Here is a 72,089-nt window from a genome sequence, read left to right as displayed (position 1 = left end):
AAAATGGTTAAATAATACTTTTGTATGTCGTGTTTGCCTACAAGACAATGATGGGTATGTTCAGGGTTTGTTGTATCTTAATATAAAATAAACTTGATTATACTGCATTTGTATTTTTAGCAGTATTAGCAATAAAAAGTGTGTCTCTGCAAACGTACGTGAATTATTTCTTTTTTTAATTGTGATATGGAAATTATTATCGATATTGCACGATATTGATATCATATCAAAATATCGATATTGGTGCCCACCCCTAGTTATTACCATGCTTTAACATCTGTTATATACCAGAATATGCATTTACTATGGCATACTGGAGGAAGCTTTTATACAGCTGGAAATCTTAGAATGTTTGAGACTGTGTGTATTGTATTATTTTGCATTATTATTATTTCAAATTTATGGTTTAGTTGTAAAAACACGATGTTTTGTTATTATTGTTTACAGCCTGGATGGGGTTAAAATGCCCGATCCAAGGGGCTCCAGAGTGGCGCATCCAGTAAAAGCACTTGCGTAAAGTGCAGGATGCGCCCTATAGTCTGGACGTCGCGAGTTCAAGTCCAGGCTATTCCTTTGCCGACCGAGGATGGGAGCTCCCAGAGAGAGAGAGATAACTAAAGAAATAACAATTGCTACTCGTGCGGGGGTACCTGAACGATACTTGTTTGGGGTTCATCCACTGACGTGTTTGTCTTAGTAATTGAATCCCGGCACAACTGTATATCGGGGTTGTGTGTTCCAGAGTGGAGAACGGGAGAGAGACAGAGGAGAGAATTTATAAAAGAATAATAATTGCTTTTGTTTTGTCTGTCTATTTATTTTGGAGAACGCGCCATTTGTTTTGTATCAGTGTTTGGGTTTGTTAAAACCTTGTTTATTTTGAAATAAACCAGCGCAACAGCGCAATTCACAATTCACTCACCACTCTGTGTGTTTCTTTTCCGGGTCACCACTACTGCCATCCTTGTGACATATGGTGTCCTGCGTGGGATAAACCACAGCTCCACGAGTCAGGCCAGGGAAGGACTGCGTTTTTTAATTTATTTTTTCAAAAGAAAAATTGTGTGAAAAAAAGAGCGTTTTTTTGTGAAGGAAAAAAAGAGGAGTGTTTTTTGGGGGGGAAATTATATATATATATATATATATATATATATATATATATATATATATATAAAGAGGAGAATAGGGAGAAGGAGCAAGGAGAGAAGAGTGGAGAGAGAAAATAATGGAGAGAGAGAAAACGGGATCTGGGGTGACGGATGGGAAGACTTCGTCAAGAGCATGGCGGTGGAGTTGTGCCCCGGCTGTGGTATGGACATACAGTGGCAATCTGCCCCTCACAATACCAGGAGGAGGAACTAGTGCCCAGAAGGGGGGAGCACGAGCGTCCAGTTCCCAGCGACAAATGGAGAGCCGCACCAGTCTAGGGTTAGAGGGAGACGACCTGCTGCTCCCATCTCCACCGCTAGGGGGAGACTACATGCGGCTCCCACCTCCCCCGCTAGAGGGAGACTACTTGTGGCTCCCACCTCCACCACCATGGGAGGACTACCTGCAGCTCCCACCTCCACCGCTAGGGGGAGAATACATGCTGCTTCCACTTCCGCCGCCAGGGGAGGACTACCTGCAGCTCCCACCTCCACCGCAAGAGGGAGACTACTTGTGGCTTCCACACGAGGAAAGACCAGGATGTGATGATGGTATTCCTCAACAGCCACTGCATAAGCTGCTGAGGGGAGCATGGCAGAAAACAGCCCGGCCGCAGCAGTCGCGAAGAGGGCCAACACCGCCACAGCCACTCCCAGTGTGGCCAACCCCAGCACCATGACTGGTCCTAACTTCATCACCAGGGGGAGAAGTGGAGCTCCCGCTGCTGCCCTTGCCATTGCCTTCCGAGGGACCGTTCCGGGCCTGTCCCACACCGCCTGGGGTTGCCTCTCACCATACCGCCTGGGGTTGCCTGTCCCACACCGCCTGGGCCTGCTGAGCCTGCAACGCCTTGGGCTGCCGAGCTTGCAACGCCTAGGAGGAGGAACTCACCCCGCTGTCAGCATGTCTGTTGACAGCATTGCCAGTAGCAGCCTGGCTACTGGCAACATGCTACTGGTTTTACACCAGCACCATACTTGATTTATTTAGCATACCTCCAGTGTTTGTTTGTCTGTCTATTTGTTTTGGCCACCGCGCTGTTTTGTTTCACAAAGTAATTTTGTTTTTAGTTTCACTCTGTTTATTTTGAAATAAAACACGCAAGCCAGCGCATTCACCATATCACCTCACAGTACTGTGTGTTCTTCCGGGTCTGATGTCACCACCACCAGCCAGCCTGTTCACATAGGCCCAGACACTCTTTCTCAATTGGAGTGTAGCATTTCTCAGTCTCAATCATAGACGCCATTGGGATCTTGTAGCAAAACTGCATCTAGCCCATCTTAGAGGCATCTTCTTGCTTGGATCAAAGAAAGCTAGCACTGGTTCTGTTGCCAGTATTTGTTTCAATTGCTTCCTTCATGAGCTGGTGTCCATGACCATTCGCTTTTGCATGCAGTAATTCTTGCAGGACCACGGACAGGTTTGATACAAACTTGCCCATATAGTTAATCATTCCCAAAGCTCTCTGGATGGCTTTTTTATCTTCTGGCCTGGGCATCTCAGTGATAGCTTTTACTTTGCTCCTGCCTGGCTGTACACCTGCTGTTGTCAATCTGTCTTCCAGGAATGTAATTTCCTGCTTGGCAAACTGGCATTTTTCTCTGTTGAGCTTCAGTCCATATCGGTGCACTCTCTCTAAAGTTCTATGCACTCTGGCACTGTGCTCTTCATGTGTTTTACTCCAGATAATGACATCATCTATGTACAGTCTAAAGCACAATTTATACTCCATCGCTCAACCTTCGTTAAAGAGCAAAGCGACCGGCGATCATCACTGTTGCGTCGCTGTGCAGTTTATAGTGTCGCCCAACAATCGCTTGAAAACGACAGTCGCTGAGAGTTAAAATCAACTGAACTTTGACCTTGTTGCTGAACTTGTTGCCAGGTGATAGAACACTAAAAATGAATGACAGGCTGTTTGTTGAGAAGCTGCTCAGTATAACTACTGCCTATCCCTGCATCTATGCAGTAGATAAAGCAGATTATAAAGATCAGTAGAAAAAAGAGAATGCTTGAGTATTTTACATTCACGGTAAAGGCTTCAAGATTGTGTTTCTTTTTCTCCGGCACATAATGTCATTGCACTGTTGCACTCATACAGACGTGCTAAAATTTGTTGGTACCCCTCCACAAAAAATGAAGAATGCACAATTTTCCCTGAAATAACTTGAAACTGACAAAAGGAATTGGCATCCACCATTGTTTATTCCATATTTAATAGAAATCAGACTTTGCTTTTGATTTTTTATTCAACATAATATTGTAAATAATAAAACAAATGAAAATGGCATGGACAAAAATGATGGGACCGCTAACCTAATATTTTGTTGCACAACCTTTAGAGGCAATCACTGCAATCAAACGTTTTCTGTAGCTCTCAATGAGACTTCTGCACCTGTTAACAGGTAGTTTGGCCCACTCTTCCTGAGCAAACTGCTCCAGCTGTCTCAGGTTTGATGGGTGCCTTCTCCAGACTGCAAGTTTCAGCTCTTTCCATAGATGTTCGATAGAATTCAGATCAGGACTCATAGAAGGCCACTTCAGAATAGTCCAATGTTTTGTTCTTATCCATTCTTGGGTGCTTTTAGCTGTGTGTTTTGGGTCATTATCCTGTTGGAGGACCCATGACCTGTGACTGAGACAGAGCTTTCTGACACTGGGCAGTACGTTTCGCTCCAGAATGCCTTGATAGTCTTGAGATTTCATTGTGCCCTGCACAGATTCAAGGCACCCTGTGCCAGGCGCAGCAAAGTAGCCCCAAAACATAACCGAGCCTCCTCCATGTTTCACTGTAGGTATGGTGTTCTTTTCTTTGAAAACTTCTTTTTTTCGTCTGTGAACATAGAGCTGATATGACTTGCCAAAAAGCTCTAGTTTTGACTCATCTGTCCAAAGGGCATTCTCCCAGCAGGATTGTGGCCTGTCAATATGCAGTTTAGCAAATTCCAGTTTGGCTTTTTTATGTTTTTCTTTCAAAAGTGGAGTCCTCCTGGGTCTTCTTCCATGGAGCCCACTTTCGCTCAAAAAGCGACGGATGGTGCGATCAGAAACTGATGTACCTTCACCTTGGAGTTCAGCTTGTATCTCTTTGGCAGTTATCCTTGGTTCTTTTTCTACCATTCGCACTATCCTTCTGTTCACTCTGGGGTCGATTTTCCTCTTGCGGCCGCGCCCAGGGAGGTTGGCTACAGTTCCATGGACCTTAAACTTCTTAATAATATTTGCAACTGTTGTCACAGGAACATCAAGCTGCTTGGAGATGGTCTTGTAGCCTTTACCTTTACCATGCTTGTCTATTATTTTCTTTCTGATCTCCTCAGACAACTCTCTCCTTTGCTTTCTCTGGTCCATGTTTAGTGTGGTGCACACAATGATACCAAACAGCACAGTGACTACTTTTCTCCATTTAAATAGGCTGAATGACTGATTACAAGATTGGAGACATGTGTGATACTAATTAAAGAAACTAATTAGTTTGAAATATCACTATAATCCAATTATTTATTTACCTTTTCTAAGGGGTACCAACAAATGTGTCCAGGCCATTTTAGAATATCTTTGTAGAATAAGCAATAATTCATCTCTTTTCACAGCTTCTTTGCTTTATTCTATGACATACCAAAGACATGCAAGTATACATGATAAAATAGCTTTTAATGTCATCACTTTTCAGGAGGAATGAAGCATTATTTCAATGAGCTGTAAGCGTACCAACAAATCTGAGCACGTCTGTATCTGTTCAAATAATATTAAACAACCACAGAGCGGAACTATAGGACAGTACAATTTAATTATAAATGGAATATAACGAATAAACAAGCTTTGAAATCAAACGATTTATCAAACGATATATCTGTCTATATATCTAATTTAGCTACCCACCTACCAACTACATACAAGTGTTTTTTTCTAGAATGAAGTCAATAAACATAATAGAGTGAGAGCTACATTGCAATACAGCGCAAATAAAATCCAAATGAATTCATAACGAAACGGAACACCAGAGCTCAACAAATAAAAACTCATCTTTTTGGTAATCTGTCTAGAACACGCGTATTGTATAATAACAGATGCCAGAAATACATATATCGCAGGGATGGAAATAAGACACTCATTGCATAGCAGTTTGAGACATTTTAGGTTTTACCAGCTGCAGGCTTTTGATGAAGCAGAAAAGCAAATATATTTGTTTTTCTGCTTCTTTGGTACATTTGTACATGAGCCTGCAGCTCCTAAAACCTGAAATGCCTCAAAGTGCTAAAGTCTTATTTCCAGGTCCATGTAGGTTGTAACCCGGAAAACAAATGTGTCAATACAGGGTTAATACACAAGGCGTTTATCGTATAGAAAGTGAATGTACTAGCTTTTCAGACCATAGACTACTGTGTGTGGATAGACAGACAGAGACTGTAAAAATAATTACGAATTGATAACGACCTTGGTATCGTGGTATGGATATTTGACAAAATATTGAAAGTATGTAAAATACGTTTTACCGTTAGAACACAATGGTAGTAATATGCCAGTTGTATGAAACTTTGTTTTTGACATTTACATGTCAAGTTAAAGCTATATATTTAAATTACCGTAGCACATCAAAGTGAAATTAAAATGACCATTTAGTCTATAGCACCAAGTAGCAAAACAGGGAAGCCTAGAATGTAACAAATCTTTTATTTTATATCTATATTGTATAGGATCCGTTAACAATTGTTGCTTCTAATTATTTTCTGACACTGTTGTAGCAGCAGTCCCATTTTCAGTGGCTCAGCTTTTTGTCGTTTTAGATAAATTATATAATGGTAAAACAGTGAATGTTTTCTTGGACGAAAAAACTAGGATGTGTTCGTATTTTATTTTTTACTTGTTTGTGGTTTGGTATGCGCATGTGTAGGAATATGGCAAGCCAAATTATCATTTAGAGATATCTCTAATTGCATTTTAAGATATCTTGAAATATTTAGAGATATCTGTAAAACATTTCAAGATATCTCAAATTGAATTCCAGATATCTTTAATTGTGCAGTTTTTAAGATATCTAAAATTAATTTAAAGATATCTGTAAATCAATTTGAGATATCTAAAAATGAAATAAAGATATCTCAAATTGATTTACAGATATCTTTAAATACTATGGAAACCATATGGATTGTGCTAGCATGGCACGCCAAACTGTCATTTAGAGATATCTTAAAATGAGGGTTTTAAAGATATCTGTAAATCATTTGAAGATATCTTCAAATAACTTCCAGTTCATTTAAAGATATCTGTAAATCATTTGAAGATATCTTCAAATAACTTCCCGTTTATTTAGAGATATCTCTAAATCATTTGAAGATATCTTCAAATAACTTCCCGTTTATTTAGAGATATCTCTAAATCATTTGAAGATATCTTCAAATAACTTCCTGTTCATTTAGAGATATCTCTAAATCATTTAGAGATATCTCGAAATATCTTCCTGTTCATTTGAAGATATCTTCAAATGGACAGGAAGTCCATTGAAAACATAGAGCATTTTCACAGGAAGTCATTTCGAGATATCTTGAAATAACTTCCTGTTCATTTGAAGATATCTTCAAATGATTTAGAGATATCTCTAAATGAACAGGAAGTTATTTCGAGATATCTCTAAATGATTTAGAGATATCTCTAAATAAACGGGAAGTTATTTGAAGATATCTTCAAATGATTTACAGATATCTTTAAATGAACAGGAAGTTATTTGAAGATATCTTCAAATGATTTACAGATATCTTTAAAACCCTCATTATAAGATATCTCTAAATGACAGTTTGGCGCACCATGCTAGCCAAATCCACATATTATTTAAAGATATCTCTAAATCATTTGAAGATATCTTCAAATAACGTCCTGTTCATTTAAAGATATCTCTAAATCATTTGAAGATATCTTTAAATAACGTCCTGTTCATTTAAAGATATCTGCAAATCATTTGAAGATATCTTCAAATAGCTTCCTGTTCATTTCGAGATATCTCTAAATCATTTGAAGATATCTTCAAATAACTTCCTGTTCATTTAGAGATATCTCTAAATCATTTAGAGATATCTCTAAATAACTTCCTGTTCATTTAGAGATATCTCTAAATCATTTGAAGATATCTTCAAATAACTTCCTGTTCATTTAGAGATATCTCTAAATCATTTAGAGATATCTCTAAATAACTTCCTGTTCATTTGAAGATATCTTTAAATGGACAGGAAGTCCATTGAAAACATAGAGCATTTTCACAGGAAGTCATTTTGAGATATCTTGAAATAGCTTCCTGTTCATTTGAAGATATCTTCAAATGATTTAGAGATATCTCTAAATGAACAGGAAGTTATTTCGAGATATCTCTAAATGATTTAGAGATATCTCTAAATGAACAGGAAGTTATTTATAGATATCTCGAAATGATTTAGAGATATCTCGAAATGAACAGGAAGCTATTTGAAGATATCTTTAAATGATTTAGAGATATCTTTAAAACCCTCATTTTAAGATATCTCTAAATGACAGTTTGGCACACCATGCTAGCCAAATCCACATATTATTTAAAGATATCTGTAAATCATTTGAAGATATCTTCAAATAACTTCCTGTTCATTTAAAGATATCTCTAAATCATTTGAAGATATCTTCAAATAACATCCTGTTCATTTAGAGATATCTCTAAAACATTTAGAGATATCTCTAAATAACTTCCTGTTCATTTGAAGATATCTTCAAATGGACAGGAAGTCCATTGAAAACATAGAGCATTTTCACAGGAAGTCATTTTGAGATATCTTGAAATGGCTTCCTGTTCATTTGAAGATATCTTCAAATGATTTAGAGATATCTCTAAACGAACAGGAAGTTATTTCAAGATATCTCTAAATGATTTAGAGATATCTCGAAATGAACAGGAAGCTATTTGAAGATATCTTCAAATGATTTGCAGATATCTTTAAATGAATAGGACGTTATTTAGAGATATCTCTAAATGATTTAAAGATATCTGAAAAGTATTTAAAGATATCTCAAAAACATTTAGAGATATCTTAAAATGATTTAAAGATATCTAAAAATGCATTTTAGATATCTCATTTAAAGCTCCATTTAAAGATATCTTCAAATGATTTAAAGATATCTAAAAATGCATTTTAGATATCTTAAAATGATTTAGAGATATCTCTAAATATTTGAAGATATCTTCAAATATTTAGAGATATCTGGAAATGATTTAGAGATATCTTCAAATATTTAGAGATATCTATAAATGAATTAGAGATATCTCTAAATGATAATTTGGCTTGCCATAGTAGGAACGCATTATTTAAGCTAAATAGTATTTGTCTTCTCCTTCTTAGAAGTAAAAAATAACTGAAGTGCTCGTCTTCCATTTCTGCTGGAGCTCCAGCATCGCTGTGCGTTTATAGTGTGCAGGCATTAACATCATCATCCAAGGGACTTAATATTGCTTTGCAGTTTGCAAAAAGTCTCCAGGCTTTATAAGATGATAACTTTTACTGTTGTAACATGAACAGGATCTGCAAGAGGTTTGTTCAACTTTTTATTTTTTTTTATTTTATTTTATTTATTTATTTATTTTTTTGCGTCAGTAAAAATCTAATCCTGGTGTGCTGATGGACGATGGCAGTCTGTTGATCGAGCGATAATCGAGCGACAGCCGGCTCTTGCTGTGTTTTTTAGTCAAGCAACAGTCAAGCGATGGAGTATAAACTGGCTTTAACGCCTTCCAGCCCTTCAAATGTCTTTTCCATTGCTCGGTAGAAGATTTCTGGTTCAGAACTTATTGCAAAGGGGAGTCTCTGCTCAAAACTAGTACATGCATTTTGTTTTGTGAAGAGATTCCTGCTTTTTCATAATGAAGTTTTCTCAATATACATTTTATTAGTGTGTATAATTATATAAACATGCACGTTTTCAGTATATTCGAAGGCCTTTGTGAAGAGTCTACACATTTTTTTTTGTTGCTTATTGCTTTTGAATAATACAGTGTTTTCAATGCATTATTGAAGATGGCTGATAGCACCTCAAGCTGGTAATAACTCGAGTGACTCACCTAGTTCAGAGTGAGTCATGCATGCGTGGTTCAAATTCCTTTTTTTCCTTAAAAGGTAATATTTATCTTTAACCATGTCAGATAACTAATTTTCGTATCGTACACATTTAACTTTATCGAACAGTGTAACATACATTATTTTTCCCCAAATATGTAAATGCCTATAATAAACAAAACGGAACCAGTAAACCATTCTTTTTAAACTAGTGCTCACTCTTTTGTATTTCAAAATGAGATCTGGTAAAAAAAAAAAAAAAGAAAAAAAGAAAAAAATGTAAATGGATTCATTTTACTTTACAGATATAGAATTTCAGTATTTGTGCTTCCTAGGTCATTTCGCCTCAGCAGTGCCTAGGTGTTTTAGTCTGTAATAAGCAGCCATGTTAATTTGGCTAGAGGTCTGGTTTAGATTTTCACACAAAAAGTAATCAGTTTTTAACGACATCCAACTACATACCTTTTGCGTCCAATTTAAGAAGCCAGTAACTGGCAATGACTGCTAATCAGGGTTTTACTGAGTCAGTACTTTGCACTTCTAGATTGCATATTGTTAGTGTTAAATTATAAGAGCATTTTCTAATTCAGCTTGGCTGTGAAACGGCAAGTCACCAGTTTGTCAGTAAGTCATTCTAATCAGAAGCTTAACAATGCTTGTTCTCAATGTGATTGTTCGAGATCAAGTTTACATGTCATTTCACAATTCTACGGAGAGTATCTATGCGCTGCCACTTTGTCAGTTTCAAATTATAAAGATGAGTCTGCTTGGCGGTAGTGTGTCAGAATGATGCTCGAAGGAGGAGGCCACTTATTAGCAACCGTCTGTGTTGGATCTGATGGACAAACTGCTGCCACTAAACAAAATGTTGCTCACCAAACAAGGCACCTCAGACTGCTAAAGTTCATGGACTCCAGCTGGCTTGGGAAATAGCAAAGCTGTTTTTGCTTTGCACTCTGACAGTAATGTGTCGGAGTGTGATGGGATACCAGGTGGAAAACCTGTCCTGGGCAGTCATGTGTGACACTGGTCACGTCAACCCCATGTAAACAGAGGCCAGAGTGACAATCTCCTCTGACTGTACCAGCCCTGGTAATGACTGGCTAAATGCGACTTGGGCAGAGGCTGTTGTTGGTCTGGAAGATGTCAATGTCATTGAAAGACTTCTAGTCTTTGTAGATTTACAGAAACAAGTTTGTTTTAGTCCACTTGCACAAAAAAGTAAGAAAGTTCTACTAGAACCATCATAGGTAGTCCCTCAAATAAAAGATAAATAAATAAAGACCTGGGGTCCTTGAAGGAAGTGCAATTGCCTTCATTGCCTTCCCGATTTGCCATCATGCCCATCAAAATTAATTCAATTATTTAAACCAGGCAACTGCAAATGTAAAACACAGCGACGTACAGTTAAAATACAGCTAAGAACAATGCCCTTTGAAATCAGCAATGTAGCTGTATAGGGATAAAGTATAAGCACAGGGGTTACTAAAACAACTGCAACAAAAAGAAGAGTCTGGAGGTGAAATATAAAAGAGTTCAACAGAAAATAAGCCAATGTGGTGAAAAAGGTAGGAAGCACTTTTTTACGAAATCATGACTGCATGAAAGAGCCTACCAGATGAAGTAGTAGGATGTAAAACACTATGAACATAAAAAAATAACGACTGGATTCTGCCCTATTAAATTAGATCCCCTAGTAAGGGAAAATGGTTTGCTGGAATACTACAAATATATAAATGCTGACACTGGTGTATCCTCCACACAATGTATAAAAGTTTTTTATTATCACAAATGCTTTTTGTGTGATGTCTATCTTTTCTGCTGGTTGATGGTTGGAGATGAGCTTGCGGAAAACTCATGAAGTCAGAGTGCCTGGGCCAGGACAGACTTTGAAAAACTGTGCTAAGGTAGAGGGATATTGGCTTGTGTTCATTACAATGTACCTGCCCCATGAGTACAATTGAAAGACATCACAATGTAGCGCCATCAGCTGTATCACCTTTTTTTGAATTGCCTATACAGCACATGGATTTTAATTATAATAATCAGTTATGTGCTGCCTCCACTCTGAGCCTGGCATCAACCAAATCAGTCAATCAGTCATGCATACAGGTTGATTTGTGAGCCAATGAGAGTCCTTGTAATGCTTGCATTTCGAAAGTACCACATCCTGTCATACAGTAACACAAAATACTCCAATAAAGCACTCTTACCATAGCATACTATTTAACAGTCAATAACTAATCACACACTACCTTTTAAATGTATTTGAATATGTATTTATTTATTGTATTGATCAATACATTGATTCATTTGAAGTAGGAAATTGTATCTTGTCTCTCCTTTCACTCATCGCCACACATTTCTCATCCTCCACTACTGCATCATTCCTTTTCTCTCTCTCCTTTCTGTTCTCTACCTCTAGTTCTCCCTCCATACCCTTCTCTCGCCCCGCTTCTCCCTCCACCCCAGTTATTTCCTCCATTCCTCTAGCCACACCCTTTTCTCTTACATGCTTTCAACTGCTTTTCATTACAATTCATGATATTGAATTTGGACAGAATTATAAACAAACAGTTTATATCAAACACAAATGAAATAATTTAGGAGTTAACCTTTTTTTAAATAATATAATTAAGGAAATTCATTAGCTCATTATGTTATACAAAAATCATTGCTAGAATACATTTTTACAGTTTGTAATTTGAGTGTATTTTAATGTATCTCATGATTAAATCCTTTGGCTACCCCTTATTCCTGTTCATATAATTAAAAACAATATGTATCTACCCCTGGGAGTTCGAAATATAATGGCAAAATCGTTCATCTATTGGGCGATCTTTGGTATTTATATACTCAATTGCCTTTGGACATTTTGCAAAAGATTAGGATTGTCACTGCTACCATAACCATCTAACTGGGTTTACCTAAATACAAAGAAAGGTTAATACAGCAAGCATATTGGCAAAGAAAATAATTGTTTCACTGGAAAGAATCAAAACATCCCTCCGTGCGCAATAGTTGAATCATCTGATAAGTAATACGATTAGAAAAAATTGGGAGTTAACCTTTAAGGTCTTTTCACACCAAGCGTTAAATGTTACAGCAATGCAAACTCTAACCCTTCATCAAGTTTTTGTACAGTGATCCCTCATTAGCCATCCCTTTATATCGTGCAACAGGTTATAAGACAGTGTGGTAATGGCTCCCATTTGCCCCAGAAAACCTTTACACAAGCACTTTGGTTCTTAGTTGTGGCTCCTGACTACAGCGTTACAAAGGAGTGTAATCATCAGATACAGCAACCCCTTGAGGCGCCTGAAACTTTGGATTGATGCAACTGATGGGTGACAGGGATCAGTTGTGATAGATGTTCAAATAGATGGGAAGACAGAGTAGTGAAGAAACTGTGCATTTATGAATTAATAGTATTAATGGCAGCATTGATTGATTCAACAGTAAATAACCCATTATATGTCTGCTCTGCCTCTGGCTTAGTATTGTAGTGAGTTTTGGAAAACTCCAGAATTTTAAGGTATCACTGTGGCAATGTGCTCCGCCCCAGTGTGCATGTATGTGTTATATGGTGTATGTTGCGTGTGTTAATGTTGGTGTATAGAGATTGGTACACGGGATATAAACGGGTCTGTGTTTCACGTGTGATTTAAATTGTATAATTGTATTTAGGCACGAGGATGGCACAAATCACTTCACGTGCATTTAAAGTATGTAATATGTGAGCACGGGGTTGCACGTAATTCATTCACGTGCTGGGATTCAAGTGAATAATTAATTAGTAATTGAATCCCAGCACAACAGTATACATAGACACATTTTCATTCACTCGGGGTTGGGTGTTCAGGGCGAAGGAACGGGAGAGAGTGAGGAGATAAATTAATAGTGAACAATTGCTACGTGGTACGTGTTTGTTTAGTGTTCGTCCCTGTGTGTCAGTGTCTGTTCGTTTTGTTTATATATTTATTTTGTGTAAGTGCCGTGTCCTGTTTTGTGTTTAAAACCTTTTTATTTTGCAATAAACCTACTGAACGCTACCATTGCGTCTCAGTTTCACTCACCACTACTGTCTGTCTGTGTTACTTCCTGTTTCTGGTCTGACGTCACCCATTGCAAAGGGGTAGACTACACGCTGCTCCCACCTCCGTCGCCAGGAGACTACACGCTGCTCCCACCTCCATCGCCAGGGGACTACACGCTGCTCCCACCTTCGTCACCAGGAAACTACACGCTGCTCCCACCTTCACCGGCAGGAGCAGAGCAGCCGGAGCTGCCTCTGCCTCCGCCACCTTCACCGGCAGGAGCAGAGCAGCAGGAGCTGCCTCTGCCTCCGCCACCTTCACCGGCAGGAGCAGAGCAGCAGGAGCTGCCTCTGCCTCTGCCACCTTCACCGGCAGGAGCAGAGCAGCAGGAGCTGCCTCTGCCTCCGCCACCTCCACCGCTTCCTCCACTAGGAGCAGAGCAGCAGGAGCTGCCTCTGCCTCCACCACCTCCACCAGCAGAGGGTGAATATCTGCTGGTTCCACCTTCACCGCTGTGGGAGGACTGCTGGCCCCTCCCACCTCCACCAGCGGAGGGTGAATACCTGCTGGTTCCGACACCACCAGGAGCAGAGGAGCAGGAGCTGCCTCTGCCTCCACCACACCCAGGAGCAGAGGAGCAGGAGCTGCCTCTGCCTCCACCACTGCCAGGAGCAGAGGAGCAGGAGCTGCCTCTGCCTCCGCCACCGCCTGGAGCAGAGGAGCAGGAGCTGCCTCTGCCTCCGCCACTTCCAGGAGCAGAGGAGCAGGAGCTGCCTCTGCCTCTGCCACCACCAGGAGCAGAGGAGCAGGAGCTGCCTCTGCCTCCACCACCACCAGGAGCAGAGGAGCAGGAGCTGCCTCTGCCTCCGCCACCGCCTGGAGTAGAGGAGCAGGAGCTGCCTCTGCCTCCGCCACTTCCAGGAGCAGGAGCTGCCTCTGCCTCCACCACCGCCAGGAGCAGAGGAGCAGGAGCTGCCTCTGCCTCCGCCACTGCCAGGAGCAGAACAGGAGGAGCTGTCTCTGCTTCCCGTACCTCCACCACAGGGAGTACGGTGGCCGGAGCCCCAGAAAGGGGAGCTGCTGGCCACGAAGAAGGGGGAGGAGGTCTGGAGACCACCAACCCCAGCAGCACTTGTGCTGCAGGAGATAATGTGGCCAGAGCCCCGGAAGAGGGAGCTGCTGGCTACGAAGAAGGGGGGAGGTTAGGAGACCACCCCCAAGCAGCCTTTTCGCTGCCAGGACTGCCCCGGCTGAAGGAGTCAGTCTGGTAGCTGTCAGCACGTCTGCTGACAGCATTGCCAGCCATGGGCCCACTGAAGCCTCCCTTTCCAACCCGAGACTTTGTCCTGGACTGCTGGGTTTTTAAGGGGGGAGGTGGCCGTTGAGGCCATGTGTGCTGCGCACAAGGTGGGGTATATGTGGCAATGTGCTCTGCCCCTGTGTGCATGTGTGTGTTATATGGTGTATGTTGCGTGTGTTAATGTTGGTGTATAGAGATTGGTGAACAATTGCTACGTGGTACGTGTTTGTTTAGTGTTCGTCCCTGTGTGTCAGTGTCTGTGCGCTTTGTTTATATATTTATTTTGGCGTAAGTGATGTGTCCTGTTTTGTGTTTAAAACCTTTTTATTTTGCAATAAACCTTCTGAACGCTACCATTGCGTCTCAGTTTCACTCACCACTACTGTCTGTCTGTGTTACTTCCTGTTTCTGGTCTGACGTCACCCACTGCAGCCGTCTTTGTGACAATCACCTACATCATATTGTCAGTATTTGGTAGTAGAGAGTTTTAGAGTTTCTGTTTAATCGACCTAGGACACTGTCCAGTTATTGTCATTGCAAGGGACCCGGAGAACAGCAGAAATGGTATATTGTGATGAAATGTTTAAAATGTCAGTAAATATGACAGATTCATGATGTATGAAGAACACAGTTATTTGCTCTTTAGAGTTGAGGTTTTTGAGACCCAGGACTGACCTTAGTATTACATTTTAATTATGACACCGCTATCTTTAAAGTGGCATTTAGAAAGTACCAAGTAATACAAGTGATGGTAACTGTGGTTAAGTATTGCTAACACTGCATAAAACAAAACCCAGCACAGTTGTTATTTGGTACTTATTTTTAAAATATGCTATAAAGATAGTAACACAGTAATTAAAATGTAACCCAAGGGCAGGGGTGCACAATTCCTGTCCTCGAGGCCCAGAGCTCTCCGGGTCTTTGTTCCACCTGTACCCTAAATTACTGCCTGAACCCATGTAACTTCCTTCTAGGTCCTAATCGGTTAATTATTGAACGATACGTACCTATAAAACCTGGATAGTACTGCGCCCTGCCCTAGGGTGAGTGTGGGGCACTGAGAATCTTGCCCAATGTGTAGTGTATAATAGACAGTAAAAATAAACATTATTTAACATTATTGAAATTATTATAACGCAATAATTATTGCATACAGTGTACTGTGGAGTTTTACACTCAGTAACATAAATAGCCCTATTTAGCAACGTTCGCAAACCCCTAAGGCAATCGCAAAACACTTTTTGTGCCCACTCGGCAAGTTAGGGTCAGTGCTTGACATGGGCTGAACTTGGCGAGTGTCCTTATTTACTGTAAATACAAATGTAGCGATTTAGCAAACCATCAACAGTGTTAGCATTTGCGTTTCAGTAGACGTGAAAACCAGTTCTAAACTGTTCATAAATTACATGGTCAACTATAAATACCGGTGAAACTACCAGGGAAAGAAAAGGGAGAGAAAAAAGAGAAATAAAAGAAATATGGATTAATGTGATATTTTATAACTTTGTGCTGTGATTTTGTAACAATTGTAAGTCGCCCTGTGTGACAGGGTGGCTGGGCGGTGACGTCACGACAGAAGCAGGAACTTAAAAATGCTGACACCAAACTGCAGTTTCCAAATAATAAAGACATGGCGCGCCGTTTTTATTAACAAAAATAAATAAAATATTAAAACAAAAACACTGTGCTCACAGAGCAAAAATAAAAGGGTAAACAAAAATAATCACGAACACAAAGTAATAAATAAACTATACAGGTCAGGCTGGGCAGTCGCTGTCACTGCTCCTGTATGTTAGTTTTGTTTTCTCTCTCCTCGCTCTCTCCGCTCCTCTCTAACACCCACCTCGAGCTGGAGAGCTGCAGGCTTTTTATACCATGGCCAAGGGGTTTAACTAGCTAGCAATTATTCTATTACCCCTCGGCCACAATCTGCACGAGTTTATTAATTAAACTGCTGTGGGTGGGGCATCCCATCCACGCGACTAAACAAACTAAAACACACGGCTACGTCGTCATTTAAATACATTTCTAAATAAATACAAATAAACAAAAATAAAACCTGCGGCGCTTCGCCATCATATATAAACACAATAACACGGCGGTATGCCGTCACATAAATACAATAAATAAATAAATAAATAAATAAATAAATAAATAAATACAAAATAACACAGGGGCGGAGGGGGGAACCCCGTTCTAAAAATAAACAAATACATTTAAACAGCAGGGCTTACTACTGCCCTGCTACACCCTGGATAAGGGCATCCACTAATAAATAAATAATACTAATGATAATAATTATTATTATTATTATTATTATTATTATTATTTCTACATGACCAGAAGAGTGAAGGCTACGTCCCCAAATATTTAAAAGTCATGTCTTTTCTGAGCCTGTGTGACACACAATGTATGCAGCAATTTCACCTCAACAGACAAACAGTTACTGACATCTGCCAACTGCGTCAGACTGACCTGGAAGGAGACATGCGGAGAGCTCACTGTTTGCTTGTAGCACTAAAGTACACACACCAACACAGAATAGGCACTTCTAAGTAAATCGTAAGGGGACCTATTCTGTCAACGTGCTGTGGTGCAAACAATCACAAATGTGTATGTAAACTATCATTGCTCCGCTCATGACTTGTTTATCCTCGCTAATTCGCAGGTGGCAGCTGCGTTTCAGCGGTATGATAGTCTGAGAGGCTGGTTGATAAGGGACAACGGGTATCCACTGAAGCGGTGGCTACTGCTCAACCCCACGACCCCTGCCGAAGGTATAATTGTACCTTTAAATGTGCTTGTACTGTAACTGAGCAAATCCTCAAAATGTGATTCCGATGTTTGGATGTCTGTGGCGGAACACAACAGTACACTCCTCAGAAGGTTAGCAAGATCATCCTGGCTTGTGTTTTACACAACATAGCTCTCCGTAATGGATGTTGAATATAGAGAGGAAAGATTACATGGTTTGAGGGAAGCAGATGCTGAATTTGAAGCACCAGTGTTGGAGGTTGCAGATGCTGCAAGTGCCAGGCAGGTCAGACAAAGCCTTTTAGACAGGGGTTCGCAATGCAGACCAATAAAAAAAGCAGACTTTGTTATTATTGTATAAGACGCAAATGCGTACAATCAGTATATTTTTTAACATGAAAGCATTTATAATAAAGGCAGCAACGGTGCTCACAGCAATACAAGCCAAACTTTTTTTCGTTTAAAAATACCCTCTGCTCGCTATCGCAGATGCACAGGTCCTCTTAAAGGGAATGTTGAATCCTTATTGGTTGTAACCTTATTCCCCCCACTGTGCTTTGATTGGCTGGGCGCATGATTCGCTATTTGATGTGCGTTAGCTCACGCATGAGGCCCGACTTCTAAATCACATTTTCGTACGCTATTGCAGCGCTTCGCAAACGCAGTTATTTTTGCCCTAGCGATAGTGGCTGCGCATATATTTGCTAAATAGGTCCCCAAGTTTTAGATAAAGCTGTGTTAAGGAGCTTTAACAAGGAGTTTCGAAGCTGCTCTTCAGTTCTAGTTGCCTGCCATAGAACTGAAAACCAGCACCTTCAGATGTATATAAAAAAGAAAAAAAAAAATCCCTGCATCATAAACATCATAAAAAGATAATTGGACAGTTAAAACTAAGAAAGAGCTACCTAGACAAGAGATTATGGGTGGATCTAGACAAGACAAGAGAGGCCTATGACAAGAAAGATAACTGAGATGTCACAGAATGTTCTAATGTTGAATTCAGATAAAACAGAGGTTATGCTAGTGGGCTCACAGAACCAATTAAAGGAAATGTGGGATTACATGAGCACTACCCTTGCAGTCTCTCATCAAAACTTAAACTAGAAATTAAGAGTTTGGGGGTCATTTGATCCTGATCTATCATTTGAGACTCATATTAGGGAAGTTACTAAAGTATATTTTTTACCATTTGAGAAATATAGCCAAACATAGACCAATTATTTCTGTATCTGATGCCAAGAGACTAATGCATGCCTTTGTTTAATCTAGAATTGATTATTGTAATGCACTTTTTTCTGGTGTCCCAAAATGTGTGGTATCCCACTTGCAGCTTGTTCAGAATACCACCGCTAAAATTCTGACTAAAACCAGGAAAATTGAACATATTACCCCTGTTTTGGCCTCTTTACACTGGCTCCCTGTGCAGTATAGAATTGATTTTAAGATTTTGCTGTTAACTTACAAGGCCCTGAATGGATAGCACCTAGTTATTTGCAGGAGTTACTGACCTCGTATCTTCCAAACAGCACTCTGAGATCACAGGATGCGAGGCTGCTGGTTATTCCTAGGGTCAACAAGAGCAACACGGGAGGCAGCGCTTTTTCTTGTAGAGCTCCTAAATTATGGAATGCTCTGCCTTCATTTGTGTGGGAAGCTGGGACCGGTACAGTTTTCAAGTCAAGACTAAAAATGCACTTTTATAAAAATGGCTTTCTTATCTTAGTGGGTTTTAATGTAACTTTAAAATTGCTGCTTTTGTATTATGTGTAGACTTATTTAAATCTGTTATTTAAATGGTCTGATTATGGCAGTTGTATGTGTGACATGCTATACAAATGCATTGTGGTTTGTTCTTTTTTTTGTGCTATGTACTTGTGGCAGGGCGGAAGAAAAGCCCTGCACTGAATAGGGGTCAGGGCAAAGCCCTGCATGTAAATACATGTGTGGTTTATTAAGCACAGGTGATTTGTTATTGTAAGTTTTAAAATGTATTGGTGTATTACTGTTTAAAAGAAGGTATTGTTTGGGAACAGGGGCTGTTGTTGTATGATTTGAATGTATTTTGTTTATTTAAAATACAATGTTTTGTTATTATTTATGTAAACAGTAAATGTGACGGCGAAAAAGCAGTGGTTGTTATTGTTTGGCAGCATGGATGGGGAAGCCCCATCTTAACAAAACCTGTGCATAAGGTGAATTAATTGATTCATCTATGGTTAATTCAGAGATGGTCACCGAGATAAAAGTCTGCTGCTCTCCTTGTTCGAGGTGTGGGTGTTCAGGAAGTGGAGAACGAGAACGAGAGCGAGCGGAGAATCTCAAAGTAAACAATTGGTTTCAGTTTTTTTGTGTGCAAGATTTGTTTTCATTAAACCTTTTTATTTTCACTCTGTGAACAGGGTTTTTGTTTTATCTTTTTATTTTTTTTTGTTCAAATAAAAATTGTGCTGCAGTGCGCTTTGCACCGGAGTAGTACCTGAGTCTGTGTTTCATTACCAACCTCATCCGTCCTGTCACAGTACTGTAAAGTGCTTTGCAATACTTTTGTATAAAAAGCGCTATATAAATGCAATAAATACATATATATATATATATATATGTTTAAATAATTTAAAAAAAAATTAAACATTAATATTTTGGGATATGGTGTCTGGACATCACCTTCTTAAAGCAAGTAAGCTTGCACAGATAAGGTATGCAAAATATCTTGAGGTAGTTTAAGACTGAGGAATAATTCATTTTTGGGTTCTTAGAAATATACATTTTAATATCAAACCATAAAAAATGCAGGCCTAATATAAGTTTTTTTTATAGAAATGGATGGTATTCATGCAACCATTTTTAAAAGTAATTTATACCACTCCTAATAGTATGAGTCTGAATTGCCATGCATCACGCAAGCTTATATTCCTTACAGACCTGCATACTGTATACTGTACACACAGATACCACCTTGCTTGTGAAATATACATGTATAATACATACCGCTCCAGATGGTTTTGTGAATGTAGTAATGCTTTTTTTCATGAAATATTGAATCAGGGCTATACAAATTCATGAGGCAGACTTTTTTCATTTATCTAAGTTTTGCAATCTACATAAACTTTATACCAAGCTCAATAGCATTTTCCATGAAGAAGTAAACGTAAATCAAAACTAAAGCAGCTGATTCTTGCCCTGAGCTATCTAAAATAATGGTATAACTCAGAGAAATGATTTATTTAATTTTATTTAGTATTATCAATATATTTTACCAGGAAAGCCTCTACAATGGGTGGGTCTCCTGAATATTACTGTTTGCCATTATTTTAAAGATATTGCATAATTTCATCGCACTTAAATTGCTGTTTATTCCATGCTCATTGTAAGCATTTAGCCGAAATCTCACATACTTTGACAAGCGATAATTCTTGGTATTTCTGAATTTTAATACTGCATATCTGAAACAATTTAAGAATACTCACTGATTTTTTTTCACATTTTTCTATATATGATTTAAGCCTGGAAGCGTATTTATAGTCTTACTAGTTTAATTAGTAAACCTGAGTGTCTTTTTACACTGTCCTTAGGCTTAAAGTGCCATCCTTGTATTCTTGCCTTTATATTCCCAAATATGCTGATGTATAAATGTGCCAAGAACCTTGCTTTCAATGATGCAACCTTGCAAATTAAAAGATCATTTTAAACTACATGCATTATTATTCCAACTTGAATGTTTGTTAAGGTATGTGAGAGTTTTATTTTTAAAATGTGGTAGCCACTAGGCAAAGCATCAAATAGTTAACTAGAAAACTGACAGTTGACCTCTAATCACACAGTATTTGATTGTGAATTGTAAAGCGTGTGACCTCAGATGGAAGGAAGTGCAGTTGCAGTTGCAAGCCAGTGGACAAACAGCAAAACTCTATTACAACACAAAACAGTAGAAGTACAGTCTTGGTATACCCTGCAACAGAGAGAGATGGGTTAGTCTGGGACTTGGGCACTGAGAGCGTAAAGCGGGCCTCGTCCCGAGCGAAGGAAGGACAATGGTGAGGTAGAATAGGCACTTGAGCTGCACAAGGATAGTGTGGCCAGAGATCCCCTCTGACTCACTCGCTGAGAAGCCCACTATTGCGAGGAAGAGGTAGCGTGGCTGAACTGAGGTCAGGGGAGTGGATCCGCACTTACCCCCCCCCAAAGGATGGACCCCCGGCTCCCCGCAGAGACCCTCACCGTGAGACAAACAATAGAGTCATGCCAGTGCATAACATAAAAGAAACAGCTGGAAAAGACGGGAAAGGAAGGGACATACGAGACAAACTGGAGAGGTTAAAATAGTGTTAGTGTTGTATGGTTATGTGATTACCTGCCGCTCAGTAGAAAGGAAAAAAACCCTTCCTAGTAGCAGAAAAACTGGACTACCTGGCCCCAGCGGTCAGGTAGTCCCCACTCCGGGCATGCTAGCTAGTCTTTGAAGGGCTATTGCTATGTCGGTAGGGGATGAACGGATGTATGAATTGACTGCAGCAGAGAACCAGCAGCCCATGTTTTTGATTAGACAGAGATTGATGTTGGTTTTGGAAGTAGCTGCTCCGATCCGAAATTAATGGGGGGGTATAAGATTGGGGAAAAAGGTCGGTTCTGGAGACGAGAGTGGCGAGACCATCCTATATGTTAGCTTATATGTGATCGATCAGCGGTTTGCTACTATCATGTCTGCTTGGAATGGAAAAGGTGAACTCACATTCAGAGATTTGGGTTTCATAACTCCAGTCATTCTCCTAATAGTGGAACTCCTTAACTCATAATCAAGACAGATTTCCAGTCTCGTACCACGTCTCTCACCGTGTATTAATGTATGTAATATTTGAAAGGATGAGCGGACATATAACTAGATTGCTGAGGAAGTAAAGCGGAAATGGATGCCATGATCTATTGGAGGAAAGCTGGAGCGTTGGAAGCTATGGAGGAGAGCAGTTACAGATATAAACGATAAACTAAAGAAACTTTTGCCTGCTGCAACAGTAAGCAGATCTGAAGAGGGAGCCGAGATCTGCTGTAGTGAGGAGCGATTAAGAGTAGAGGGCAGGATCTGCTTAACAGTGCAGAGATCTTTGGAAGTAAACAATGGAGTGCTTTCAGTAGTGTGCAGTGGCCCAGCTGTAGAGAGCAGAGATCTGCTGAAGCAGTTATCTGTAATAGTGAATGGTGGACTGCCATCAGTAGTGTGCAGTGGCCTGCTGTAGAGCACAGAGATCTGCTGAATGCAGTGGATATTGGTCTTTGAGTGTTAAGATGGTTTAGAGGGAGCCGAAGATGGGTCTGCCTTTGGGCAGAGATGAAGAATGCATAGATCTGAGGCTGCTGCAGAACCTGAGAGGATGAAGAATGCGTTGCTCTGAGGCTGTTGCAAAACCCACTGATTTGATCAGGAGCAGTCTATGTGTATTGTCCATTGCGGGGTAGGAGGGCGCCTTGACTGCAACATTGATAATCATAGAACATGGTTTCCGTATCTGACAGGTGGCTCACATCGAATTAAATATTAACTTCCGAAGTAAATTTGATCCTGATTTGAAAATACGTGACTAAAATATAGAACTTGTGGTGTTATACTGCCATCTATAGGTTACTATTAGAATAAAACCGTTGACTTTATTATTATTATTTGTTTATTTAGCAGACGCCTTTATCTAAGGAGACTTACAGAGACTAGGGTGTGTGAACTATGCATCAGCTGCAGAGTCACTTGCAATTACGTCTCACCCGAAAGACGGAGCACAAGGAGGTTAAGTGACTTGCTCAGGGTCACACAATGAGTCAGTGGCCGAGGTGGGATTTGAATATGTAAGGTCAAAGAGAATTCCCAGGGGCCTTTGCATACAAAAAGTACTGACTATAGGGCGTACTAATGAAGAATTCTGCACTAAATGGTGCAAAATATTAAACAAGGCATCCCTTGATTTAATGTTACTGGTTATTGACTTTGTACAACAAGAATTAGCTGCAACTCAACAAGAAATTTATCATACGAAAGAGAACCTAAGAGTACAATTGAAACAGACAAATACAAGACTTTGGAAAAAGATCTGAAATCATCGGTCGAAAAATATAAACAAGAAGTGCAGAAAAGAAAACTCAACAAATTCAAAAGGGATACTATTGACTACCATGATGCAAATGTTTATCCTTGGTTGTCAATGAAAACGAATCGTTTCAGACACAGGAAGACTGTACGTTTTTCTGAAAAAACCTACACTACATCTGGTTCTAGTACATCTGAGTTCAACCTCTGATTCTGATGGAGATGTTTTAGATCAAACCGCACCACACAGCAACCAAAGAAGACCTACACCACATCAGTATCCTATGTGAGAAAGAAGATGTGGAGGGGGAGGAGACGGTCCAACAGAGGACACCAACCAATTGATTTTTAACCTTACTGAACAGACTGTGACTGATTCTGAGAAGTCTATTCTTAACAAAGGACTTTCGTATGTACCAACACCAATCACAAATCCTTTCAAACTTTTTTAATTTTTTCGCTCTATTAAATTGAAATATTTCTATCACAAAGAAAGAACAAGTTCCCCTTTGAGTATTGATGTGAGTAATACTTGTACTAAGTTTAAACCTAAAAGTAAATTCTGTCCTCAGGTTAACAATGCGGCAATTGACACTTATTGCAGACTTGTAGAAAGCGATATTGAAGGTGTAATTGAGGTACCCAATAGCAACAAACACTATAATTGCAGTAAAGAAGAATTTAAGATCAGTTGCAAATAACAAAGACATCATTGTGAAACCTGCAGATAAGGGTGGTGGCTTGGTTTTAATGCCTAAAGTAGTAATGAAGTGAAAAAACAATTATCTGACTGCATTTTCAAATTAGAGATAGATCACTTCCGGCAGTCTGCATCTGTGTCGGGTTGCCTTTCAGACTCTGAGCGTAAATATTTGACAAATGAGTGTCCCGTCAGACCTGTATTATATGTTTTACCAAAGGTACATAAATCACTTAAAAATCCACCAGGACGCCGTATAGTTGCAGGTATATTTTCATTTAAGATCATTAGTCGTCAAATTACCTTCTTATCTAAAGGACACTGGAGATTTTATTGATCAATTGTCTAAGTTACAACTAGAAGGAGATAATATACTCCTAGCTACGTTAGATGTTGTTAGCCTATATACAAACATCCCTCATAATTAAGGCTTGGCATCTTTATGTTTTTTTCTAAATCAACAAGAAGGCCCACAAAACCCCTCAGCCATTTTTTTTTTGTTGAAAAGGCACAGATGGTACTTACTAGGATTTATTTTCTATTTGAAAAATATTTTTATTTACAGATACAGGGCACTGCTATGGGTGCAACTTTTGCTCCTGATTATGCTAATTTGTTTATGGGTTTATTGGAACACAATTATATTTACTCTCATAACCCTTATATAGAACACATTTTATTTTGAAGATGATATATAGATGACATCTTTATGATTTGGCAGGGGACACATATAGAATTGGGAGGTTTTTTGGATTATATTAATGGTCTTGTTAATTCTATTAAGTTTAGAAAGTGACTCTAGAAAAATTCATTTTTTAGACACTAGAATTAAGTATTCCCAGGGTGTAATTTTAACTATCCTTTACACTAAACCAACTGACAAAAAATGTCATTTACCTTTGCAATACATCTGAAAGACCAATCGACAGCTTCGGATACATATTAACGAACACTAGAGTGCTATTCGTAGAGGTGATCTAGAATCCCCACTAGCCAGACACTTTCTAGATGCGCAACACTCTATTTCAAACTTAAACTTTTATGCTATTGAAAAATTATCACAGACTCGTAGAGCTGGTAACTTAGAACAAAAACTGCTACAATGTGAATCTAAATTGATCTTTTACCTTAGAACAATGCAACCTGCAGGGCTGAACAAAGATTTTGGTTTGTCCTGTTTTCTTTGATAGTCTATAGTATTTGTTATTTGCATGGATTGAGGTGTGTGCGTGTATGTGTGTGTGTCTGTACATATATATATATGTATGTGTGTGTGTATACATGTGTGCACGTACTAATATTGACCCAGATATGTAGCAGTATAATTTGTTTGCTCTGTGTTATCTGCCATTTATGTATTTTTGGATGTTCTAATTGTTTATTGAATGCACTTTTCTTTCCCGAACTTCGTTTGTTGTTATCTTTGCTTTATTTATAATATTCAATCATATATAGTATTTGTATTTTATGTTTAATATTGTAAGTCTGAATTACAGCTCATTGTTTTACCTTAATGGGGGACGGTATTTGCCACCTTGACGTTAGGTATTTAAGCACTGTGATTCGGAAGTCTAAAGGACTGAAACATTTGCATTTTGTTTGTCATTTAATAAAATATGGGTTTAACCTTATAATTTCGACTGTTGGACTTATTTCCTGTTGCGGAGAAGTGCAGAGAGTGAGTCCACTTGTTGCAACCAATTTATATATGAAAATGAAACAAGTCATTTTAAAATCTGTTTCAGTGTCCTTGCAGCTGTTGGATGTGAAAATTGTACCTCTTGTATCTGCCCTTGGAAAAGCATTGGATTCCCTCATAGTCATGACAAAAACAGTTCAAATCTCTTCATGTGTTGTATGTTGAAAGTTGTATGAACTTTGTCTTTCCTATGCAGTCTTCCTGATGTCCACCACACTACAACGTCATTTTGCATGCAAGATACAAGATACCTGCAATACAGCACTGTGGCAATGTGGCCACGCCCTTGTGCGTAGTTTGTGTTATATGTTGTATGTTGCGTGTGTAAATGTTGGTGTATAGTCATTGGTACACGGGATATAAATGGGTCTGTGTAACACGAGTGATTTAAAAATGTAGATTTGTATTTAGGCACGAGGATGGCACAGATCACTTCACGTGCTGGTTAAAATGTAATGTGTGGTCACGGGAGTACACTTAATTAATTCACGTGCAGTTGTACCGAGATTCCAATTGAATGATTGACTAGCAATCGAGTCTTGGTACAACTGCATAAAAGCAGCATGTTTTCACTCACTCTGGGTTGGGTGTTCGTGAGTGGAGAACGGGTGTAGAGAGGAGGAGAACTGAAGAGAAATAAAGTAAATAACAATTGTTACAGCGTGCTGGAAGTGCCAGCACGGTACTTGTTTAAACGTTCGTCCACTTGTTTTGTGTGTTAGTACGTTTTGTTTGTCTTTTTATTTTGGCGTGAAGTGCCGTGTCCTATTTTTGTGTTCGCTTATTTTGTTTATTAAATGCTGAGCACAACCAAGTGCTCAGCTTCACCAACCTCACTGTGTCTGTCTGTTTCTTCCGGGTCTGACGTGTCACCACTCAGCCAGCCTTGTGACAAGCACTCAGAACATGCACATTACAATTGAGCATTTCATTTTCAGTATGCTGTGGGTTTTCTCTCATACTGCAATGGGCTGCTATATACTTGAATATGCTTCTATTTTCTTTGACCTTTGTGACTCAGTACAATCTGAGAGACATGTTCAGAGATATTACAGGAACAAAAAAAACCATGTACAGCATAACAAACTCGTATGGCAAAGGCAAAGTCCAAAGCAGCAATAGCTTGGAACAGCTTGTTTCCTTTTGTTCACTATCCTCTCAGTAATATTAAAAGCTATGGTAAAAACAAATGAACCCTTCTTTTAAATAGGGATTTCAATCTGCTCTGTGTAATGCTCAGAAATGTAGTTTTGACATGTAATGTATTTTCTTCTCTGTTTTAAATCATTGTTTGTTATCGTCTGTTGACAATTCTGCCATTTCCCTGAAGCTTTTACCATTGGTGCAGGGTGAAAAGTCAATGCTTTGAAGGCAGAACTGTTGGTAAACAGCCAAGGAAATATTGGTAAAGGACAGCCTAGTCTGACATGTAATAGCTGCTACAATGTGCCATGACCTCTGTTTTCTCAGTGGAGAAAAACAGGTCAAGTGTGAAGTGTTTAAATGGAAATCAGGCAGGCTCTGGCAGCTTGGATGGGAAGAACGTGACCTCGTCCGGGGGGGGGCACATTCATTTATTGCAGCAGGACTGAGGCTGTTGTGGAATAATACTGTGTTTTTATCAAGCTTTGTTCGTGCTGGGAACTGGAGGATGCAGTATGCTCCCTCATCAGTATATTCGGTTATAATGGAAATAGAATAGGGTTATATTGAATATATCATTGTGTTCTCCATGTATATACAGTGTGTCCACATGCAAAAATATGTTCTATAATATTCAGCCTCTTAAAGGGCACGTACCATCATCAGCTTCCTTTCATAAAAAAACAAAGCACAGTCATGGACATTAGCAATATAGAAATGAATTGTAGCCACTAAAACAAAGAAGTAGAAGCACAAATAGACATCTTACAGTCACCAGTGTTAGGCTAATTAAACAAATATTGTTTCATATATTTGAATAGCCCAAATTTATCATCAGGGTGTACTGTTAAAAAAAGAAAACATACTGTATAGGATGGTGTATTACAGTATGTCGCTCTAACTTACTGTGAAGAATATGACTTTGTACCTAATTTGTGCTGTATTTTAAAAGGTTTTTTTAACTGCTTTCAAATACCCTTAAAAAATGCCCCCCTCCCTGCCCTCCAAGCATGGTTGTGAGGGGTTGTGAATCTGGCCAGTTCTGCCTCACTGTCAAGGGATATCTCAGAAACACAGTTTCCAAACACTATGCCCTTTGGGGTTCGCTGTTCATTGAATAAACCAGTAACAATCCTGACACACAACACAAGCCATGAATAATATTCACGCTGCAGTGACATTTTGGCTATTTGCTCCAAATGTTGCATGTCTCAAAATACTGAATAAGCACTACTGTCAAAAGTGCAACATTAATAAATGAAGATAGTCATACCCATACCCACACTATATTGTACTTGTAGGGAATTCTGAATATACAAAAGCTATACAGAAACTACAACCAAACCCTTTTAAAAACACTTTAAAGATCATAAATGGTGACAATAAGTGGAGTCCACCAACAACCTGGCATATCAAGTGTTGATACAACAAATATCCCTGTCCCAGACAGAAAAGTAATCCAAGTAATTATTTTAAGAATACACATCTTCCTTAATCCAGGTGATTTATTCAGTAAATGGAAAATATATTTAGAAAAATGTATATGTCCATGCACCTGTGTGTCTATATCTTCCCACACCAGGGATACCATTTTTGGCACCCTAGTGGCAGCCACCAACCACTGCAACTGCCTGCACCCTTGTAAATAAATAAAATCTGGATGCCTGAGAGGCATTATCAATCACAAACCCTCTGTGTCTCTCTCGTCTCTCAGCAGATACCCACACAGTAACAGAACACCCCTGTACATAACCATTGTATTCAGTCCAGGACATTTCAATGTATGTGGATTTCAATTTATTCTATAAAATTAGAATGTGCTGCTTTCAATGACTGTGTAAAAACTCTTATCAATCATTTTGGATTGGGTTGGATTGGATGTTGTGTTTATGGGGAAGGGGAATCTAAATTACATCACTGATTAACCAATTGTAAAAACAACAGTAAACAAATATGAATAATTATATCAACCCCTTAAAAAAGAATACACCTCTACAATATAGTTCTTCTCTTCCCATCTGAAGCAGGAGATTTTGCAGACTGCTATCTGTGACAAGTCTTATGCTAGCAAATTGATTATTAGTATAGCTCAGGTATTGATGGATCGCAGGGATGAATGCAAAGGGGTGTCTTCTCCTGCAGCCTATTATTACTTTCTAAGATAGCATGACAAACCGAAGATCCATGTTTGTATTGCCTGATGAGGGATAATTTGTAGTCTGTGCAGAAGGGCCTGGAGTCAGAGGAGATGATTGTAGCCGAGGCCTGAGCCCAGTCCTGATAACAAATGGGATCATTGTCTTTCAATTGCCTGCAGCTCGTGAATATGATAAGTGACATGGAGTGGGGCAGTCTTCCTTTATAAAAATGGATCTCGCCACAATGGAGTCATCAAACACAAATGAAGGATCATTGTACCAATCATATCAATCACTTTACCTGCATTGCCAGCCTGACGATAGTAATAGTTTCTGTGTTTGAAGTCACCGAAGAGGTTCACACATGATAATGAAATGCATTCCAGTGGCGATCCTTTCTCAGTTTAGCCAGCAAAGATTGCCCTAAATACAGGGTTTGTGGATACCATCGGTATTGGTGCAGATAAAATAAACCATTTGGACATTTACTGACCATTTTACACCCTTCATCACCAAATATCTTTTACGCTTTTCACACTTCAGCAAAATGATTCCAGCAGTTGAATCTGGTAGTCGTTAATGCGGCTTTGCTCCCTGTTCTATTCACACTAGAAATTAATCCCAGATTCCCATTATTTTTTAATGTGGCATAGTTTCTTTACACACACTAATGAAGGGTACACTTACTCTGGAAGTAATTAATGCAGACTGGAAACTATCCCAGGAGGTGGATTACTTAGTCCAGTCGTCAGTTGCACTCAAAGACGCATTAAGGTAAGTGATCAAAACAGGTTGCGAGCCTTGTTTCAGTGCGCACTCAACACTCATGGCAAGGTCCCATTTCTAAACGCACCCTATTTTTTTGAGCAATCAATCCCACAAGTGCGTGGTACCCCAAATTGTATGTATTGACTTCAAATGCAGAACGACTGGGGTGCAGACAATATTGCCCCTTTAAATTATGTTGGATTATCTACACAGCAAAGTAGAAACAAAAGGTTGTCCTGAATATGGCAAGGGCAACGGCTTTTATTGTGAGAAGCCGGGACACGATTAGGGATCCACAGCTGGCCAATCACCAGCTGCATTTCTCCACAACGAAACACAGCAGGTAGCATGTGTTAGATGGAGCATTATTTTCATGTGCTAAACTAAAAAGCCCTCAGCTACTTTGCATTTTAAGCAAAGGAAAGTCAAACTCTTTTAATAGCAATTAAAATACAATGACAATAAGTGGAGCTGACTAGCAGGAGTTTAACAAGAAGTGCTGATTAAACAAATATGCCTGCTTTGCTATGAAATATAGTAATTGGTATTGCACTGATTATTATCATTGTGTTCATATAATATTTATTTTCAATATACAGCCTATATTGTACAGGTTCAACACATTGTAATCATTTAAAAGATAAGACATTTAAATCAAGTTGCTTACATGTAAACAGCCTAACCTCATGCCTTTTTCCCCAAAGTGCTGTTAAGTGGGGGTGGAAATCAGTTGGAAATCATTCCTTGGTTTATTTTACCCCAGACCTTTCCCAACCAGCAAAGGTTGTTTTGGCAAAAAGCTACCGGTACTCTTTTTCAATCCAGTTAGATGACTTCCTCACCAGGATACAGTTTCGTCATAGTATTCGGGATGCATAGTTTTCTATTGCAATATATTGGGAGAATATGTTGACATATTTTTCAGTATAGTGGAAAATATATGCAGTACACCGCGCACCAGCGACCCCTGTAGTCTGGCTGGGCGCCTGCGGGCTTGCCTGTAAGCTGCCCGAGAGCTGCGTTGTTCTCAGAAAAAATGCGGTCGGCTTACGGCACACGCTTCGGAGGACAGTGTGTGTTCGTCTTTGCCCTCCCGAGTCAGTGCAGGGGTGGTAGCAGTGAGCTGAGCTTAAAAAATAATTGGCCATTCTAAATTGGGAGAAAATAGTAAAAAATGATTGGCAACGACTAAATTTATAAAAATAAATAAATAAATAAATAAAAAAGAATGAAATGCAGGTTCAAATAGAATCAGGTGAGATCAATGCATGATGTTTGTGAACTCAATCAAAATATGAGGGTAAAAAGAAACAACTTCCTTTGGTAATTAGTGTTTAATTAAGAAAGCGAATCGGCTCAAAATATGTTTAAAGGGACATCACGCGAACAATACACTTTTCAATCATCACACTCTATTTTTTGTACTTATTCCTCAATTTGGAAGTGAGTCCTTATCTAAAGGCAACTGTAAGAAGGCAAATCCATTACAACACATTTACCTTTTATCAAATGAACTTCTAATGCAATGTTTGGTCCTTCAAGCTTTCTGTGAAAAGCTTGTATGTGTTTTAATGTAACTCCTGTGAGAGTGAGCTGTGAGCTAATGGGGGGGACATTATCCTTTCTGTATGGGGTGGCTTTTGTGTTTGTGGCTCCCTTACTGTACCTTTTTATGATGTTTGCTTCCCAACATGCGAGACTCTTACCTTTTAGCTCTTACAGGATAGCATGTGGTGCCAACACAGTTGATAATAAAGATCATAATCTTGCTTCATTTTGGGGAATTAGAAAGCTTGACAGTGACACCCAGGTACATGCAGCTCAGTAAAGGAGTCACCAAACTGAAGCACTTGGATTAATTACAAAAGTCATAAAAAGGTCATTTTGAAAAATAGTATTTACATTTTTTTATCAATTAAAATAAAGTAGAAGTTAACTGCAATTGGAATAAAATGTACTACAACAGTACAGCATTGTTGCTCTTAATACAGTGAAAATGATGCCAAATTAGGTTTTTTGGGGGAAAAAAACCTGGGATTATGTCTACATGTTTATTGTAAAAAGGTTTTATTTTACTGAATACAATTTTAAAGTTTATATAACATTTTGAAGCCTCCTTACATGTGTTGCATAAATTAAATATTTTAGTATGAAATAGTGCAATGCTTATGGACATACCCTTATGAAAATGAAATATATTTTATAATATATTAACCTCAATATATTATCATATATTTTATAATGTATGTGTTTTAATATATTTTATACATTTCACCATATACAAATTATTGCCATTTTCATATATTTTAGTTAGGAATATATATATATATATATATATATATATATATATATATATATATATATATATATGACAATATATTTTACATATGTACTTTATATATGGAAAAATATACTAATAAATATGTTGTAATATACTGCAGATATATAGTATAGATATGCATACAATATACTGGAAAATATATTGTGAAATATATATACATGTATACTGTTGCAAAGCACCAATTTCGGGTTATACCCAGGAATGGGACAGACACACTGCATTGAAGGTTTGTGAATAAACACTGTTTATTCACAAACAGACTGCAACCAACACGCAAAAGCTCATCAAATAGAAACATCCACTCTGGCCCTACTAACTGCAGGAGCAAATCCCTCCCCCACCCCTGCAGCCCATACTACTACTGATGGTGACATAAATCCAGGAATACTTAATAACACACCACACTTCCCAATAAAAACACCTGATGTAACGACAACAATAACAATAACACAACCATTAACAGCAATTTAACAGACGAGAGACATTTCCTCATGCAGTCCCTCAATATGCAAATGAGCTACTTGCTGCTGTTACTGATAACTGTTTTTGTTTTCATCATATATTTTAATCTGTCAGCCAAGAAGAACATGCACAGGTAATTAATTAATGTATATAAATTGGGATAAGACATAAAACCGAGATCCTATTGTAAGTGACTCTGCAACAGCAGTTGTTGATGCATAGTTCACCCCATAGTCTCTGTAAGTCGCTTTGGATAAGCATCTACTAAATGACTAATTTAATAATAATAATAAATTGAAGGTAAGAAATTAAATTATTTGTCTACGATGTCCACCCTCTTTCCATTTCAAGGCTGCTGTTTAGGTCTGGAAAGACAATGTGTAAAATATATTCATAAAATACAAAAATACAAATGGTCTCAATGTTAAAGTATAAACAATATATAGTAAATTCCATATTCATACAAAAAATATATACGTTAAAGTATAATGTAGATTTTTTAAATCATGTCACTGTAGAAATAAGATGTATTGTGTGATATTGCACAGATTTAAAATATATTTAAACATTTGTTTCAGCTTATTTATATATTTTAGGATGATTATTAAATGTATGTTAAGTCGGGTAATATATCTTATCTATTTTGCAATATATTTGAAGGTAGAAAATATATTTAAAAGTATGTTGCAATATATTTAGTTTTACCATTGCATCCTTGCCCTAATTGGTTAGAATATTTATTTCATGCTACTGAGTTTGTCTGTTATCACTTTGGCGTCTGCCCTTTGTTAAAACTCACACCGGCGACCCGGCCCTTTAAATCTTTTTAGTCAGGCACTGAGACTCGTGGTTTTAAAACAATGTCCTATTCGTGTATTTCCACCATTGGACCATATCAGTAGAGAGCCTTGAATGCGAGTGTTTTTCGGTGTTACTGCTGTGCTGTAAGACAGACCTGCCTCGGTGCAGTAATCAAACATTTTAAGACAAAATCTTTACAAAAGAAGAGAAATGGCAACATCGAAGCTACAAGGACCTATTTTCTGGTGTGTGTGTGTGTGTGTGTGTGTGTGTGTGTGTGTGTGTGTGTCAGATTTATGTCACAAGTCAGCTGTTAGGGTTAGCTTGCTATGGTTGCCACCTTGCAGAGCTTGAAGCCAAAGTGTATAGCTCAGTCTTGCATCACATGATCAGGGTCCCTGGCACAAATAATTTGAATGCGTTTTTGTTTTTCTTTTGTACATTGTTCAATTTGTCATTTTTTTGTTGGTTGCTTTTGGATATATGGTCATAATTTGTTTACTTAGTATACAATTTGTTAAAAAAAAATGTCCATGTTCCTTACATGCTGAAGTTTTGTTGTACACTGTCAGATTTAAGCTAGCCATGCTTAAATACATTTTTATAAACAATAAATAATGTTTTTTTTTCTAAAAAGACTCTTTTGTGGTTTTTGTTATCTATACAACAGTCCCAAACTTAATGAATACTGGAAATGCAATATATACAATATATATAACAATACATTTTAAAATATTCTAATTAGTATACTGCAGTATATTTTTTATTTATATTGACATAAATATATTGTAAATAAATATTTTTGTATTTTAAAAAAGATATGTTACTAATATATTTTTTATCTTATAATGGCAATAATTTACATATTTTAAAATATATTGCTATATGTTACAACATATTGCAATATATTTACCAGAAAAATACAGCAGTATATTGTAACATATATTTTAAAATATGTGTATTTTTCACCTAATATATTTTCAAAAATATGTTTTGTATATATTACTGTGGCGCGGTAGCGTCACAGCCCGGATGGTATTGGTAGAGAGAGAGACTCAGACAGAGAAAACTGCAAGTTTAATGTGTTAATGTGCAGTTTATTCAAACAAATAAAACAGACAAAACACTCTTCACAAAACAAATGGCACAAGGGCCCAAACAAAAGGTTCTACAAAAACTCATGAACACGAACACAAGACAGGACAGCACGGAACACAAACCACAGACCTCCACCTCTATCACCAACAATAATTCTAAATTAACAACCATGATCACCCTCTTTATACACCTGGCTTGCCAACCAAATATTCCCCACCCAAACACACACTCAATTCAGCCTTTTGCCGTGCCACAATTACATTTTCATAAGGGGTATTTATTATAGAATTCTAAAGTCTTGAACTTAAATCCCAACCCTTAATTTCCAGATACAAAGGTGGCAATGTTAATCGAGTTTTAGCATTTTGTTTTGGCTGAATTACCCCAAGGTCTGGCAAGTGCTAAGTAAACATTGCTAAGCTCTCCTTAGGCAGTCTATTCATCATAAAAGCCTTTGATCTGACAGTATCAATCACAGGCGTAAACAATAATCACACAGAATGTCAGCACTGCACGCCCTGAGCAAGTCTATCCTGGCAGTGTGACATAGTATATAACCCAAGGTGGAAGCAATGGGTCCTGCAGGTTCCAGTCAAGTTTGTCATATATTGACCTTCATAATAACACACAATATGAAACTGACTCTTAACCTTTTAGTGCCCATTATACAAACCAGTGTACATGTGTTATTATTTTTTAAAACATTGAACCCTGGCATGTAACACAAGTGATATCTGCTGTTCATAAAGGTCAACACTCAAGGCATATATTCCCCTGTGTTGCAATGATAAGGAATGACTTAGCTCATTTAACAAGGTCAGAACACTTTCTGTAATTTAATTCATATTTTCCTTTTGCTCTTAAATTACATTCGTTTTCAGATTGGATATGCCGTAAACTGGGATATATAATTTAAATGAAGACGCATTATCAGCGCACCTTAAAGATCCAATACCATGGTACAAGTTATAACAATATCTATGTGATGATGTGATGATTTTGCTGTGTTGTTTTTTATCTTCTGGATCACCTGAAATAACTTTTTCAGATTTCCAAACAGCTTTAGGTAAATCCGATTGGTCCCGAAGCTTAGTTGCAATGCTATTCATGATTGTTGTTTGTGTTCGGGTTACGATTTGTCTGTCAAAGTCATTCTAAACACGGTCATGTTAGAAGGCCAAGACCCCACCTTACTATAAAGAACGATAGAATCCTACACTAGAACGATAATAAATACATAAATAGTGGGGAGTATAAGTCTGTAATTACAAAACGTTGTGTTGGTTTTGCTTAGCAGAACAGAAGTGTAGTTTATAAATGAATTCAACTAGTAAAATACTGAAGTGTTGAAATTATAAAAAAGTGACCTTTCTGACCTTTACATAACATCTTGCAGATTGGATTGCAGACTCCAAATGGGACAGGCGTTAGGTAGGCAGCCCTAGTTTGGTAGGCTTTGGGGCAGTCTGACTTCTGTGCAGCACAGGGATTTCTGTTAAATTATTAAAATGAGGACCTGTATGGGAAGGCTTGTGATTAATGGATGCTGAGTACTCCTGGTGATAACGGTCCCCACAGGCGGTCATTATGGAGCACGTCTACACTCAATATGTATCCCTCTTCTTTCCTTTCTGCATCTGAAAGTGACAAAAAACAAGTATGTCAATAACATACACCCCTGCCACGGTTATCTGTATGAGGAAAAAAGTGATGAGCATACTGTATATCAACAATATGTACAGAATAGTATAGAACAAGAAATGTCAATGAAATGTTTAATCACAATTTAATAAGTGATTCTCCAGATATATGATATAATGTGACATATGTATATTACGCTTCCACTGTTTCCCCTTCGCAGCGGATTTCATGCCCAGTGGGGATCAATAAGATCCAGCAGTATTGACAAATGAGAACACTATAATCGCAGTATTTACATGGAAAAGTGTAACTGTAACATACACACAAAGGCCTTTTTTAATATTCTCCTTTATGATGAATGTATCGCGCTTTTTATAGATAAAAAGCGTATCTAGAAAATAATTGACTCAAATAATTCTGGGCAAATTTGATAAACAGTTCTTCCTATCTATTTCACAATTCAGTTAATTTCAATGTTGGCTCTAAATTTTACATGTACAACACTTTACTGTGTATGGCCCTTCAACAAATCTCCTCCATTATTTCACTGTATTCACAGTGCAGTGAGAGAGCACTGTATTGTATATTCTACTGCACAACAAGAAGTACTGGTACTGATGAGTAATCAATCTATCCCATCCCAAATAATGTTTATTTACTACCCATGCAGAACGACATTTTATACCAAATAATTGTTTTAAAAAATGGTGGGTGTCAAGATTGGTACAATATATTTATGTTAAAGAGTCATGTATGAGAAAGCCAATTTACGCAAAAAGGTGTGTTACATATAACAGGTGTTTCTGAATTTGTGAACAGTACACTGAACTACTGTTTTACCCTCACATCTTTGTCTCATCTCTCTATTGTTATATGGTGGTGTAAGGGCCAGCAGAAGAAACTGTATTTAAAACAGGTTTTTTTTTTGTTTTTGTTTTTTTTAGTTGGAATCAAATTTGCTGTCAAAGCAATAAAGACATGGCTTTTTGTGACCTTTTAAGAGAGGCATTAAAAAAATTAATTCTCTCCAAGCGGGAGGTGCAGCTTATTAAAAGGAATCTACTCTGAAGGCTGGGTGGCCCCCAAAGCCAGAATCCAGGGAGACCCAATCTGTCTGTATGATCTCTGGGTCACTGTTTTCCAACATTTCTGGGAGGTTGCATGGAATACAGAATCGTAGTATCCAGTAATACTAGTAGTAATCATAGTAAGTGTGGTAACACTGGCATGGACAACAGATCTGTATCGCGGCAGTTTTAGTCAGGACAATTCTTAGAGAAAGACCGATGACATGAATATGTATCACAGAATCTTGACTTGTTTGGTTTTGGCACTCAGCCTCATGTTTGGGTGCTGACCTCCCTAAAAGTTCCAGTGCACACATTGGTGAGACTGGTCTGGGTGGTGAGGGGGCGATTAGGTTAATAAAACTGTATGGTATATATATGGCAAAAGCCATAACCTTCAGACTTCATGATTGGTAGTCAAAGCACTTATGGCCTCTGTGAATGAGCAACACTTATTTTTAGTTTGATTTATGCAATGCCACCATTAATTAATCCAGAACAAGCTGATAAATCCCGACTTGGTAAGATGAAGTTGGTATTCAAATGCTGTCTTCTTCCATTACCCCATGCTTATTCTATTATGATGTTCCCAGCATCCTCAAGAAATATATTTCTGTCATCCCCAATAATATTTCTGATGTCCCTGACCTCTAAAATTATTTGATGTCATGGTCAAAAATTGCATATAGTTATTGTTGTGTTTTAAATTGTTATAGCCTACACAATAGCCTTTGGTTTACAAACCTCACCTTGATTGTGCAGCAATGCTCTTAGCTGCCTTCTGGCTTTACATTAACCAATGACTTCTGTAACCCTGAGGTAATAGTTTAGCCTGCAACACTCAAACAGCCACTATTTGTATAATGTATGTACACCAAGGAATGTAATAGAGATTGGAAACAAATTCAACATTGCAGGGGAATCAAAATGGAAGCATATCAACAATTCAGCTAATTCAGTAGGTGTGGGTGCTGGTGGTGTTGGGAGAGAGGAGGTGGTGGTTGGCTGCTCCGGTTGGTGGGAGTCTTGAGTATGCCGGTCCGGGCAGAGACCAGGGAGTCTTAGAGGTCCTCAGCTAGTATCATGGCTTCTTCCAGGGTGTCGGGGTTGTGGCGCCGTATCAACGCTTGAGTGTCAGCGCCTACCACATGCCAGAACTGCTCCACCACTATCACCTCAACCATTTGCAGATTGGTCTTCTTGGTGGGGGTCAGCCAGTGTACCATGTGTTCACGTAACCTTTGCGTGACCCCCCTGGGGCATGTATCCGGGGATCTTTGGTACTCCCTGAATCGTACCCGGTGGGTCTCCGTCGTGATGTTAAGACGACGGAGGATTGCCAGTTTTACCAGGTCGTAATCGGCGGCTTCCACTCCCGTCATTTCCTGGTATGCTGCCTGAGCCTCCCATGTTCTGACATCATGTGTGGCAAAGTGGTTCACAGGGTACAGGTGTAGGAGTGATGCGGTGCGCAAGAGACAGACAGTGATAATCCAATCAGAAAGTGATTTACTTTGTAATCCAGGTCTGATGACCTTAAACAATAATCCCAGGCAATATACAGCAATGTGTATTGCACTGTTATAAATAAAGGGTTTGCAGTCCTAAATAATAAACACAGTCAATTTACACATACAATATACAAACATGGTCACCAGTCCTGGGTGCATGCTGTAGTGCTTGTGATGCAAATACAATATATATCGTGATACAAGTGCAGTGATGTCCGGGTTGGTGCTGGCCTCTGGCGACAGCTCCAGAACGTGTTAGTGTTACTAATAACAACAAGCAACAATTAGAGACAAACAAACAAACACTCACGGTACGATATATAAACAGTGGACCTTCCAGGTTGTTCCTTAACCATAAACGAAGGAACAGATCACGTCGCTCTGTCCCCTATTAGTACCGTCACTCATGACCCCTTGGTAAACGATTGCAACCACTCCTTCAATCCGCAGCTGCCACATCGTTTCCCTTCCAGGTCGATGAGTTACTGTACCAGAGATCCGCCCCCATTCTAGATGATGACTTCCTTTTAACCCTGGCAATGAATTGTCAGGCCAACCAGTCCAGGGTTCTCTGTTCCCTTTACTTAGCACCCTCACAGTGTCATACATTCAGAAGGTTATTCTTCATATTAACATCAGTTTTCGGAGGTAGACCTCCCAAATTTCCATTACTAGGGTGTGTGCCATCTACCCTTTTTTTGTTGACTACACACAGCCACAACCTTTATTTTTAGCATTATAAGCCTTGTCTTATCTCTCAAATGCTAATCAGGCCCACATATTAACAGACAGACAAATCAGCGAGAGATTCATCTGCTAACTGTGATTAGTTTGGGCAACACACAAATCAGTTGGCAATTAGGAATCTTGACAGCTCTGCTAAGCAGTGCACTGAGATGTCTTAGATGTGTGATTTGAGATTTGCTATGAACTTGTTTCTTTCATCTTTACCAGTTTGTTTCAAGGGCATTGTGTTTATCCAGACAGAGCAGTGATGTGGATCACAGTACAAGCTGCAGAGCCCGGGAAGGCTGAATAACCATCTGACACTATTCGGGTGAAATGCCCCAGGAAGTGAAAGTGCAAACAGATAACCCGAGAATAAGGCATAGAAACTGAGATCTTCCTTTAACCAAAAGTATTACCAGATATGCTAAAACATGAGTTTCTTTCAAAATGGCACATTTGAGTAAATTTTAGTCAATGCATGTGCAAAACAGGTAATAATTGTGTTTGGTACTTTACAATACAAACTGCAGTTGAAAAGCGTTAAACACCTCAGGTGATCTGACTTACTATGGCTGCCATATTGCAGTTGTGTGCTTGTTTGGTTTCAAGGTTAAAGAGTAAGTAGCAGGGTTCCGAAAAATATATAGCGTTACACGTCCCCACGTGTTGCTACAACTGTTTAAATAACATACCTGTAATTTTTATTTTTATTGTTAACATCTTGACAACATTTTACACATAACTTTTAAAGTCTGTTTCTAAGCTGTTAGAATGGCCGCTCTAGTGCATTGGGGTTTGAGATCTGTCCTATAAATCAGTGCAGGAGCAATACATAAAACAAAAAGTGCTCTGGCTTTTCTGTTCCATACCACATCATGGATCGTTATTGCTGTGCACTGAGCAGACATTTTGCAAAGAGCTTTGAAACAGACTTTAAAGTTCTAAGTGTAAAAAGTTGTCAGGATGTTAGTAGTGGAAATTACAGGTACATTATTTAAACAATTGTAGCAACACGTGGGGACGGGTAATGCTAGATTTACTCTTTAAAGGTAGTCTGTGTATTTTTATATAACTGGGACACAAAAGATTACAGGTTCAAGTGCTGTTACATTGCAAGAGAACCACCATTTTACATTTTAATATTTTATACCACAAAGAGAAAAGCAAACAAAAATGATCTTACTCAGACCAACTGAGGTACAATATCTAGTTCAGGGTTTGCAACACACAGGGACATAGAGTTTCCAGCTTAGTACAGTTTTAATTAAGTATATTAACATAACAAAGAAAACAGCCACAACAGATATAAGCTACTGTAACTAAACAACCAACAGAAATGTCTGTGTTAAATGAAAACACCAAATCAATCTTACAGAGCACACTGTTTGATGATGACCTTAATTGTACAGCATTGCGATTATTCAGGGGTCTGCCAGCAAGTGGCGGGACTTTATTCTCCCATTGAAATCAACAACGCCAATCCAGCTCAATGTATGTAAATAAGCTAGAAATGGATTATGGTAACAAGACAAAGGGCGTTAGGTAATTAGGTAATATAACAGTTAAATGTGCATTTTGTGCCCATGGACTTTAACAGTATTTTTAGTAGGGTTGCAGGTCACCTAACCTGGGGCTACAGTGACACCTTCAGGCGTTAATGTGTTCTTTGTATGGAGGACTCTCCAATATCCAACACACTGCTGTATTTCTCTTTAAAATGTACCTGTAATAATCAATATTCTGTATATCTGCATGAAGGTTTAATTGTGTGATAACTAGAGGGTATGAGGGACAGTCTCCAGAGTGGATAATATATGAGACAAAGTTGGGGATGTTGTACTAGTGAGAGAGACTGAGATCTTCAAATACAATATATTGTTTATAGCTATTATATGACCATGCTTTTGCTTTTCCTTGTTTTAAGGCCAAGTTTTTGTTGTTTTTTGTTGTTGCTGCTTGTGCTCTGTCTGACTTCCTATAAATCCAAACTGTACCGTATCGTTTAATTTCAGGATAGCTGGCTTTGGAATCCCAATTAAATAAATGGCAGAGGGATTCCAGCTGTCAATAAATGCCCTCTATATACAATGAGCTGTGCTAGACAGTAGTGTATACTATCGATACCAGATCATCTTATCACTTATTTAAAGATATTGACAAGGGTAAACTGAAGTCCATGCAGAGTAGAATCTTTGAAAAGAAACTGACTTGATATGCTGATAAAGGCCTATGACTGAATACAAGATGTTGTGTGTACATCTGTGTTTTACTGAGCTTGTATGAAATGCACAATTGTTGTAATACGTGAGTTACTACTGCATGGGACCAGCATGTGGCCGGGTAGAAAGCCAGCAAAATGAAGGAAAGGGAGACACAAAGGCATAGGGTTTGATACCACGCTTTATTTGATTTCAGCGGAGATGCTGTTATCATCTGAGACAAATACATAAAAAGTAATGAACACCAAAATGACTAAGTAAAGGGAGTTTGCCCTCAATGATGACCTGTTGCTGCGATTATCGGTCGTGAGTAACCCAAATGTATTTGTGTTCTTTTCAAAGTTGCAAATGAAAAATGTGCTATGAAGTTGGGCCCTGCAAATAAACACAGAAAATACAACTCTTAACTATACTCACTGATGTGCTGCTTTACTCACCCCAGGTGTAACACAGGCGCTATAAACCAATAACCAATATTGAAGTGATAATCAATACCTTCCTATTCAATTATTTCACCTGGCTACAGTGGTAAAATTGAAATAAATATATAGAAAACTGCTGTACGCCTGCTGGATCACAGTACAGTACTGGAAGCTGTTTGGCTGCAGCTTACTGATTTCCACACTATTTCATGACCCAGGCTCTGCTGCTGTTTTATTCATTCCTTACAGTACATGCTTGTTTTACATGGCACGTACTAGACTGCACAGCTACTCTCACAGCTGCTTGCTCACTGCAATCAGCTTTTATGTGTACAGTCTCACACTGCATGTGTAGCTCTGCACTCTTATGTTTACATATGTGCATGTCTGCTTTGCATGTACTATTCTGCCATTCGTATAAGAGAAAGCTGCTGAAGTCTGCTTTGTTGTTTGTTACATTAGACAGGCAATGTGAGTGAATGTTGTAGTCAACAGAATGTTCTATTTAAACCTTCAATGCCCCACTATCATTTTCCACAAAATAAAATACAATACCCTATACTAAATTATAGTCAATGGCAATGCAATGGTATGAGACTGCCAATGGTAGAATGCTACTGCATTTTGCTAATTAACCCCTTCGCTAATAATCTACAAGGGGCACAACAATAGCAGTGCAGATAGACAGGGGCACTACAATGGCAATGCAAACAGACAGGGGCACTACAATGGCAATACAGACAGACAAGGGCACTAAAATGGCAATACAGACAGACAGGGGCACTACAATGGCAATACAGACAGACAGGGGCACTACAATGGCAATGCAGACAGACAGGGGCACTACAATGGCAATACAGACAGACAGGGGCACTAAAATGGCAATACAGACAGACAGGGGCACTACAATGGCAATACAGACAGACAGGGGCACTAAAATGGCAATACAGACAGACAGGGGCACTACAATGGCAATGCAGACAGACAGGGGCACTACAATGGCAATGCAGACAGACAGGGGCACTACAATGGCAATGCAGACACAAAAAGTGCAGGTACTCATATGCACAGCCAGTACACAATACATTTATGAATATAAAATAAGCCTTAAAAAATAACTGATAAACTATAACCAATTGATCATAAACAAAGAAGCTGAAAATACTGAAAGCTTTGTACCCTCTGCTTGTATCACTCAGTCATGTACTGTAATATAACACTTAAGTTTAAACCTTAAATGATAAGCATTAAGAAATATTACACTATGATGTAACTGCTGTAGCGATGGAGTTTTGTTTAAAGATATCCTAAATAAGGGGTATGTTATACAAAATGTGTACAAAGAAAACAACTGTGCGATGAAAAAAATGATGAAAAAATTATTTTTTTAATGTACCAGGCACTCGTCTTAAAAAAATGACTTGGCCATGTCAATCTCCATAGTATTCTCTGAAATCATCCCCATACTTTCCAGATCCTGGGTACTCACCTACAACAGGACCTGGCCATGGTACAATGATAGCCTTGGGTTAGGACATATATCCCTGTTATTTTTTTTTTTTTTTTTTTACTGATTACTTATCCTGCAATAATATATTATGTGTGCTTCTCTGTTGTGTTTCTGTGTAGATTAATTATACCATGATCTATTACACAAAAATAGTGTATTTCAGGCAGAAAAACGCAAGTGCAAACTCAAATTTAACTTAAATAAACTGTAGAAAAGGGGGCATTGTACAAAGAAAAAAACACCTCACCGTTTTGGTTTTCGTTTATAGTCCTCATAACAGAAAATATTAGGATCACAACAAAACAAAACGTTGATCACTATACTTAACATTTTCCTTGCAAGTTGGGCCAGAGTTTGGGAAGCGTAAAAACACACCTGCATCTGTATCCTGATTCTGACTCGCTTGCCAAATCTGAAGCAGCACTTTACTTTGTTGATCCTGTTTTTTTATGTTAATCCCTACTGTCCCACACATCACTTTCCATTTTAACATTTTTTTGTGCAAATTCTGGCAAGGAAATCATGCAAGACAAAGCACATTGTGATAATTATTTCTAATATTTATCAACTATGTAATTTAAGGCGGACACTGCCGTGGATTTTTGCCTTCAAATTCATGTGCATCAATGGTCGTTCGAATATTCAAATAGTTTCTCCGAACTTAAGAAAATAGTAATTACTCCATGCCGCTGTTTTCACGTCTCACTGCTAAAGTCTTCTCTCGTTGATCAACCAGTGAGCACTGACACAAAGAGAAATGGGCAGAGATTTGTGACGCATGCCAAAATGAAATCTAATCAGAATGAAAGCTTGGCCAATCAACATGCAGTGATTATATTGACTTTATTGGTGGCCAATAGCAGCTAGGAGACAGAAAAGCAGTATTAAGAAACAGAATGCAAGCAGCATGAACTGTGCTGAATGAAAGCGCATTGGAGAAACGTTGCACTAGTGTGAGTGAACGGAATGCAAGTGCATTGGATGAAAAGCACATGAAATAAGTCCTGGTACCCAGTACCAGCATTCAAATAAGACCCGGTACAGAGTAGCTGTGAGTACCAGCAGAATTTCACCCCTGTGTGGCAGGATGCCTGAGATCGCAGTCCCAGCTGTGACTAAACAGTGCTTTATATGGAGTATTGAGCCATGCAGACTCCCTTCTCCCCAAGCTGGACTCACCGCTACTGGTGCTCACTGGACCTTCCTGCTAGCAACTGGATGGAGGCCAGTATATCTGATTTAGTACCAGGAAGTCAGAGAGAATACAAGAAGAATGTGTTTTGCATTTTAGTTTTCTTCAGTCTTGTCGACTCACTGCTCCCTGTCAGCTAGCTTATGAATTCAAATTCCTGGCTTCAGATTCACACACACACAAAAACAATTCCTCTGTGTCTGTTTCTTGCATCCATTTATAGTTTAGCATTTTGTGCACTCCACTTCTGCAGAGATCCACCTTGCTGCTGGTTATTACATGAGTTTACATTCAACAAAAGTCGTTTTTAGCTCTTTAGGGACACAGGCTTCCTCTCAATTTTAAACAAGGCAATAAAGTAATTTTACTGGCTTTCACTGCTATGATATGTGGGTCCATTATATGTTCCTCCATTCTTAATACACTCCTATTTTTCTGAAAGGAGAACAATTCATGTTAATGTTACAAAATGAAAAGCGCCTTGAGAGTGCTTAAGAGAACTTGGATAATATTACTTTGTTGCTTGGTTCTAGTTTTTTAAGGTGTTTTATCTTTTTAATTAAATACTGTAATAAACACTTTGAAAATATGGTCCATGGAGTCTAATTTAATGATATAAATAAGTAAAAACTATAGTTCAGTCCCACCGGAGTGTGGTCAGGAGTGTGTCACCTGACCTTCAATGGCCACAGAGTCTCTCGTTCCTCAAAGGACAAAAAGCAATCTTCTCCAAAGTGGTCTTCACCATAATACAGGCACTTGTCCACTAATTTGTCCACGAAAGTCCAACTGACTCCTTGCCAATACTTTGCATCCAGATCCCATGCCTGCCTCCAGAGGGTGCTTCCTCCAACCCTCTATGACGTAGATCCTGGAAAAACAGTGAAAACAATCTGTCCTTAATGCTCGCTCTCCCCTCCCCGTCTCACTCTCTGAGGGGGCTAATTAACACACCCCACATTCGGCGCCTCCCTACAAGAGCATTAGTCTACCAAACCGGCCACTAATACTTAGCTCTAGTAGGTGAGAGCCTTGCTTGTTGGGGTGTCTGCAGGTAATACAGCAGTCTGTCCTCTGCAATCCTTCTTCTGGAACGTAGGGAAAGAGAAGGCAAGCCCTGGAGACAGAAAAACTACAATGCATCAGCATTAGTAATACAATAAAGATATCTTCCAGTCTGACATTCACAGTCCCTATGTACTGGAGTCATGTAACAGTTAACAATAAGTAGAACACCAGCATCCATCAACGGGACGCTTATGTAAACGACACAAGTTATACTCGCAGTCCGTTATGAAACAGTATTCTCTTAATCTCGACAATGCAAGGAGTACTTAACTTTCTGTTCTGTGACGTAGAGTCTTCACTGCATTTAGTAGTGCCGTTTTGTTTCCTTCTGCTTCTCTTCAATGTATTTGTTGCTTAGGCTCCAGAGCTGATTCTCTTCCTTCCATGTGCAAAATGGCCCCAGTCTGGTTCCAGTGTGTTCCCTCTGTGTTCTCTCTCTTCCTGTTCTTTTAGCTGTGGTTATATAGGGGAACTACGTACATCAAATGAAAACCCACTTACAGTACCATGCCGTACGTGTGTACGTCAAGTTTCTCATTCTATTCTATGAGCGGTTTCTCAGTCTAGCGTTTCAAGTTTCATTCCCTAAGGCAGTGCTAGTACTGTGGAATGTGCAATGAAAGTCGGAGGAGGGTCAGGTGACATTTGTACCCAATTGCGTGTCGTGTAGAGATTCCAATCTACCTGTAGGCGTTTAGAAGACTGAGATATTCTGCGGGAAGCCATTCAACTAAAGTATATTGTAAGATAGCGGGTTGTGAGAGACAGCAGGGAGGGGGTTAAAACCTCCCTGCAAAAGAAACATGTGAGAATGCACTTTTTGGTTTATTGTTTAAATTTAATTGTTTCATTGTTTATTAATGATCATCCGCACCTGGGCGTTATTGGGGAATTAGACCCAGGTGTGGGGTTTAAAAGGAGAGCAGGCAGTCTGCTCGAGGCTGCTGAGGAGAAGGAGGCAGAAAGGGGTGCTCTGCTTCCTGGCAGTCGTGAGGTAAAGTGCTGTTTCAAACCAGTGTGTTTTGTGAGGACGGGGAAACAGCGTAGCTGTCCCGTGTTAGTCAGGGAGTTCCTGTGTGTTAGTCAGTGCTCGTACAGAGCTAGGTGTTTGTTTTGTATTTTGTTCATTTTTTGTTTATTAAACATAGCGCACCAGCGCTTAAATATCCATTTCTGTCGTGTTGGGTCTATTTTTAAAGGGGCAACGAACCCGAGAGTGGTGCAATCCTTTACATTTGGTGGCAGCGTGTGTGGGCGCCCTTATGACCCAAAAGATAATGGATTTAAAAGAGTTGATTGAAATGGTCAATCGGAACACCGCTGCTCAGAAAGAGCAGATAAAGAAGTGGAGACAGGACTGGGGGCTACCTGATCCGGAGCCCACAGAGCTAGACCTGCTGCTCCAGAAGTGGGAGCAGGTATGGGTAACTCCGCAATCTCCCAAGCCCAGAGGGGAGGAGCTGCCGCTGCCAGAGCCCAGAGGGGAAGAGCTGCCGCTGCCAGAGCCCAGAGGGGAGGAGCTGCCGCTGCCAGAGCCCAGAGGGGAGGAGCTGCCACTGCCAGAGCCTAGAGGGGAGGAGCTGCCGCTGCCAGAGCCCTGGGAGGAGGTGAAAAGCATACCTCCACCACAGCCCCGACCACCACCCCTACGGTCCAGTCCGGCGTCGCTGCGTCCGGTCCCTCACCCCTTGCTCCTGGACACCCTGTCGGTTAGCCTGGACCTCCCGTCACTAGACCTGGAGCCCAGGAGTCGGCAGAATCGGGCACAGTTCTGCACCTGGTCCCCTGCTCCGCTCCTCCCGGACACTAAGACATCGCTGCGCTGCTCCCAGACGTCGCTTACGCTCCCCCTGGTCACTGCTTCGCTCCCCCTTGCTGACCGGACGTCGCTGCACTGGGTCCCAGCTGCAGACCTCTGCCCGCTGCTGCAGCCTCCAGTGCCCCGGTTGTCGTTCTGGTCGCCCCTGTCAAACCGTTGGGGTCCCTCGTCGCCGGTGCGCGGTCCCTACTTGGCTGAGCCGGGACGTGGACGAGGGTGGGTGGTTGTGTTTTAGGGGAGGAGGTGGCCGTTTCGTGGCCTATGTCTTGTAAAGACAAGGGGGGGATGTGTAAGATAGCGGGTTGTGAGAGACAGCAGGGAGGGGGTTAAAACCTCCCTGCAAAAGAAACATGTGAGAATGCACTTTTTGGTTTATAGTTTAAATTTAATTGTTTCATTGTTTATTAATGATCATCCGCACCTGGGCGTTATTGGGGAATTAGACCCAGGTGTGGGGTTTAAAAGGAGAGCAGGCAGTCTGCTCGAGGCTGCTGAGGAGAAGGAGGCAGAAAGGGGTGCTCTGCTTCCTGGCAGTCGTGAGGTAAAGTGCTGTTTCAAACCAGTGTGTTTTGTGAGGACGGGGAAACAGCATAGCTGTCCCGTGTTAGTCAGGGAGTTCCTGTGTGTTAGTCAGTGCTCGTACAGAGCTAGGTGTTTGTTTTGTATTTTGTTTATTTTTTGTTTATTAAACATAGCGCACCAGCGCTTAAAAATCAATTTCTGTCGTGTTGGGTCTATTTTTAAAGGGGCAACGAACCCGAGAGTGGTGCAATCCTTTACAATATATATATAGTGTTTTAAATTATTATATTTTGTTTTATTATTAGTTTTATTTGTTTAGTTGTAGTTTATATAGTTTTTAGCGAAAGTTAAACATGGCAATGTACGTGGAGAGCGACAACGGGAGTGATGAAGATTTCGAAGTTGGTTCGGAGGATTTCGCTACCAGCGACAGTGATGCTGACTTATCACTCAGCGATGATGATGAAGAGGATGTGGAGCCAAGAACAGCAGGGGACTGGGTGTTTATTACTGACCCCTACCATGATACCAGTCCTCCATCATTTGATTTTGCACCTGTTTACACAGATGTACACCCCGCCGTTGAACTTGAGAGTTTGCGTTCTCCATTGGAGTGCTTTTTGGCTTTTGTTCCGGAAAAGCTAATCACTTACCTTTGTGACTTTACAAACAAAAGAGCATGCAGCTACTTTACAGGTAAGCCAGCTGCAAACAGGAAGGTGTTTGGTTTGAAACGGCAGGACGTGGAATCCAAGGTGATGTACATCTTTTTTGCGCTTGTGTTTCTAATGGGCATAAACAAGCTGCCATGGGTGTCTGCATACTGGTCACAACACCTGTTGATGCAGGGCCCCTCTGTCTTTTGCAAAGTGGTGATGAGCAGAAACCGCATCATTTTACGATTCTCTAATATAGACAATGTACGCGCAGACCACCCTCTTACAAGACTAGAGCTGTTTCTTTCCATGCTCAGAGAGTCATCAATGGATTTAGTTGACCTGGGACAGAATATAGCCATTGATGAGGCACTTGTTTTGTGGAAAGGAAGACTTCACTTTCAGCAGTACATAAAAACAAAAAGAGCTTGATTCGGAATCAAACTTATCTGCCTCTGTCCCAGTGATAAAAGGCTGAAGGGTTACACATTGAATTTTCAGATTTACATCGACAAGGATAAATATGATGTCTCGCATTATCCAGAAGCAAGTGAACTCAGTTTATCTGAAAGGACTGTGGTTTATTTGGCTGATCATGTACTGAACCAAGGGTGTCATATTATTGTTGATAATTGGTACATGTCTACAAGACTAGCATCATTTTTGCTTAGACCAAATACGCACATCACTGGGACTATTCGAACCAACAGAGGAGTACCAAAGGAAGTAACTGAAGAAAAGCTGGACAAAGGACAGGCATGTTTTGTTAGAAACTCTGATTTATTGTTGGTGAGGTGGCACGACAAAAGGGATGTGAATGTAATGACTACAAAGTACACAGCTGGCTTTGTAGAAAAGACCTGTGTTGAGCAACAGTTTTTTTCAAAAAGCCATTCCACAAGTACAACAAACTGATGGGAGCCATGGATGCCTGAGAGCCATATGATCTTAGCAGAAAAGGTCTTGCCTGGTTAAAAACTAGGCATCCACTTCATGTCCCGGATGATGCTGAGTAGAGTAGAGTGCTGTATCGGCTTTCAGAGGGGGAGGGTAAGATTCCGTTCCTGGATTACCTTTTACAGTGCTGTGACGGAATACTATCACAACACAATACTGTTTACAAGGCAATGAAGCAGGCGTCTGCAGCAGCCAGATCCATCACAATGCCTGCGCAAAGTAGCCCTGTACATGCATTTGTGACTATCCCTCCAACACAAGGGAAGCAGAGACCGCAAAAAAGGTGCAGGGTCTGCTACGTAAATGAAAACAAAAGAAAGGACACAAGGAAAATGTGCAGTGGTTGCGAAGGCAACCTCGGGTTCTGTTGTATTGAACATTTCAATAAATGGCACAGAGCAAGTCGATAATTGCACACATTTTGATGTTGATTGATTTTTATTTGATAATTGCTGTTTACTGATTATTATTGTTATTGGCGTTATTAGCAGCGTTTGTGTTTTCATTGTTCAAACAATAAATAAAAAATAAAATAAAATAAAAATGTTTTTATTTCTATATTGAACATGGATATGTAGTACACAGGAGCATAAAGGGTTAATGAAAAACACAGTTTAGGTCATTTATTTGTGTTTTATTCATTACATGTTAACATTTTATAGCAATTACAGGTTTGAAAACATTATTATTATTATTATTATTATTATTATTATTATTATTATTATTATTATTATTATTATTATTGTTATTATTATTATTATTATTATTGTTATTATTATTATTATTTTCAAAATCTGGTACCTGGGAAGCGTTTTTTTACATCTGGAGTTGAAGTGGTTAAGAGTAAGCTGCACGATTATCTACTTGAGAGTTGTGCATGTTTTGAGTAGTTGAGTAGTCTTGTTACTGTTTGTTACTATTTTATTGTTGACTGTTTCATTGACTGCTGACTGTATCATTATGATTTGTATTTTATTTTTGTATCTGTGTTTTTGTACCGTGTTTTATTGTGTTGCTGCTGCCTTTCTTGGCTAGGTCGCACTTGTAAAAGAGATCTGAATCTCCGGTGGTCTCTATGTCCTAATATTACTTACGTGTTCATAAATACTGTGAATTCGTAGCCTTCTTCCTTAGTAGAACTTCTGCTTGCGACGTACTAAACAGCTATTGTTCGTGAACAACTACTGTAATATCACGCAAGTTTACGAACAGCATAAATTACTGTTCATTATACAGGAGAGATCGGAATTTGCATCTCATTATAAATCTGTGTGGTCCAGTGGTTAAAGAAAAGGGCTTGTTACCAGAAGGACCCCGGTTCAAACCCCACCTCAGTCACTGACTCATTGTGTGACCCTGAGCAAGTCACTTAACCTCCTTGTGCTCCGTTTTTCGGGTGAGACGTAGTTGTAAGTGAATGTGCATAATAATAATAATAATAATAAATAGATTGTCTTCTCTCATTTGCTTTGTTTTTGGAGGAAGCGCTGTGTAACTACAGTGCACAATAAAGACTGATTTGCTATGCCAAAAAAAACGCGGGTTGTGACGGTTAAACAAGTCAACTGTAACATTGAAGAGATGGGCTTTGTATCAGAAAACTGATGGTATATAATAGGATCGAGCTATGGCTTCTGCAGACTCCGACATTGATGCAACTATGGCACCGGCCAAAAAGAAAAGGAAAACACATTTCCACAAAGACAGAATTGACCTGTTAGTGAAATGGGAAAAAAAATCAAGAAATATTATTTAACACTTTGCAGTGCCAAAAAAAAAACATTAAGAAAAGAAACATGGAAAGAAATAATTAACAAAATAAATTCACTGGGACACTGACATTTAAAATGCGATAAAGAATGTAATACAGAAACATTACAATGTAATAATGTATTATGTCACACTGAATGTGATGTGTTAAACGTAGCGCAAACAGACCCAGGGCACAGCGAAAACAAACTAAAACGTTTCCAGAATGGAAAGCATAAATAAAACTAAGTTTGTTTCTATATATGGAAGTTTACCATGTTTGTACTTGTCTGTACCCTAACCATGCTTCCCTATGCTTTCAGTATTTAATTTAAGAATATCTCTTGAGTTTATGTTTATTTTAGTTGTGTAAAGGAAAAAAAGTACAGTACATACAGTAGGTTACGCAAGTAAATGTTTTTCGACGTATTTCAGTTGTCTATGCACTACATAATTATTTACTGATAAGAAAATATTTCAGTTTGTGTTTAATTTTGCAATGAGCATCATTGTATTTTCATGCTGCTTCACTTTCTGGGTTAATAACTGGAGTCATATAACCATGAGCGCAAAGGGCAGCCAGTGTCGCCTACAATAGAACAAGCACAATATTATAATAGTAATAACTCAGAACTGTATAATAACTCAGAATTATATTAAAATATGCACCTAAAATTAATCCAGGGGCAACATCCACATTCTCCATATCCTCCCATAATCCAGATTGCTGCTATCAAAGCATCTTGACGGGATCCAGGGTATTTTGCAACCACATCAGTTATTATTCCTTGAGCATCACATGTAACCTGAAAGTTATTTCTATTTCTAAAACAACCAAAACAAAATGTATTATACCACATCATGGTATTTGGTTTCTAATTCTTATTTTGTTTACAGTTTTCATATCAATCTTGAAACTAGTTTGAACTCAGCATGGTGCAGCAGATGCTCCATAGTGCTGTAGTAGCAGCAAATAAATAAATAAATACCTGGCCAGGTAGCACCTTAATTGGTGATTTTCCCTTTGTTCCTGTGTTCTTTAACACTAGAACCACTGCGGTTATACTCATAACTAAAACTGCCGCCGGCAGTCATTATGACAGTTACATTTTAAACAACCTCAATATTAAAATGAAAGACTACCGGATACAACTCAAAAGTTCTATTCAAGCACATCATATCAAACATCTGCATGGCCGAAACACCATATTTAAATGAACAATTAAACATAAAAGGATTTATTTTCTCTATGGGCTCTATGCCCAGAATTTCCTGCATCACAACTGCTGCTGCTGGACACAACAAAGCCCTGGGTGATGACAAGCAGGCATCCCCAGGCGGTGACGTGCAGGCCTCCCGGGGCAATGGCAAACTCGTCTCCCTGGGTGATGGCAAACTGGCCTCCGCGGGTGATGGCAAACTCATCTCCCCGGGCGATGGCAAACTGGCCTCCCCGGGCAATGGCAAACTGGCCACCCCGGGTGATTGGCGAACTGGCCTCCCCGGACATTGCAGGCCCGGCAACCCCAGGCCATGCAGGTTTGACAGCCGTAGGCGTTGCAGGCTCGGCAGCCCCAGGCAATGGGGGAGTGGTGTGGCTCTCCCTCGATTGCTGGGGAGTAGTGTGGCTCTCCTTCGGTCGCTGGGGACTGGTGCGGCTCTCCTCTAGGCCCTGGCATGGACGTGCCTACTGCCTGTGGAGGTAGAGTAGGCACGGCTCCTCCTGATGGGACTGGAGATGACGGGGCCCCTCCCATATCTGCAGCCAGGTAGGTGCACACCACGGCTGCAATGGGAGGGAAGCTGGGCGGTGTTGTTTTTCCCAGGCTTCCCATTGCTCCCCGTCTCTGACCCCAAGCAGATGGATCGCCATCAGGAGGTCCTCCTGGAAGTTTCCCTCAGGGTCCATCAGCCAGTCCCATATGTTCTTTGAAGACATTGGGTGCTTATGCTTCCCCCTCGTGGGCGCTGGAGCTTGCACTGGCTTCTTCCCCTTCTTCCACTCCAGGTAAACGAGGCTCCATGTAGACCCTCCTTCCTTCAACTTGCGCTGACGAGCATGCCACCTCTCCATATATTCCCACACCTTAAAAAAAAATCCAGACTGTTTTTACCCGCAGTACAATTCCTGGCCCTAGTCTTATGAAGGGGTTGTTTCCCACTTTTCTGACATCATGTCACGGATAGGCTTGGTGGTGACATCACAGACCAGGGAATACAGGCACACATAAGGACTGAGGGGGTGAGTTCTTAATGCGCTCGAATTTATTTATAAAATAAAAACGTTTAAACAAAACACTTTTCATAAAAAGGCACGGTGGCCAAAACAAAACAGGCACTAATTAGAACAAGTATCACGCTGGTTTAAAGCCAGCACGAACAGCAAGTGTTATTTTAAAGCTCTTACTGTCACTCCATCTCCTTTCTCCAAACTCCAACTTTCATCTCCCTCCTAGAGCGGCTGCTTTGCTTTTATATCTACAGTGCCGTGAAAAAGTATTTCCCCCCTGTCTGATTTTCTGCATTTTTGCACATTTTTCACATTGTATTTGGTCAGATTTTTTTGTGGGTAGTAGTATATAGAGGAAGTCTGAGAGAAAAAATGACACCAAAGTTTGGTGCTTCTTTTATTTGTTTGGTGTGCAAGGTAATCAAACATGCAATCTTCAGGTGTGAAAAAGTTTATTGCCCCCCTAGTTAACTCAACCCAATTAAAGGGATGCTTAGGGTCAGCTGTTTGAGTACTTTGGTTAACAACCAGGCCTGATTTGGGCCAGCTCTGCCCAATATAAATCTGACTAACTTTGGCCCTTACCAGCAGAGTGAAGTTGTCAGCACACAGGTTCTAGAGGCACATCATGCCACGAACAAAAGAAATTCCTGAAGATCACCGGAAAAAAGCTGTTGATGCCTATCAGTCTGGAAAGGGTTACAAAGCCATTTCTAAGGCTCTGGGGCTCCATCGAACCACAGTCAGAGCCATATTGTCCAAATGGAGAAAGTTTGGGACAGTAGTGAATCTTCCCAGGAGTAGCCGTCCTGCCAAAATCTCTCCAAGAGCAAGGCGTAAAATCGTCCAGGAAGTCACAAAGAACCCTAGAACAACATCCAGGGATCTGCAGGCCTCTCACGCCTCGGCTAAGGTCAATGTTCATGACTCCACCATTTATTTCTTAGCAGATGCCCTTATCCAGGGCGACTTACAATTGTTACAAGATATCACATTATTTTTACAAGATATCACATTATTTTTTACACATTATTTTTACATACAATTACCCATTTAAACAGTTGGGTTTTTACAGGAGCAATCTAGGTAAAGTATCTTGCTCAAGGGTACAGCAGCAGTGTCGCCCACCAGGGATTGAACCCACAACCCTCCGGTCAAGAGTCCAGAGCCCTAACCACTACTCCCCACTGCACCATCAGAAAGACAAGGCAAAACCTTTGCTCACTAAGGAGAACATGAGTGCTCGTCTCAAGTTTGCCAAAAGTGGAACTTTTTGGCCGACATGGGCCCTGTTATGTCTGGCGAAAACCAAACACTGCATTCCACAGTAAGAACCTCATACCAACGGTCAAGCATGGTGGTAGTAGTGTCATGGTTTGGGGATGCTTTGCTGCATCAGGACCTGGACGCCTTGCCATCATTGAAGGAACCATGAATTCTGCTCTGTATCAGAGAATTCTACAGGAGAATGTCAGGCCATCTGTCCGTGAGCTGAAGCTGAAGCGCAGCTGGCTCATGCAGCAAGACAATGATCCGAAACACACAAGCAAGTCTACATCTGAATGGTTGAAGAACAAAAAATTTAAAGTTTTGGAATGGCCAAGTCAAAGTCCAGACCTAAACCCCATTGAGATGTTGTGGCAGGACCTGAAATGAGCAGTTCATGCTCAAAAACCCACAAATGTCACTGAGTTGAAGCAGTTCTGCATGGAGGAGTAGGCCAAAATTGGACAACTGGAAGCTGCTAGAGACTGGAAAATGCTGGCAGATGTTGGTCAACGGCTTATTTTTCCACCTGAGATTGCCACCACTAACCTTCGACCAGATATTGTCTTGTGGTCTGGATCAGAACACCTTGTTCACCTGGTAGAGTTAACAGTGCCATGGGAGGATGCTGTAGATGAGGCGTATGAGAGGAAGAAACTGTGGTATGCTCAACTAGCCATTGAAGTGGAACAGCGAGGATGGAGAGTCCGGGTTTACCCAGTGGAGGTGGGTTGTCGAGGATTAGTGGCACACTCTACAACCCGGTTTCTCAGAGACGTTGGATTCAGTGGCCAAGAGTTGCGTCGCACAGTGAAGAACTTATCTGAAGCAGCAGAGAGGAGCAGCAACTGGCTGTGGTTGAGATGGAAAGATTCTGACTGGGGATCTCAAGCACAATAGAAAGAAAGAAACGCTGATGTACAGGTAAGTAAGCTGGGCTGAGTTGAGTGGGGGACGGAGGGGGGTGATGCTGGGATGCCAGAATCACCGTCGAGCCCTCTTGAGGTGTCGTGGGCTAGTCGACGAAACACTGAGGATGGAAGGTGCCCACTTGAAGACCCCAGAGATGTACCCTACTTAGCTCAATCCAGACGGTTGTCATGCTGATGCGCTGGGGAGGCCACACTGTGGTTGATCCCCGGAGCCAGCATTACACTTCAGCTATTAACACCAGACAGAAGGATATCTTCATCATCATATGGAAGGAAGCGCAAATGGATGGAGACACATATGGATCACATTAGTTTACTGTAAAGCTACGTCTTAGTTGGTGCTTATCTTGGCGAGAGCCAAGTTCAAATAAGCATGAAGTTTTAACATCTACTCTTGTGTAATGGAAATCATTCACACGGGGGCATTGGGTGTTGCATAACTTTCTTTAGTAAATAAATGAAATATGTATCACATTTTTGTGTTATTTGTTCACTCAGGGTCCCTTTGATCTAATATTAGGTTTTGGTTGAAGATCTGATAACATTCAGTGACAAAAATATGCAAAAATGCAGAAAATCAGACGGGGCAAATACTTTTTCACGGCACTGTATGTGACCATCTCTCAATTGGTAATTACCTGATTAATTGGGAGATGGTCACATTGTGCAAGAGTTTTAGCTGGATGGGGGATTTTAACCCCATCCATGCTGTAAAACAATAACACTACCAGAACATTGTGTTTTTAAACACCAAACAATATATTTAAATCATAATACAAAATACAATAACATTTTTTAAAAAAAAATACACACAGGGGTGGGGTGTACCCTGTCACAGATGTACAGGAGTCTCAATTATATCCTTAATGGGGCAGCGGGACACTGGTGCTGTACCCTTGAGCAAGGTGCTTTACCTAGATTGCTCCAGTAAAAACCCAGCTGTATAAATGGGTAATTGTATGTAAAAATAACGTGTAAAAAATAATGTAATTGTATGTAAAAAAAATAATGTGATGTCTTGTAACAATTGTAAGTCACCCTGGATAAGGGCGTCTCCTAAGAAATAAAGAAGAAGAAGAAGAAGAAGAAGAAGAAGAAGAAGAAGAAGAAGAAGAAGAAGAAGAAGAAGAAGAGAGGACATTTAAAAATAAAACACACAACACAACAAGCAATGTTCCAGCATTTTTCAAATCCACTCATGTTCACCCTTGAGAAGCACTAGCTATCAAGAGATCAGTAGTTGTAGATAATTTTGATAAAACAAAGCAAAGGAAGTCAATCAATACTGTGAAAGGGCTGTCAGCTCACAGGAATCACTGAAAGAAACTCCAAAGAGAACTGAGACTGGCACACAAAAAAGAAACTACGTGCACAGATTCTGTCTATGGAAGAAGAACACAGTGCTTATTATCCCTGGCAGGGCAACTTGGAAACCATGGAGGCAAGTATATATCTAGAGATCCATCTGGCTACCTGTGATGAAGCTTGTTATTCATTAGCACAAGTGCTGTGTTTTATGCCATGTTGCCAACTGCCCCTGATTGAAAGCAATTTGAAATCAGTCCAGTTTGTTTCCAGCAGACCAAGATCAGACCAGTTTGAATTAGGACTGTCAACTCCAGTTAAGATCTGTCTCTCCAACTCACCTCTCTGATGGAGGAAGTTTCCTAATGAGAGCTGGTGTTAAACCTCAAATTGCAGACAAATGTAGGCAGAATGAATGGCTTAATTTTAGTACCATGGAAATATCGAAGGGAGTAATTTTAAATGGGAATTTTACAAAGATGTGGCACAAGACTGCAGAATGGATGTTTAGGCATGTTCCTTTCCGACTTCTATTTTTAAGGGGCTTATTTATGTGGTTTCTGACAGAGAGCGAATGAATCCGAATCAACAATCTCCCTCCCGATCTGTGAGGGTGCTGTACAACAAGAACTGTGTGCTTCGTACTGAATGATTGGACAGTTCATTCCAGGGTCAGTCGGAAGCCAGCCATTCAGGAAGGAGGCGGAGTCACGGTACCAGGAGTCATCACCCTAGTACGGTGAGCGAAGTGTCAGTCATGAATTGGAGGAGACGTGACTGAACTAGCTATCGGAGGGGGCGGGCTCAGGGTACTTTACGGGGACGTGACGCCGTAATCGGTTCTTTTGTTGTGGTTAATGAGAGAAAACGAGGACTGTGGGATCGTGAGTGTTTTGTGTTTTGTTTGTTTGGTACTTGTCTAATTGTTACTGTTTGTTCCTGTTAGATGGCTAAAACATCTGGGAGCTGTCGCTTGAGGCCAGCATGCAAACCCGGACTGCACAAAGCACCATTGGCAACCTGCACCCGACTTGCATCGAGAGCATGCACTGTTTTGTCTACGTGTTAGTGTCTGTGTTAAGTGTGTGTATTTTTCTAGTGTCATTTACGTTCGGGACTGTAACCCTCCTTTTTAGCATGGTGCAATACACATTGTTGTATAGAGCCTGTGCGTCTTATTATTTAAAGAGTTGTTGGCACACAACCTAGCGAAAATAAAGATGTTTGAACTCTGAACTTTCTTGTATTTGTCTAACCCGGAGCACTGCATCACCCCTACGCCAGCACTGCAAACCACATGTTCACAGGTTGAAGTGGACTTATCCAACCTACGAATTAAACTGGTGTAAATTATACCAGACACTTTCCTATTATTGACTTTGGGTACTGATATCTCTGCCCAACTCCATCTCGGCAAGAACTCAGGGATGAAACCTCTTGTATAATTAACTTAGTTTTTTTTTAAAACAAGTAATACAGCGAGACAGCCTTAGAATTCACAAGTCTTTTAATAGTTTTACAAAGCAGACATTTGGTACAATACAGATTTATGGCACAGAGATTAATGTTTTTAACCCTTGAGATGTCTAAAATAATGCAATGGAAGTACATTTCAAATTAGAAGAGTCACTTGTAAAATAATTTGGACAAAGCTAACATTTTCAGTTCCAGAGTTAATATTTCTGAACAGAAATCCAAGTATTCTCTTCTTTATTCATCTCTGTAGCTAGTTTTAGTTTATCAGCCTGATTCTGTCCATTGAAGACCTGTCAGTGGGAACCTATGTTTTTACAGTAGACAGTACTCAATGAGTCGTCGCTATGGTGACAGAGAAAGGATTGTGTTATGAACAGGATTACTTGGGCACACAGCTCAGGCTTTTTTTTTTATCAGATGGACTCATCTCATGGCTTGTTTTCATGAAACCCAGATCTCTCCAGTTTACTTAGAGTAACGTTAATAAGTCTTCAAACTTCACAGCTCCTCTTTGGCAGACAGCTCTGAAGTTGGGTATTTAAAAACCACATCTATTAAGTTTTGATAAAGGTTTCGGCCTTGCTCACATGATACCCACTGACGAAATGAAACTTCTGCTAGAAAAGATTTACTCATCAGGTATTTCTTTAAGGATTTGCCGAGTTAGTTCCCTGTATGCTACATATTGTATCTCACACTTGGGTACTGTATAAGATGTGTCCGAGGAGACAGTCCCCCGAATGGATTAGATCCTAGATGGAGTCATGGTTTTTGTACTAACAAGGGAGCCTGATGTGCCCTCTAGTTATAGCTTACATGGATTTGGCTTCTTTTAAGGTCCTGGTTTTTAAGTTTGACTTCAACCAAATCATTGACTGTGCTGTCACTATGCTGTCAATGTTTCTGTTTCTGATGTTTGGATATCCAATATATATTAGGAAGAATATTGTGTTATTGTTGCTCATGTAACAAATATATTTATTTTAATATGTTACGGTTGATGTTATTACATTGTGATGAACAGTCATTTCTCGCCAGTCATAGCAGCACGGTGCAGTAAAATCATGGTGTGGCATCATTTCACGTGATGTCTATCAATTCTATTCAATATTGAAAATCACTGAACAAAATGAAAGGAAAGAAAAAGCACAACTTGACAGCAAACATTTTTTTCCTAGTAGCAGTAAAAATTGTCTACACTATAAATACAAATGAAGAAGGGAGCTGTGTGGGCTTTGATGCTTTTATATTTTCAACTTCTATGTTGGTCCATTCAAATGTAACAACTTCAACATAAAGTTTTGACTGACAAAACAAACTTTGCATTCTATTAGAAGGCTAGTGCATATCTCAATTTGCTGAAACATGAACAATATATTTAGATTTTCAGCTCACAGAGAACACTAAGTGAGAAGTCTTTTCACTGTCTGAATATTGAAAAAAATAACAGAGACAATAATAGTCATAAGGAGAAACGCAGTGTATTGTACTGCTAGTAAATCTTAACTGATTAAATAATAACAAGTTGACTTATTACATTGTGTTGTATTAGAGACTGTAAGCACATCAAATATGGTATTACTATACCTAAGGTAACATTAGGAAGTGCAATCTCTTGCAATGACAAGTTAGCAAAATAGGATCATCACTGGGTATGTTCCACTGAACAAAGCACCAGCAAATGATCAACCAATACATGCAAAACTACTGTATGCATGTTCCTCTTAATGGGCCTGTGACAGGACGGCTTTGTGGTGACGTCCCCAGACCAGGAAGCTGACAGAGAGACACTGTGACAGGACGGATGTAGTGGTGACGTCCCCAGACCAGGAAGCTGACAGAGAGACACTGTGACAGGATGGATGTAGTGGTGATGTCCCCAGACCAGGAAGCTGACAGAGAGACACTGTTACAGGATGGATGTAGTGGTGACGTCCCCAGACCAGGAAGCTGACAGAGAGACACTGTGACAGGATGGATGTAGTGGTGACGTCCCCAGACCAGGAAGCTGACAGAGAGACACTGTGACAGGATGGATGTAGTGGTGATGTCCCCAGACCAGGAAGCTGACAGAGAGACACTGTTACAGGATGGATGTAGTGGTGACGTCCCCAGACCAGGAAGCTGACAGAGAGACACTGTGACAGGATGGATGTAGTGGTGACGTCCCCAGACCAGGAAGCTGACAGAGAGATACTGTGACAGGATGGATGTAGTGGTGACATCAGGCCAGAATGCAGAAAGACAACAAAGACAGGTACTGCAGGGCAAAAGACGCGCCGTGCACTGTTTATTTAAATAACCAAAATAAATAAAAGGTTTTAACAAAACAAATACTATAAATAAATAAATAAACCATAACAATAACGACAATAATAATAATAAAGCCCCTTTTCATGTGCAGGGCTTCTCGCCCTGCCACAGACACAGACAGGTATTTGTGGGTTGATGCGCTGCAGTGCGTTTTTATTCCAAATAAAATAATAAAAAAAAAACAACGCTCACAAAGTGAAATAAAAGGTTGAACCAAAACAAAGTCTCTAACACAAATAATACTGACGCTTTCTGTTTTTGTCTTAATTTTGCTTTTTTTTTGTTTTTCTCCCATCTCTCTCACACACGTTCCTCTTCTTTGAACACCCACCCTGAACAGCAAAAGCGGCAGGTTTTTATACATGTGACCATCTCCGGATTAACAAGAAATTAATCAATCCGGAGATGGTCACATTCTGCACGAGTTTAGTGGGATGAGGCTTTAACACCATCCACACTGCCAAACAATAACAAACAAAAAAAAAAGGTATTTTAAATACACACAAAATACCTTCAAATCATACAATAATAACATCACCTGTTCCCAAACAATACATTTCCTTTTAAATCATAATACAGTCATAAACCATTCTTTTTGTTTCATAAATAAACACAAATACCTTTATTTCTAATTATGTGCATGGCTCTCTTCTGCCCGGCTACAGGGACCATTAAGAGATCCTTCATATTTTATCAGTTGAAGTTGGAGTCCACATCACCCAGTAATATAAGTATACGAATCAAAACTCATTTAGATGTTGAAGACATTGAGAAAGACTTCTAGTCAAAATGTTTGTTAAACTTACTAAGTTTCTTATAGTATTTCCAAACTATCAAACAACCTAAAAAAGACAATGGACAGACAGGTCAAATAAATAGTAAATGAAATGAAACACTCAGGTCTAATGGATTTAATCAAATACTTTAAAAATAGATATCAAACAGAATCACAGAAAATTTGAACAAAAATACAGATCAAAGAATCATGATAAGTTTTCAGTATGAAACGTGACACATTGTCAAAATGAAAACATTACAAACATTACGGGTATGACCTCCCTGAGCATTAACACAATCCTAGCAGCGTTGACGCATACATTAACCTGTAGTACTTTGTATTTAATCATATCCTGATGTAACTATCACTATTATTGAATTGTGGTTTGTCACACTTGTACTTTGCTTGAACAAAAGTTATTGTATTTCTTGCTCTTATTGTATTACTTGTATTGTAACACTTGAAATGTATTTGCTTACGATTGTAAGTCGCCCTGGATAAGGGCGTCTGCTAAGAAATAAATAATAATAATAATAATAGACCTGATCAGCCTCGGGATAGACTGCTGTGTTCCGCCACTCTTCCTGTGCAGCAGCATCCAGCTGGCGAAGGCTGGCTGGTCGCGGTTGTCTCCTGTGGATGGCACTGACGATTTGGTCCCATAGATGTTCTATTGGACTCAGGTCAGATGAAAAAACTGGCCATGGCAAGACCTCAACATTGTTTTCTTGAAGTCATGCAATTCTAATCTGAGCACCGTATAGTCTTGCATTGTCCTGCTGGAAAATCGACACTTCCAGATTGGCTTGCAGGAACGGAAATACTGTTGCCTCAAGGGCTTCGTCAATGTATCGCTGAGCAGCAAGGTTGCCCTCAACCTGCACCAAAGGCGTTCTTGTGTTAAAGGAGATTCCTCCCCATATCATCACACTGCTATCGCTACACTGGCTGGCTTGAACAATGCAACAGTCGGCACAACGCTCAACATGACATCTCCACACATGTTGTCTTCCATCAAGTCTGTCAATGGCAAAACGCCATTCAGATGTTCTCTGGCCCACAGAAGACAGTGATTTCATCTCTCAGCTGTCAACATGTTACCCCTAACAATAATACACTATTCTATTTATGATTTCCATTACATGACAGTAGCTGTTAAAACTTCATGCTGATTTGAACTTGGCTCTCGCCAAGATAAGCACCAACTAAGTTGTAGCTTTACAGTAAACTAATGTGATCAATCTGTGTCTCCATCCATTTGCATTTCCTTCCATATGATGATGTAGATATCCTTCTGCCTGGTGTTGATGGCTGAAGTGTAATGCAGGGATCTAGGGATCAGCTTATTTTGCCTCCCAGCGAATCAGCACACACAACGGCTGCAATGCTGGCTCTGGGGATCAACCACTATGCGGTCTCCCCAGCGCATCAGCATGACAACCATCTGGATTGAGCTAAGTAGGGTACATCTCTGGGGTCTTCAAGTGGGCACCTTCCATCCTCAGAGTTTCGTCGACTAGCCCACGACACCTCAAAAGGGCTCGACAGCGATTCTGGCGTCCCAGCATTACCTCCCTCCGCCCCCCACTCAACTCAGCCCAGCTTACTTATCCATACATCAGCGTTGCTTTCTTTCTATTGTAATTGAGATCCCCAGCCAGAATCTTTCTGTCTCAACCACAGCCATTTGCTGCTCCTTTCTGCTGCTTCAGATTCTTCACTGTGCGACGCAACTCTTGGCCACTGAACCCGACATCTCTGAGAAACCGGGTTGTAGAGTATGCCACAAGTCCTCGACAACCCACCTCCACTGGGTAAACCCGGACTCTCCATCCTCGCTGTTCCGCTTCAGTAGCTAGTTGAGCATACCAAAATCTCTTCCTCTCATACGCCTCATCCACAGCATCCTCCCATGGTACTGTTAACTACCAGATGAAGAAGGCATGCTGATCCAGACCACAAGACAATGTCTGGTCGAAGGTTAGTGGTGGCAATCTCAGGTGGAAAAATAAGCCGTTGACCAGCATTTTCCTGTCTCTAGCAGCTTCCAGTTGTCCTGGGCGAGGCTTGGTTTTAACACCTTTTCTTGGTGGTTGCTCTCCTGGATGGAGGAATATTGTCTTTTGTGTGTAATGCTTTGATGGAACTGGTGGCAACTTATTGGTCATGTTACGCTTGTCTTCCAATGCTAAGGCCAAACATCGCAGCACCTGGTCATGGCGCCAAGTAAACCATCCTTGGCTAAGACCCATCTTACATCCTGTCAATATGTGCCTTAATGTTGCAGGTGATGAACACAAAGGACATGAGGGATCCTCACCTACCCAGTGGTTTAGGTTCTTTGGTGATGGGAGAACATCATATGTTGATCTAATGAGGAAACTGATCCTGCTCTGTTCCATTGTCCATGTCTTGCCAGCCGATCTTGCATTGTTCCACACTCTTCCATCTCATCCATTCTCCCTGCTTGGCCTGGGAAATGGCCTTTACACACCTCACCCTCTCCTGCTTTTGCACCTAGTTGACTACCAGCTTCCTCTGTTGAGCTGGGGTTGCCTTGTGCTATGTAGGCGGAGCGAAAATGAGACCAATACCCCCTCTTCCATGCTGAACTTGCCTCACAATATCACCAATTCGAAGGGCAGCCTTAGCATCTTCCACGGCTTTCTTTGCTGCCCACTTTCTTCCAGTTTTCAACACAGGTGCTGCCTCCCTTACGCATTTGTCACATGAATCTACTAATGTCTTTTCCAGTCAGACCTTGGCGCACTTAAACTCCTCGGTTAGAGCAGAGACTGGTAGCTGCAGTATTTCTTTACCATAAAGTCCCACTCTACTGAGGCAGCGTGGAACTCCCAACCATTTCCTGATGTATGAACTGATTAAAGCTTCCAGCTTCTCTGCTGTTGTCAAGGAAACCTCATACACAGTCAGTTGCCACAGCAGCCTTGGCAATAGACCAAACTGAAAGCACCAGAGTTTCAGTTTGCCCGGTAAAGCGCTGCTGTCTATGCTCTTCAACCCTTCCACTGCTTTTTGTTAAACTTCTCCCACACAAACTGTGTCCTTTAGATCCCTGTCGTAACATCTCCCAAGACTCTTCACTGGCTTCTCAGACACTGTTGGTATTGCCTCACCATTAATGAAGAATGTTTTATCTACTACTTTACCTTTAATTATGGAGATGCTCCTTGATTTAGTGGGCTTGAATTGCATTCGTGTCCATTAATTTGCCCAATAATCGTTTAGTGCATACTGTTGTAGTCATGGCTGTCATGTCATCCATGTATGCTCGAATTGGTGGTATTCACATTCCAGAAGCCAAGCGCTCTCCTCCCACTACTCATTTTGACACCCTAATAATTATTTCCATTGCCATGATAAAAGTCAGTGGAGAAATGTTGCATCCTGCCATTATTCCAACTTCTAGGCATTGCCATGTAGTGCTGAATTCAGAAGTTGAAAAACTAAATTGAAAATCTCCAAAGTAGGCTTTCTCTAAGTTTGTTATTGTCATCGGTACACTGAAAAAATCAAATACTGCCCAAAGAAGTTCATGTGGCACTGAACCATATGCATTAGCCAAAACCAGGAATGTCACATGGAGCTCCTTCCTCTAATTTGTAGCTGATTAAATTTGTTGCCAGATTACGCTGATGGGGATGTTGCCAGATGGAGTGTGTTCCAATTATCTATAGGCAGACTGAAACACTGAATAAAATGGCTGAAAGACATTTATAGCCCCATACTGGGAACATCTGAAAAGGTGTAACACATGAGCGCCTGCCACTTAATGACTTTACATGTGGGCAGTCTGTTCACCACTGGCACTCAGATTGTGCTCCGCTGTCTGTGAACAGGTGCCGGGGGTGATGCACAAACAAACAGACACCAAGCAATAACTCATTTGTGTCCCAGGAAGTGTGGGTGGGAAGCGTGCATCTTGCTTTTCTTAATAAATCTTTGTGGTGGTGACAGTAATGAATGAGAAGCAGGAAGTTAAACATCTGGAAAGGAGTATTTAATAAAGATTCTTCTCCCTGACAAACAAGCTTACTAATGCTTGGCTGTGGAGTGCTGTCTCAGCACGCAATGTTGTGTGTTTGTGAGAGATGAATTGGGGGCCTACAAGCACTAGCGAGGCCTATTATCAACTCAATAGTAATAATTCATCTCAAGGAGCTTATACAGTATATGGTTTCAGATCAATTCAGTTGAGGCAAATCCACGGAGTACATGGAAAATGCTAGTGTTCCTGTGATGACCGTTGCAGTTATTTAAAGTGGAAAGGTGCGATAGAGTTAGGTACAAATACATGTATTTATGCAGGATGTTTGTACATTTGGCCCAAGATCTCGCTTTCCATTTCTATTGTTTGTTGCCGCCTTTAAACGTCTCTGTTGCTAGCCTTGTGTAGTTCTTGTATTCATGTTTGTAATTCTTCTGGGCACGTTGTAAATATGAGGATGTCGTCAGCAAATTGCAGGTGATTCAAGTAGGCTCCATTGATCTTCAGCCCCTTATTTTCCCAATTCAGTGTTTGAAAATGTCTTCTAGGGTGACCGTGAAGAGCTTTGGGGAAATTGTATTTCCTTCACAAAATACATTTTTAATCTTGATTTTGTCACTGTTTTTTAAGGAGTCTTACTGTGGATGTTGCATTCTTGTATATGATGCTGATCAAGTCTCTGTACGTTTTCTCAATTCCTTGTTTTTTTCAGTGAGCTTAATACAGATCTTGTGTAAACAGAGTCAAAGGCTTTTTCATAGTCGATGAATCCCAAGCTAAGTGGTAGTTCGTATTCGTTCCTGGTTTGAATTACTTGCCGTACAACGTGAAGATGATCCATTGTGCAAAATCCACTCCAGAATCCTTCTTGCTCATCTGATTGTACCGATTGTGGTGAGTATCTTGGTAAAAACGTTGTAGATTATAGGAAGTAAGCTAATAGGTCTGTAGTTCTGAGGTCTTCTTTACCTCCTTTCTTATGTAAAAGTATCACCAATGCATTGTTCCAGTCATTTGGCACTTTCTTTTGCTTAATACAATCTGTAAGAATATGCAACAGTATTTTTGTCAGTTCTTCACCTCCTTCTTTCACGATGTCAATCTTTATGCCGTCTTCTCCGGGTGCCTTTCCTGTCTTCATATGTTTGATAGCATGTTTCACTTCTTCTGGTTGAAATCTGGAAGTTCTTCCTCAGGTTGTGTTTATTCCGTCTCGTCTTCATCTTCTGCTAAGTTGCTCTTTTCATCTTGATATAATTTTCTGTAAGTCTTCAACTCTCAATTTGCAGTTCTTGATGACAGTCCCGTCCTCTTGTTTGATTGCTAAAATCTGTTTTTTTCCCAACGATTAGTCTTTGCTTTGCTTTCTTCATGCTTCAGTTGTTTTCAATAGTTTTCTCTACCAACCTACAGCTGAACGACCGTGTATCCTCAGTAATACGCTTTCTTACTGTCTTGTAGAGCTCAATGTATTCAATCTTTGACTTCAGAGCTGCTGTTTGTTTCATTTCCCTTCTTTTCTTCATGAGGTCTTTTGTCTCTTGCGTGATCTTCTGGTCGCATTTTGTACTCTGTTCCAGCAATGTTTTTTGCTGTTTCTGCACTTACTTTCATCACTTCCTCATAGATTTTTTTACCTCATCATCACGAGTTTCGCTCTCTCCAGTGCTGTGTTTAGGTGTATTTTGCATCTTACAAGTCTGTGGACATCTTGTACGGTGTGCTTCTTGGTGATGAGTATGTAGTCAATTTCATTCTTCACTCCGTTGGATCCTCTCCATGTCCATTTCCTGGTGGGTTTCTTCTGGAAGAAGGTGTTCATGATGAATAAATTATTGTTCTCTGTAAATTCGACTAGTCTGTCGCCCCACTCGTTCCTGTCGCCATGTCCAAATTTGCCGACCAAACTCGTGTCTTCTTGCTGGGTTCCTATTTTGGCGTTGAAGTTCCCAATTATGAACTTATTATGAACCTATAGTGGCTCTTCCCATTTTTGTGTAGTTCTTGTACTTCTTCATAAAAATCTTTGACTTCTTCATCCAAATAGCTTGTTGTTGGTGCATATACTTGGATGACCTGAAGTTCATACTTCCTTGAAACTTTCACTATCAGTCTTGCAGACCTCTCTGACACGCTGTCAATCTCTACTACGTTATTCTCAATTCTCATATGGACAATGAATCTAACGCATCCTGTTCGTCCATCTGTAGTGCCTCAGTAGAAGAGATGTCCACTCTTGAGTTCTAGTAGTCTAGTAGTCTTTTTGCCATACTCGCTTAGTCCTACGATGTCCCACTTGATTCTTCGAAGTTCTTCTTCCAACTCTCGAACTCTTGCTTCACCTAAAATCGGAACCTGGTGATTCTTAGCACCCGCTGCCTTGGTTGGCAGCAATCCAGCCTCCGTGGAATTAGGGCAATTTCATCCGTGCTTTCATCATGCGGGGGTTGGCCATAACTCACCACGCTGGCCAGGCAGGTTGGTGAGTGCCCCTTCCACTTTGGCCAAGTATGTTACTCAAGCTTTCACAGCCTGGTTGAACCTGCCAGAGTCAGGGGACCCTGTTGTCACCCTCCTGCCACTTTGAGGCAGTGAAAGTTGGACTTTAGGAGGGATATATATATATATATATATATATATATATATATATATATATATATATATATTGGCAAACATCACTGGCGTTCCCACTGCCTTATACTTCTTTCCACCTGGAGCATCAGACCTCGCTGCACTGGTTCTTGGGCTCTCACCTCTGCGTGCTGCTGAAACCTCCCGTTCACTGTACTGCGCTCTAGTCACCCTCTCACCCCGTTTGGGTCCCTCGTCACCAGTTCGCAGTCCCTGCCTGGAGGTGCCGCAACATGGATCGACCCACCCTCAAGCCCACCCACAACAAGGGTGATTGTGGGGTTTTTTTTGTGGGGGGGCCTTGGAATGGCCGGTGTGCAATGCACAAGGGGGAGGATGTGTGGCAGAGTAGGGTGAGAAAGTAGAAAAGCTATAGTCCAAGGAAGGAGCTGTAGGACTACAACTCCCAGAATGCCATGGGACTGCAGGAGAAATCAGAAGCACCTGAACCCAATTAAGCCTGCATAAAAGCAAGAGAAAGCCTGCAGTCAGGGCTGCTGCTAAGGGAGAGACAACCATAGGCAGCCTGGCTGATGGAGTACAAGCCAGCTGTTGAAGAGACTTGATGAAAACTAGGTACTGTGTTTGTGTTTGTGAACAAAGTGTTTGTTGTCTAGTAAACAGTTAGCTGAAGAAGAAAAGTTTAGTTATTACTCCAAAGTGGAGTTAGGTTTTTGTTTGGTTTTTTGTTTATTTGTTATTGTAATTAATAAAAGTGCATGCAGGTGCTGTATAAAAATAAGTTCTGTGTCTGTCTCGCTAGTGTGTAGGGTGAAAAGTGAGCCTCAGCCGTAAGGCTTTTGTTACAAAGGATATTCAATAAAAAAAAACAAGTGTTTTTTTTTCTAAGCATACTACTATGCTTCCCCTCATGCTTCACAACGCAGCCAAGGAGTCCTTGTATTTCACTGTAATTGGACACACTTGTCTTACTGCTTAAGTTTTGAGTCATTTCTTGCTAGTTTGATACTGTAAAATAATGTCCAAACTGTACTAATGTATCCTGTGTATACCTTGCCTAAAGGTAAAATAGCTCAAATCTATCAAACAGAAACAAGAACCTCAAAAGTCTTACCCTGCTAGCAAACATTGGTTAGGAAATTAAATCAGTAGACTAACATGACACGAATGGTTACTATCCAATCCCAGAATCTTGCCAGGTTATTTCCTGTGGAAGTCGACTGTTTCAGTGACTGCAGTGCAACATGGGAGAGACAGTGTGTATCGATGCTAATGTTTTGTGGTGACAGGCAGATAAGAATACCAATCAAAGTGGAGCAGCAAACACCAAGATCCAGGCTTATTGCTCACCTCAACTACAGTATGAACACAAACTGTGAGGAGATGCCATTTCCATGATGCACAAGCAACCACTGGGAAATATTGTCACAGACTTAAATCTATCCAGTAGACATTTATAAGTTGCATTTTAAAGTGGCACTCCAGTAGCTGCTGGATTGATTGTAATAGTTGTTAGTTGGAACACAAATCTACTTTGGCCCATAGTGTATAAGCAAAATTATTTTTTACAAGAACAATAGGGATGTGTCAAGTGATTCATCCAGCTGCTACACGTAACATTAGGCAAATGGCAGCTGAACTGAGGGACTGTCAAGGACGGTTTCTCCTCATCGCACTACAGTAGACCCTACTGGCCAAGCGTCTGGTGAGCACAAGCGGACACCTGTAGGCTGGCCTTTGTGCTCTAGAGGCTGGCAGCTCACCGACATCTATTCTTGAGTTCCTGGGTGTAAAGATAGCTTGGTCATGTGATCCGAGGATGTCCACTGACCTTCAGTTCTCCTGAGTTGCTGTGGTGAGTGAGCATAATTGGACATTCTAAAGTGGGGAGAATATTGGAGGTCACTCATAAAACAATAACAACTTACACCATAAACAGTTAAACAGTTTTTAAACAGCATATACATTTATTAAATCACAAAAACCTGCTTGTAAGGTGCCTTAGATGCCTCCCACTCACTTATGATGCCATCAGAATCCCCTAGACTAGCACTGACGGGCATTATTTGAAAGCTTGTTTATTTCCCTATAAACTGAAGAGGAATGAAACTGTAGAATCAGTGTGCTGTTCACATTACACACTGAGTAGCTAATTTATCTTCTGCCTTCAAAGAGAATGAATGTGCCGTTTAAACAGCCATTAGTGAGCCTCAACTGTAAATTAAAAATGACAAGCATGGCTTTACCGGCGTCAACTAAACCTTCTTCACTTTATCACTTCCTTGTTTGTGACACCAAGCTATCTATTATATTATAGTAATAGTTAGTCAAAAATCACTTGGTCTGGTGACTGTAATTTTAAATCATATGTCAAATGGAGAAACAAAATGGAACTTTAAAAAAATGATTTGATGTTTGGAATATCAGATTAATGTTGCTTTAGTAAATAGAAGGGGTTGGGCCCATACGGAAAAACCACATATCTTTCATATATTGCAAATATGGAATATATATATATATATATATATATATATATATATATATATATATATATATATATATACACATTGTATATATATATATATATATATATATATATATATATATATATATATATATATAGTTACACAGCCTTGCAGCCTAGGTTCGTTTTGCCCTTTTCAAATACAGACCCAGACACAGAACATAAAGTTTAGCACCATTGCACACTTTTATTATTTACAGTAATAAAAACAAACACCAAAACAAAACCTAACTCCCACACAGAGTACTAACTAAACCAGAAAGTGCACACACAGGTTTCTTCACAATGGCAGCCTCTTTCCTTCACACAGATTGCAGACTTCCCAGAACAAACATTTTTGCCTGGTTAAATACCTGACTGCTAATTGTAGTCAGGTGACCTTCATTAATAATCAGAGCCAGGTGAACCCCATCCTGGCTCCCTCCCGTGGCATTCTGGGGAATGTAGTCTTTTGGCCTCTCTTGGACTACATTTTCCTCTCTTCCTCCCCCTAGACTGCCACAATATACTGTATATGGAATATATATTTTAAAAATGCCATATATTAAATATGTACCAAAATATATGAATGCATGTCTCTAGCTGTTTACTGAAATATTTCAATATTACTTACGCATTGACGTTATTACTGTATTCCTCAGCACAGGAGCGTATATTTATTTTCAGGTGTAAAACATTTTTATGTGATAGGAAATACCTTTAATTTAATTTCAATAATGTGTTCATCTTTTTTGATTCCACCAATATTGTATTTATTTATTTAGCATATTACCAGTATAATGAATTGAACAATTCCAAAAATAAACATGTTTTATGGTATTAGGAATTCAATGTTCCTTTAAAATATAAAAAAGTTTACCTCAACAATTGCACAGTGTATTATGTGCACCTGTCACCATTATAAATTTGTTTGATCAAAACAGCAGTTCTGAACACTGAGACTCTGGCTGAATGTCGACTGACGTACAAATCTGATTCCATTTACACTTTGTTTTTTTTAGTTTTTTTTTTTTTTTTCTTTAAATTTAGTCGTCGCCGCTCCACTGCAGAACCACAGGTGCCCTATCGGCCAC

Source organism: Acipenser ruthenus, chromosome 17 (genome assembly GCF_902713425.1).
Source record: "Acipenser ruthenus chromosome 17, fAciRut3.2 maternal haplotype, whole genome shotgun sequence".
In the NCBI taxonomy this organism is placed as follows: domain Eukaryota; kingdom Metazoa; phylum Chordata; class Actinopteri; order Acipenseriformes; family Acipenseridae; genus Acipenser; species Acipenser ruthenus.
The sequence above is the reverse complement of the archived record's forward strand: the minus strand, read 5'-3'. Positions refer to the sequence as shown.